The sequence below is a fragment of the Lolium rigidum genome, chromosome 4, assembly GCF_022539505.1.
Source record: "Lolium rigidum isolate FL_2022 chromosome 4, APGP_CSIRO_Lrig_0.1, whole genome shotgun sequence".
Lineage (NCBI taxonomy): Eukaryota > Viridiplantae > Streptophyta > Magnoliopsida > Poales > Poaceae > Lolium > Lolium rigidum.
Window position 1 is genome coordinate 123,670,042 of NC_061511.1, and position 72,089 is coordinate 123,742,130.

Here is a 72,089-nt window from a genome sequence, read left to right on the forward strand (position 1 = left end):
GTCACAGCCGATGCACAGCCATCGACTCTAGTACAAATTACAGGATCTACCAGCTGCGTGTTTAAAGCGCGGATTTCGGCCAAGTCGGTCTTCAGTTCAACTTTGAGGCCTTCTGCTTCCTCGAGGGAGTGAACGATGAGAGCTTCCTTAGCTTCAATGAACTGTTTTTTGTTGCCCGAACCTTCTCTTCGAGGACCTCAACCCTTGGCGCAGGGTCGTCAGTTCAGCAGTGCTGTCAGATTTTGGCGTCCAAGGCAGCCTGTTGCTCATTAAGCCGTTGGCATTGGTCTGCAATATCGGCTTTCAACGGAAGAAATGATCGGCTCTGGTGTTTCTGCTGTCGGTTTGGCCAAGTTGGCCACCTTCTCAACTACACTCGTAGGAGTTGTTAGGGCCAGAGTGGCGGATGGCATGGGTACCTCTTCTACTTCCCCATTGGAGGTGTCATCAGTCTGCAAGTGGAGAGGCTTGCGGTTCCTTGCGGGCTCTCTTGATGCATCGGCTCTCTGTGCTTAGGCTGCCCTGCCCTGCTTTAATGGGAGTTTGGGAAACGGTAGGTTCAGTGGCTGACCTTTTCTTGGAAGCCGACGTTGGCAAGTCTGGCTGGCTCTGCGTGGTGGTTGTCTCATAATTTCCCGAGCTCGAGTCCCTTCAACTGGACTGTGTGTCTTCACTAGAGTTTCCTTCAGGGGGGTCTGTGGAAGAAATACAAGTATGCTGCAGAAGTCCGGAAGGATGGATGAAATCAGTCAAAGCATGGGTGAAACTTACGTGCGACCTTTCTTCCCCTGGAGTAGGGCTTTGGTGTTTCAGAGTCTTCCTGGCAGCTACTTGCCTCACCGCTATTCTCGCCTTGACAGAGGCTCGGGGGGCAGCTGACCTAGTAAATACTCTGCTTTTTGAAGCCGATTGGGGTGTCATCGGCTGGCCTTGCATCACAACCTTCTTCGAAGGTGGTGAGTTGTTGCAAAAGAGGACCACCGGAGCTGTTGGGAGGAATCTAAAAGGGGAGCCTTCATCATCTACAGGGTCTGGACCGTCCTGTTGCTGCAAGGAGATGAAGGAGACTGGATTTTCAAAACAGCCGATGAACAGCCATCGGCTATAGGATTGCAAAGTATTATGGTCAGATATCAAGTTGCCGTCTGGATTTGAGGAATGTTTGCTTGAATCTATCTAATTTGGCAATTGAGTTTGATCTTATGGGTGTTTGATAGTTAAAGACCGATACGCTGCTATCGGTTCTTTGCGTGTTGACTTACTTTGACAATCGGCAAAACTGGTAAAAGGACAGAATCGGCTTAGAGATGTTTTCTTCATTAATAAAAGTGCTTTTACAGAAAAGAGCCGATTGCTCAAGGAAGAAAGAACAAAAGCCGATTACTACTACTAGTCCTATGCTAGTAGTCCCTAATCTAAGGGCCGTTGCTGCCCTCGTCGTCGTCATCGCTGCCGCCGGCGCAGCTGCTGGTAGCTCCCTCATCGCTGCTCCCGTAGCCTTCTACGGGAGCCTCGTCTTCCTCATCGTCGTCGTCGGCTCGTCGTCGTCCCACCGAGCGCGGAGGCGCTTCGCCGGCGGGTAACCTTCGAGGGAGTCGTCGTCGTCGTCTTCCTCCTCCTCTTCCTCGGAGGAGGTGAAGTCGTCCCGGGAGAAGCGGTCGTCCTCGCTCTCCGCCTCCTCCTCCCGTCGAAGAGGAATTGGAGGTCGTCCTCTCCGTCGGTCAAGGACTTGTCATCCTCGGACCAGATGGAGGAATCGTGGTCCTCCTTGTCCCACGTCGTTGGGGCGAGGATGTCGTGCGCCGCCAACGAGCCCCACTGCGGCGTAGGCTCACGGAAGGGAGACGATACGTAGGAGAGGTTTGAGGAGGCAGAGGAGGAGGAGGAGGAAGAAGACATGGCTACAGAGGAAGGGGTTTTTTTGCCGATGGCTAGTACGGAGCAAGAGGATGAAAGGGGCGAACTGCTCGACGCGGTTAAATAATGTGATATTGGGGAGAGTTAATGTTACAGCAGGTTCCGAGGAGGTGGTGCCAAAGAATTGTCAAATCGCGCAGAGAAGTTGAGAAGGCGAAGCATCATGATGAAGGATACTGCAACGGTTCTGCTCTGCCACGACATGACCCGACGAAGAAAAAAAAACAGAGTGATTTTGGAATTATCATTTCCAAAACCAGGGGGAATGTGTTATCACCAGAATTTGATCGGATCAGAGGTGGGCCGCGATTAAGATGGGCTTGAACAATATACATGGAAGATATACATGAATCGGCCTTGTATACAAAGTTTGGGCTAGTTTGCCCATGTATCTGTAAATATAGTAGGATACGTGTCGGTTAGATAGAATTTGGCTCGTGCACGGTTGGGATTATTCCCACGTTAGAAAGTCTACGGACTATAAATATGTATCTAGGGTTATTGAGAAAAACAACAATCACGTTCATCACAAACCAATCTAGGCGCATCGCCAACCCCTTGTTTCGAGGGTTTCTTCCGGGTAATCATCATGCTACCTAGATCGCATCTTGCGATCTAGGCAGTACACGTTTATTCGCTGTTCATGCGTTGCTCGTGCTGAAGCCTTGTTGATGGCGAGCAACGTAGTTATCATAGATGTGTTAGGGTTAGCATTGTTTCATCGTATCATATGCTTTCGCCCATGCAACCCTTAGACGTCTAGCCGCCCTTACACCTATCTTAGGTGTAAGGGCGGCACCTCGCTTGATCATTATTTAGTAGATCCGATCCGTTATGATTGTTCCTTGTTCTTCAAGGATTAGTTTAATATCTGCATAGTTAGGCCTTGCAAACGGGTTGAAGGATCAAGTGGCACGTCGGGTGTAGTTTGCTAGCCCTAGATAAGATGTTCCGGGGATCAACTTCATGTTGGTTTTTAGGCCTTGTCTAGGGTCGGTTTATTATCACCGTGCGTGGCTGCCAGGCTCAATCACGCGTAGGATGTTTCGATTGTGTGGTGAAAACCCTAAATCGTCGTAGGTCGTTTTAGCTTTATATTGATCAAGCAGGACCACCATATGATCGTATACCTCATACGATTCATGGGTGGATCGGCTCCTTGAGCCGATTCACAGGACAACCTGAGAGCCGACCGAGGCTCGCATTTAATGTTTACGTGTATGCCATGCAGGAAACTAAGCGAAGCAAATCCATCACCTTCCTGACCAGGTATAGGTCAGGTGGCACGCCCTTGCACCAGCATCGGACGTGCGTGCCGAGGCTTTGCGGGCCGTCGCTCGAGGGACCGGGGCCAGCCGCAGTCACGGGAGCCTCCCGGCTCTACTTGTGTTGCCCGTCGGCCGCTCGCCGGTGGGTTTCGACCGCAACGGTGACAAATATCGGGTCCCAAAAATAATCCAAGAAAAAACGTTTATTGTACATAGAGGATGACATGCGGGTCCCATTTTGCAGCCAGCGTTCTCAACGTTTCAAAGTTGCATGAGATCGAAAGAAAAAGGCAAGTGACAAATATCAGGAGCCAAAAATAATCCACGAAAGAAACTTTTATTGTGCATAGAGGATGACATGCGGGTCCCATCATGCAGCAGCGGTCTCGACGTTGCCAAGGCGGCACAGGACCAAAAGAAAAAGGAAGTAGGCAGAAATTAGGGGGTCAAAAATAAACTCCAAAAAAAGAAAGTTGATTGTACATAGAGGATGACATGCGGGTCCCATGAGTCGACAGCCTTACTCAACGTTTCCAAGGCAACAGGGGATCAAAAGAAAATCGGAGGGTGAAAAAATCCAAGAAAAGAAAGTTTTATAGTACATAGAGGATGACATGCGGGTCCCATGAGCCAGCAGGTTCCTCGACGTTTCAAAGGTGGCATGAGATCGAAAGAAAAAGGCAAGTGACCAAATATCAGGAGCCAAAAATAATAATCCAAGAAAAGTAATTTTTATTGTACATAGAGATGACATGTGGGTCCCATTTTGCCGCAGCGGTCTCAGCGTTTCGAAGTCGGCATAAGATGGAAAGAAAAAGGCAAGTGACAAATATCTGGAGCCAAAAATAATCCAAGAAAAGAAATTATTGTACATAGAGGATGACATGCGGGTCCCATTTAGCAGCAGAGTTCTCAACGTTTCCAATGCGGCACAGGAACCAAAAAAAAGGAAGTAGCCGAAATCGGGGGTCAAAAAAATCCAAGAAAAGAAAGGTTTCAATTGGGCTGCATCCGGCCGTCCGGGCCTTCGAACTATCCTCGCGACGCCTTTGGACTCGTACAATTTCAGCCCACTCCAAAACAGGAAAGTCACAGTGCTTCGCAAAAACAAAAAACAAGGAGATTCAACATATAAGTTTGTTTATTTAAAAATAAAGATTTATTTTTTCCGTTTGCAATAGCTCAGAGCGAAATACACTGTTTATTGTCTGCAAAATAATCAAGATATCACATGTTTTTGTACTGGGAGGCTGACATCGGGGACCCACGAGCCAGCAGCGTCGTCAACGTTTTAAAGACAGCTGAGGATCGAAAGAAAAAATAAACCAAAAATCAGTTGGTAAAAAAATAAAAATAAACATTTATCGTTCACATGCGGGACCCATGAGGCAGCAGCATCCTCAACGATTTCAAGGCGGCAGGGGATCAAAAGAAAAAAAAAAGGAAATATCCCAGAAATTAATTAGGGGTTCAAAATAAATCCATCAAAGGAAAGTTTTATTGTTCATAGAGGATGACATGTGGGACCAACCTGCCAACAGCGTTCTCATCGTTTCAAAGGGGGCAGGAGATCAAAAGAAAAAGGCAAGTAGCCAGAAATTAGGGGTAAAAAATAACTCCAAGAAAGGAAACTTTTATTGTTCGTAGAGGATGACATGCGGGACCCATGCGCCAGCAGCTTACTTAAAGTTTCAAAGGCGGCATGAGATCGAAAGAAAAAGGCAAGTAACAAAATATCAGGAGCCAAAGATAATCCAAGAAAAGAAACTTTATTTACATAGATGATGGCATGCGGGTCCCATTTTGCAGCAGCGGTCCCAACGTTTCAAATGCGGCTTGAGATCAAAAGAAAAAGAAAGTAGCCAGAAATTAGGGGGTCAAAAAAATCCAATAAAATAAAGTTGATGGACATAGAGGATGACATGCGGGTCCCATGAGCTAGCAGGTTCCTCAATGTTTCAAACGTGGCATGAGATCGAAAGAAAAAGGCAAGTGACCAAAAATCAGGAGCCAAAAATAATTCAAGAAAAGAAACTTGATTGTACATAGAGGATGACATGTGGGTCCCATTTAGCAGCAGCGGTCTCACCGTTTGAGAGGCTGCGCGGGATCGAAAGAAAAAGGCAAGTGACCAAATATCAAGAGCCAAAAATAATCCAAGAAAAGAAATTTTATTGTACATAGAGGATGACATGCGGGTCCCATTTTGCAGCAGCGGTCTCAACATTTCCAAGGCGGCACAGGACCAAAAGAAAAATGAAGTAGCCAGAAATCAGGGGGTGAAAAAAATCCAAGAAAAGAAAGATTTCAATTGGGCTGCATCTTGGACATTCGGGCCTTCGAACTATCCTGCTGGGCCTTTTGACTCGTACAATTTCAGCCCACTCCAAAACAGGAAAGTTCGGATTTTCTAAAAAAACAGGAAAGTCCTATGCTTCGCAAAAACACAAAACAATGAGATTCAACATATAAGTTTGTTTATGTAAAAATAAAGATTTAATTTATCCGTTTGCAACAGCTCAGAGCGAAATACATTGTTTATTGTCTGCAAAATAATCAAGATATCACATGTTTCTTGTACGGGGAGGCTGACATCGGGGACCCATGAGCCAGCAGCGTCGTCAATGTTTTAAAGGCGGCAGGGGATGGAAAGAAAAAATAAACCAAAAATCTGTTGGTAAAAAATCCAAGAAAAGAAACATTTTCGTTACGAGAGGATGACATGCGGGACCCATGAGGCGGCGGCATCCTCGGCGTTTATTGTTCATAGAGGTTGACATGTGGGACCCGTGAGCCGGCGGCGCCACGAACGTTTTAAAGGCTGCAGGAGATCGAAAGAAAAAATAAGCCAAAAATCGTTTGGTCAACAAAATCCAAGAAAAGAAACATTTACCGTTACGAGAGGATGACATGCGGGACCCATGAGGCAGCGGCATCCTCAACGATTCCAAGGCGGCGGGGATCAAAGGAAAAAAGGAAATATCCCGAAATTAATCAGGGGTTCAAAATAAATCCATCAAAGGAAACTTTTATTGTTCACGAGAGGATGACATGTGGGACCGACACGCTAACGAGCGTCCTCATCGTTTCAAAGGGGGCATGAGATCAAAAGAAAAAGGCAAATAGCCGGAAATTAGGGGTCAAAAATAACTCCAAGAAAGGAAACTTTTATTGTTCGTAGAGGATGACATGCGGGACCCATGAGCCAGCAGCTTACTCAACATTTCAAAGGCGGCATGAGATCGAAAGAAAAAGGCAAGTGACAAAATATCAGGAGCCAAAGATAATCCAAGAAAAAAAACTTTATTGTACATAGAGGATGACATGCGGGTCCCAATTAGCAGCTGCGGTCTCAACGTTTCAAATGCGGCTTGAGATCAAAAGAAAAAGAAAGTTGATTGTACATAGAGGATGACATGCGGGTCCCATGAGTCGGCAGCTTACTCAACGTTTCCAAGGCGGCAGGGGATCAAAAGGAAAAGGAAATAGCCAAAAATCAGAGGGTGAAAAAAAACCCAAGAAAATAAACTTTTATAGCACATAGAGGATGACATGTGGGTCCCATGAGCCAGCAGGTTCCTCAATGTTTCAAACGTGGCATGAGATCGAAAGAAAAATGCAAGTGACCAAATATCAGGAGCCAAAAATAATTCAAGAAAAGAAACTTGAGTGTACATAGAGGATGACATGCGGGTCCCATTTAGCAGCAGCGGTATCACCGTTTGAGAAGCGGCAGGGGATCGAAAGAAAAAGGCAAGTGACCAAATATGAGGTGCCAAAAAAATCCAAGAAAAGAAAGTTTTATAGTACATAGAGGATGACATGCGGGTCCCATGAGCCTGCAGAGTTCCTCAACGTGGCATGAGATCGAAAGAAAAATGCAAGTGACCAAATATCGGGAGCCAAAAATAATTCAAGAAAAGAAACTTGATTGTACATAGAGGATGACATGCGGGTCCCATTTAGCGGCAGCGGTATCACCGTTTGAGAGGCTGCACGGGATCGAAAGAAAAAGGCAAGTGACCAAATATGAGGTTCCAAAAAAAATCCTAGAAAAGAAAGTTTTATAGTACATAGAGGATGACATGCGGGTCCCATTTAGCGGCAGCGGTCTCACCGTTTGAGAGGCGGCAGGGGATCGAAAGAAAAAGGTAAGTGACCAAATATGAGGTGCCAAAAAATCCAAGAAACGAAAGTTTTATAGTACATAGAGGATGACATGCGGGTCCCATTTAGCAGCAGCGGTATCACCGTTTGAGAGGCGGCAGGGGATCGAAAGAAAAAAGGCAAGTGACCAAATTTGAGGTGCCAAAAAAAATCCAAGAAAAGAAAGTTTTATAGTACATAGAGGATAACATGCGGGTCCCATATAGCAGCAGCGGTATCACCGTTTGAGAGGCGGCAAGGGATCAAAAGAAAAAGGAAGTAGCCAAAAATCAGGGGGTCAAAAAAAATCCAAGAATAGAAAGAATTTTGGTTCATAGAGGATGACATGCGGGACCCATGATCATGCATCGTAAACGGCTCGATCGGAGAGCGTTGAACGAGATGGCGCGATCGAGAAAAAAAACAATGCCAGAGAGGCTGCCATCTAGGCCCTACATCCCTCGGCGGTGCGGATTTGCGTTGACTCGGCCGGCGAATCCGAGAATTCGAGATGCACCACGTCCCGGGCCACCATACGCCACGTTTTGGCCGTTTTCGTTGGGCTAGGTGGCCTCAAAAATGAGAAAAAAAAATGTTTTGACATGCACAACGGACAGACCCAAAATCGTCGGCCATGGTACACCAGCAACCACGGAGCGACTTCAACTTCCTCGGCCATGCAACTTTTCTTGTAGTGTGGTGGAGTCCACCTTGGACTCCCCCCTCTAGGGTTGGCTGGCCATGGGGAGGTGGAGTCCCTCCGGGACTCTTCCTTCCTTAGTGATTTCTTCCGGACTTTTCTAGAACCTTCTAGAACCTTCCATAAATGCATCGGATCATTTCCAAACTTGGAATATGACTTCCTATATATGAATCTTATTCTCCGGACCATTCCGGAACTCCTCGTGATGTCCGAGATCCCATCCGAGACTTCGAACAATACTTCGAACTCCATTCCATATTCAAGTTCTACTATTACAACATCAAACCTTAAGTGTGTCACCCTACGGTTCGCGAACTATGTAGACATGGTTGAGAACTCTCTCCGACCAATAACCAATAGCGGGATCTGGATATCCATAATGGCTCCCACATATTCAACGATGACTAAGTGATCGAATGAACCATTCACATATGATACCAATTCCCTTTGTCACGCGATATTTTACTTGTCCGAGGTTTGATCATCGGTATCACTCTATACCTTGTTCAACCTCGTCTCCTGACAAGTACTCTTTACTCGTACCGTGGTATGTGGTCTCTTATGAACTTATTCATATGCTTGCAAGACATTAGACGACATTCCACCGAGAGGGCCCAGAGTATATATATCCGTCATCGGGATGGACAAATCCCACTGTTGATCCATATGCCTCAACTCATACTTTCCGGATACTTAATCCCACCTTTATAACCACCCATTTACGCAGTGGCGTTTGATGTAATCAAAGTACCTTTCCGGTATAAGTGATTTACATGATCTCATGGTCATAAGGACTAGGTAACTATGTATCGAAAGCTTATAGCAAATAACTTAATGACGTGATCTTATGCTACGCTTAATTGGGTGTGTCCATTACATCATTCATATAATGATATAACCTTGTTATTAATAACATCCAATGTTCATGATTATGAAACTAATCATCTACTAATCAACAAGCTAGTTAAGAGGCTTACTAGGGACTCATTGTTGTTTACATAACACACATGTATCAATGTTTCGGTTAATACAATTATAGCATGGTATATAAACATTTATCATAAACATAAAGATATATAATAACAACTTTTATTATTGCCTCTTGGGCATATCTCCAACAGTCTCCCACTTGCACTAGAGTCAATAATCTAGATTACATTGTAAGGTACCTAACACCCATGGCATTCTGGTGTTGGTCATGCTTTGCCCTAGGGAGAGCTTTAGTCAACGGTTCAGATCAATGTGTACTTTGCAAATCTTTACTTCTCCATCTTCGATGTACTCGCGAATCGAATGATAACGCAGCTTGATATGCTTCAGCCTCTTGTGTGACCTTGGTTCTTGTGCATTGGCGATGGCACCCATGTTGTCACAGTAGATGACTAGTGGGTCCAATGCACTAGGAACCACACCGAGCTCTACAATGGACCTCTTCATCCATACCGCTTCTGATGAAGCCTCTGAAGCCGCTATGTACTCCGATTCTGTTGATGACTTCGCCACCGTGCACTTGCTTCGAGCTTGCCCAGCTTATCTGCAGCACCATTCAATATAAACACGTACCCGGACCGTGACTTGGAGTCATCGGGATCGGTGTTCCAACTTGCATCGGTGTAACTTGTTACAACGAGCTCTTGGTCACCTCCATAACAAAGAAACATATCCTTAGTTCTTTTCAAGTACTTCGGGATATTCTTGACCGCTGTCCGAGTGTTCCATTCCTGGATCACTTTGATATCTGCTAGTCAAACTAACAACATGTGCTATATCCGATCTAGTACATAGCATGGCATACATGATAGAGCCTATCGCCGAGGCATAGGGGATCGACTCATCCTTTCTCTTTCTGTCTGTCAGTAGCCGGACCTTGAGTCTTACTCAAGACCTTGCACAGTAACAGAGGTAAGAATCCTTTCTTACTTTCGTCCATTCTAAACTTCTTTAGAATCTTGTCTAGGTATGTACTCCGTGATAGCCCTATTAGACGTCTTGATCTATCTCTATAAATCTTGATGCCTAATATATACGATGCTTCACCAAGGTCTTTCATTGAAAAACTATTATTCAAATAACCCTTTACATCGCTTAATAGTTCTATATCATTCCCAATCAATAATATGTCATCTACATATAATATCGGGAATGCTACGAGCTCCCACTCACTTTCTTGTAAATACATGCCTCTCCATGACACTTGTATAAACCCGAAGTCTTTGATCACCTTATCAAAGCGTCGGTTCCAACTTCTCGATGCTTGCTTCGGTCCATAAATTGAACGGTGAAGTTTGCATACTTTGTCGGCATTTTTAGGATCGACAAAACCTTTGGGTTGTACCATATACAACTCTTCCTCAATGTCTCCATTAAGGAACGCCGTTTTGACATCCATCCGCCAAATCTCATAATCGAAAAATGCAGCTATTGCTAACAAAATCCTCACAGATTTTAGCTTCGCTACAGGTGAGAAAGTCTCATCGTAGTCAACACCTTGAATTTGTTGGAAACCCTTTGCGACAAGTCGAGCTTTATAGACGATAATATTACCATCGGCATCTGTTTTTCTCTTGAAGATCCATTTATTCTCGACAGCCTTGTGGCTATCGAGTAAGTCTACCAAAGTTCACACTTTGTTATCATACATGGATCCCATTTCGGATTTCATGGCTTCTTGCCATTTGTTGGAATCTGGGCTCATCATCGCTTCTTCATACGTCGCAGGGTCTTCATCATTGTTGTCCACAATCATGACAATTAGACAAGGATCATACCAATCAGGAGTGGCACGTTCCCTTGTCGATCTACGAGGTTGTGTAGCTATCTCGTTTGAAGTTTCATGATCATTATCATTAGCTTCCTCTGTTGCCGGTGTAGGCGGCACATGAACATCTTCCGGTACTGCGCTACTCTGATCAACGAGCAAAGATTCTTCAATCTCATCGAGTTCTACTTTTCTTCCAGTCACTTCTTTAGTGAGAAATTATTTCTCAAGAAAGGTTCCGTTCTTAGCAACAAAGATCTTGCCTTCGGATCTATGATAGAAAGTGTACCCTATAGTTTCCTTAGGGTATCCTATGAAGACGCATTTCTCCGCTTTGGGTTCTAGCTTGTCCGGTTGTAACTTTTACCCCAAACTTTAAGGAACGACAACTTAGGTTTCTTATTAAACCATAATTCATACGGTGTCGTTTCAACGGATTTTGATGGTGCTCTATTTAAAGTGAATGCGGCTGTCTCTAATGCATAACTCCAAAATGATAACGGCAAATCAGTAAGAGACATCATAGAACGAACCATATCTAAGAGAGTTCGATTACGACGTTCGGACACACCGTTTCGTTGTGGTGTTCCCGGCGGTGTCAATTGTGAAAGTATTCCGCATTTCTTTAAATGCATGCCAAACTCATAACTCAGATATTCACCTTCGCGATCAGATCGTAGAAATTTAATCTTCTTGTTACGTTGATTTTCTACTTCACTTTGAAATTCCTTAAACTTCTCGAAAGTTTCAGATTTATGTTTCATTAAATAGATATACCCATATCTACTCAAATCATCTGTGAAGGTTAGAACATAACGATAACCACCGCGCGAGGCTACACTCATTGGTCCACACACATCGGTATGTATGATTTCCAACAAGTCTTTAGCTCGCTCCATAATACCAGAGAATGGAGTCTTAGTCATTTTTCCCATTAGACATGCTTCGCATCTATCAAGTGACTCAAAGTCAAGTGATTCAAGTAATCCATCGGTATGGAGTTTCTTCATGCGTTTCACTCCAATATGACCAAGACGACAGTGCCACATATAAGTAGAATTATCATTCAATTTAATTCGCTTAGCATCAATGTTATGAATATGTGTATCACTACTATCGAGATCTATCAGAAATAAACCATTCTTTTTCGGTGCTCGACCATAAAAGATATTATTCATAAAAATAGAACAACTATTATTCTCAGACTTGAATGAATAACCGTCTTGCATTAAACAAGATCCAGATATAATGTTCATGCTCAACGCGGGTACAAAGTAACAATTATTGAGGTTTAAAACTAATCCCGAAGGTAGATGTAAAGGAAGTGTGCCGACAGCGATCACATCGACTTTGGATCCATTTCCAACGCGCATCGTCACTTCATCCTTCAACAGTCTTCGTTTATTCTTTAGTTCCTGTTTCGAGTTACAAATATGAGCAACCGAACCAGTATCAAATACCCAGGTACTAGTACGAGAACCAGCGAGATAAACATCTATAACATTGTTATCACCAGAATTTGACCGGATCAGAGGTGGGCCGCGATTGGAGATGGGCTTGAAGATTATATACGGAAGAAGTACATGAATCGGCCTTGTGTACCAAGTTTGGGCTAATTGCCCGTGTATCAGTACCATAGTAGGATACGTGTCGGTTAGAAGTTAGAGTTTAACCCGTGCACGGTTAGGTGCACGCCTGAATTAGAAAGTCCCCCGGACTATAAATATGTATCTAGGGTTTATGAAATAAACAACAACCAACGTTCAACACAAATCAATCTCGGCGCATCGCCAACTCCTTCGTCTCGAGGGTTTCTCCCGGTAAGCACCATGTCTGCCTAGATCGCATCTTGCGATCTAGGCAGCACAAGCTTATTACGTTGTTCATGCGTTGCTCGTCATCGAAGCCTTTTTGATGGTGAGCAACGTAGTTATCTTAGATGTGTTAGGGTTAGCATTGTTCTTCGTATCATATGCTTGTCGTAGTGCAACCCTCATGCATCTAGCCGCCCTTACACCTATCTTAGGTGTAGGGCGGCACCCCGCTTGATCATCGTTTAGTAGATCCGATCCGTTACTGGTTGCTCCTTGTTCTTCAAGGATTAGTTTAATATCTGCAATAGTTAGGCCTTACAAAGGGTTGGAGGATCCAGCGGCGCGTAGGGTGTCGTTTGCTAGTCCTAGACAGGATGTTCCGGGGATCAACCTCGTGTTGGTTTTTAGGCCTTGTCTAGGACCGGCTCACGATCACCGTGCGTGGCCGCGAGGCCCAATCGTGAGTAGGATGATCCGATTATGCGGTGAAAACCCTAAATCGTCGTAGATCGCTTTAGCTTTACCTTGATCAAGCAGGACCACCATATATTCGTGCACCTGCTACGAACCATGGGTGGATCGGCTCTTTGAGCCGATTCACAGGATAACCTGAGAGCCGATCGAGGCTCGTATTTAATGTTTACGTGTATGCCATGCAGGAAACTAAGCGAGGCATCATCCAACACCTTCCCGACCAGGTATAGGTCGGGTGGCACGCCCTTGCATCAGCATCGGACGTGTGCGCGGACGCTTTGCGGGCCGTCGCTCGGAGGGACCAGGGCCAGCCCGCAGCCCCGGAGTTGTTCCCGGCTCTACTGGTGCTGCCCGTCGCTGCCCGCCGGTGGGTTTCGACCGCAACACATTCTCGGCACGCCCCGGTGGGACAATCTTCGACATCAACCGCATCGCCATCTACATCCGAGATGGCGGAGGGCACTCCGGTTAAGTACGAGGATCCGACCGACGAGCTCAAGAAGAAGCATGACGAGATCAAGGCAGTCCTCGAAGCCGACCTCATCGGCTCTTTTCACGTAACCCGGTCCCATGGCATCGGTGGAAGGGGTTCTCACCGAAGGCGCGTCGATGGAGTGGACCTGTCCTCCCCGTCGGAAGAACGCACCAGGTCGGCTGCGTCGGGAGATCAACTTCATGGTGGCTCATTCGCCGCACCGCCACTCGAGAGCTCCGGTGAACACTTTGGAGCGTGTCGCTCTTCGCGTGATCCAGGAAATCATGAGCCATCAGTACTCTCCGTCAGGACCGGCTCTGGGGACTTACCAAGGAGAGATGCCGCTCCAGTCCCGTCCGCTGCTGCCGTTCGCGGTGGCAGCACCAGAAGTGCCGATTTCACCGGCATCCGCCGTTAACATGGTGGAATGCACTTACCCTGAAGGTTGCCAGCCAAGATCCTCGTGCAATATCAACATGGTAGGACCTGGGCATCACTCTGGTAAGGACGGAGATGAGGGCAGCTGCTCTCATAGCAAGGACACAGAGGAAGCCGCTCCACGCGATCGGCTCCGCCACGACGGCAAGCGCTACATCACGAGAGGAGAAGTGAGGAACATAAGATATCAGCGACCTCTCTCTGATCACCTCCTCAACAAGTATGTGGGTCAATATGACCAACGCCGGCGGTACAACGACGATGATGAAAAAGATCGTCTGGCTAGGGACGACAGGAGACGCCGTCGGCATGATCGCGACGAGGAGAGGTATGAGCGCCACGCCAAGGAAACGGCGAGAGAGCAAGACGACGTGGATAGGCACCGGGACTGCCCCTTCTTCGGACACTGCTCGGGATTCAGGGAATGAGCCGATTGCCAACAATCGGCAACCGCCCGTAATGCAAACAAAAGAAGAAGGATGCAGCCTAGCGTGTCCGTGTTCAAACGTCTAGGGCCTCTCCCGCCTCGGAACAAACATGCCGAGTCCGCTCGGGTGGAAGATCTCGAGGAACTAGAGGACGATGATGAAGAAGAAGACAAGTATCATCGGCCAAGGTGGTGCCCCGATGGGCTCAGCCGTTCCCAAAAACGAAGGGTTCAGCGTCTACGTGGGTTGGAGGAAGGCGAAAGGTTATACCCGCACACGTTGAGGAAGGCACGACCTGATCCGGCCGCTAAAATTCAGCGAACCCCGGACGAAGAAGGTCGGCCACAAAGGAAAGAGTGGCGCCCGGACAAAAGAAAGCCGATGATGAGACATCGGCTGGCACAAACATGGTCTCCATCCTTCCAACGGAGTTTAGTGCTCCAGGATTGGACGACTGCGAACGCATCGACGTGACAAAGGACGGGGTTAGGTTGGTTTTATCTATCGGTCTGACCGTGTAACAAAAGCAACATCGATGGACAAACATGGCGATGCCGATCCAGGTGATCGGCCCCAGGGATTTATGGAGGAACATTGCAAAAACCTTCATCGAGCAAGCAACGTGGAGGCCGATTCCAGCAATCGGCCAAAATTATCCTCACCATCCATTCTGCCTGGGTTCAACGCCAATCTAATGGGCAATGGGGTTACGTCGGCCAATGAGCTAGAAGAAGTCCACACTGGTCCTAATCAAGCCGACGTTCGCATAGAGTGCCTTGGCTAATCACAGAGCCGATTTCAGCAGCTACCTGGCAGAATCGGCTCGGGGGGGCACCCAATCAGATGAACATGTGCGATACATGTGCAGTGAAACATTGGGGGCCGATAAAAATCGGCCCGTAAAAAAAAAAATTGCATGATATGCAAGGGACAAAGCCGATGCATAGCCATTGACTCTAGCACAATGACACAGGAGCTACCCGCTGCGTGTTCAGGGCACAAGGCAATGCTGTCAGAGGAGTTAAGCCGTTGGTAATTATCTACATATCGGCTTTCAACGGAAGGAAAGTGATCGGCTCTGGCTGACTCTGCATGGTAGCTCTCTCAGACATGATCGAGCCCGGGTATGTTTGTCTGAATCACGTGTCCTCATCACTGTTTTCACCTCGACTGAGGCTCGGGGGGCAGCTAGCTTAGTGGGTGCTCTGTTTTTAGAAGCCGATTGAAGAGTCATCGGCTGGCCCCGCGACGCAATTCCTCTCAAAGGCGATGAGTTCTTGCAAAAGAGGGATCCATCATCATCGATAGAGAATTGGCTCTGGGCTATCTGGTTACTGTAAAGGAACAGAGCAGGGGATATCTGTACTGTAGAAGTCTCGGCTTCAACGACAAGTTGTTTCAGCAGCGGTTTTAGGACTCTTTTGAAGGCATTGATCTGCCTCATTGTCCACCAGAGCTCCAAGTCATCGGTCGAAAAGGTGAAGGATAGATCGTGAAGGATTGATACGTTGACATTGACTTATTGAGCATTGACCAAGTTCACGATCACTCAGACGTCAAAAAGATGAAGAGCGGATTATGAGGGACCGGCGCGTGGCAATCGGCTCATTAAACATTGACTGAGTTGACAATCGGCTAAATTAGCATAAAAAGGAATCGGTGAAATCAAATTGAAGAAATTCTTCATTGATAAACAAGATTTTTTACAATGAAGAGCCGATTGCTCAAGCGAGAAAGAGCAAAAGAAGAGCCGATTGCTCGGGGACTACTAATCCTACATTACTAATCCTCGCTAGCATCATCGTCGGCATCGGAGTCGCCGTCGGCGCTACCGCCGGAGAATTCTTCGTCGCTGCTGCCCCAGCCTTCGGCCGGAGCTTCTTCTTCCTCGTCATCATCATCATCCTCGCTGTCCGCCCAAGTGCGGAAGCGCTTCGTCGGCGGGTACCCAGCGGAAGAGGAGGAATCATCCTCCTCCTCCTCCTCTTCTCCTTCCTCGTCATCACCCTCGTCCTCGCTGTCCGCCCACATGCGGGAGCGCTTCTTCGGCGGAAGCCTGACGGAGGGGGAGGCCTCTGTCTTCTCTACTTCTCCTTCTTTCTCCTCCTTGTCGGAGGAGATGGGGTTCGCCCTGGAGTGGGGGTCGTCTTCATTCTTGCTCTTCGGCGAAGATTGGAGGGGGAGGCCTGAGGGGGAAGAGGAGGAGGAAGACATTGCTACAGGAGAAGAGGGTTTTTTGGGCGTTGGTGGACAGAACAGAGCAAGGGGATGAAGTGGCGAACCGTTCGGCACAGATAAATAAAGGGGGTGTAGTGGAGATTTAATGCCATGACGGTTCTCGAGGACGTGATGCCGAAGTTATCAAATCGTGCAGAGAAGCCCAGGAGGAGAGGCGAAATGATGGAAGATTCTGCGGCAGTTCTGCTCTGCCACGACATGACCCGACGAAGGAAGAGCGTAATGATTTTGGAAATGTTATTTCCAAAACCAGGGGGGCATGTGTTATCACCAGAATTTGACCGGATCAGAGGTGGGCCGCGATTGGAGATGGGCTTGAAGATTATATACGGAAGAAGTACATGAATCGGCCTTGTGTACCAAGTTTGGGCTAATTGCCCGTGTATCTGTACCATAGTAGGATACGTGTCGTTTAGAAGTTAGAGTTTAACCCGTGCACGGTTAGGTGCACGCCTGAATTAGAAAGTCCCCTGGACTATAAATATGTATCTAGGGTTTATGAAATAAACAACAACCAACGTTCAACACAAATCAATCTCGGCGCATCGCCAACTCCATCGTCTCGAGGGTTTCTCCTGGTAAGCACCATGATGCCTAGATCGCATCTTGCGATCTAGGCAGCACAAGCTTATTACGTTGTTCATGCGTTGCTCGTACTGAAGCCTTTTTGATGGTGAGCAACGTAGTTATCTTAGATGTGTTAGGGTTAGCATTGTTCTTCGTATCATATCGTCGTCGTAGTGCAACCCTCATGCATCTAGCCGCCCTTACACCTATCTTAGGTGTAGGGGCGGCACCCGCTTGATCATCGTTTAGTAGATCCGATCCGTTACGGTTGCTCCTTGTTCTTCAAGGATTAGTTTAATATCCGCAATAGTTAGGCCTTACAAAGGGTTGGAGGATCCAGCGGCGCGTAGGGTGTCGTTTGCTAGTCCTAGACAGGGATGTTCCGGGGATCAACCTCGTGTTGGTTTTTAGGCCTTGTCTAGGACCGGCTCACGATCACCGTGCGTGGCCGCGAGGCCCAATCGTGAGTAGGATGATCCGATTATGCGGTGAAAACCCTAAATCGTCGTAGATCGCTTTAGCTTTACCTTGATCAAGCAGGACCACCATATATTTGTGCACCTGCTACGAACCATGGGTGGATCGGCTCTTTGAGCCGATTCACAGGATAACCTGAGAGCCGATCGAGGCTCGTATTTAATGTTTACGTGTATGCCATGCAGGAAACTAAGCGAGGCATCATCCAACACCTTCCTGACCAGGTATAGGTCAGGTGGCACGCCCTTGCATCAGCATTGGACGTGTGCGCAGAAGGCTTTGCGGGCCGTCGCTCGGAGGGACCAGGGCCAGCCGCAGCCCTGAGTTGTTCCCGGCTCTACGGTGTTGCCCGTCGCTGCCCGCCGGTGGGTTTCTGACCGCAACAAACATGTATATCAGATATACCTTCTTTATTCTTCTTGACATGGCCGCTCTTCAGACCCGCCAAATACTTGGAGCAATTATGCTTCCAGTGTCCCTTCTCCTTGCAGTAATAGCACTCAGCATCAGGCTTAGGGCCAGTCTTAGGTTTCACAGGAGGCGTGGCAGCTTTCTTGCCACCCTTCTTGTTTTTGCCTTTAGACTTGCCCTGTTTCTTGAGACTCGGTGTTCTTGTTGACCATCAACACTTGGTGCTCTTTCTTAATCTCAATCTCAGAGATTTTAGCATGGCGAAGAGTTCAGGTAACTCTTTGTTCATGTTCTGCATATTGTAATTCATCACAAAGTTCTTGTAACTAGGTGGCAGTGATTGAAGGACACGATTAATCCCCAGTCTGTTAGGAATCACTATTCCCAAGTCACGGAGTTTCTTTGCATGCCCGGTCATGGCGAGCATGTGCTCACTAACGGAGCTGCCTTCTTCCATCATGCAACTGAAGAAGTGTTTCGATGCTTCATAGCATTCCACGGCCGCATGAGTTTCAAAGATAGTTTTCAACTCATTGACTAACTCATGTGGATCGTGGTGCTCAAAACGTTTTTGAAGATCGGCTTCCAGACTGCACAGGATGGCACACTGAACTTGAGAGTACCGAGTTTTCCGAGTAGCGTAAACATTCTTTACTTCATCGGTTTAAGTTTCTGCATGAGGGTCACCTAGCCGTGCATCAAGCACATATTGCAGGTTTCCGCCATTGAGGAAGATCCTCACATGACGGAACCAGTCGGTGAAGTTGCTACCGTTGCTCTTAAGCTTTTCTTTCTCTAGGAACTGGTTAAAATTGATTGGGGACGCCATATCTACAACATATATTTGCAATAGTTTAGACTATGTTTATGACAAATTGAGTTCAAATTTTAATTTAACATAATTAAAAACTAGGTGAACTCCCACTCAAAACAATATCCCTCGAATTGTCTTAGTGATCACACGAACCAAATCCACCACACCAAGTCCGATCATCACGAGACAAGATGTAACTTCAATGGCGAACACTCAAAGTGTTCATCATATCAATCATATGATTCATGCTCTACCTTTCGGTATCACGTGTTCCGAGACCATGTCTGTACATGCTAGGCTCGTCAAGGCCACCTTAGTATCCGCATGTGCAAAATTGTCTTGCACCCGTTGTATGCACTTGTTGAGTCTATCACATCCGATCATCACGAGATGCTTCGAAATGACAAGTCTTGGCAACGGTGCTACTAAGGATGAACACTTTATTATCTTGATATTTTAGTGAGAGGGATCATCTTATAATGCTACCGTCGCGATCTAAGCAAAATAAGATGCATAAAAGGATTAACATCACATGCAGTTCATATGTGATATGATATGGCCCTTTTGTCTTTGCGCCTTTGATCTTCATCTCCAAAGCACGGACATGATCTCCATCATCAACGGGCATGATCTCCATCATCGTTGGCGTAGCGTCAAGGTCAATGGTGCCGTCTTCATGATTGTTCTCCCATGTAGCAACTATTACAACTTCTTTGAAATACTACTCAACATGAAATTTGAAGACAACCATAAGGCTCCTGCCGGTTGCCACAATACAATAATGATCATCTCATACATATTCATCATCACATTATGGCCATATCACATCACCAAACCCTGCAAAAACAAGTTAGACGTTCTCTAATTTGGTTTGCATATTTTACGTGGTTTAGGGTTTTCGAGTGAGATCTAATCTACCTACGAACATGAACCACAACGGTGATACTAGTGTTGTCAATAGAAGAGTAAATTGAATCTTCACTATAGTAGGAGAGACGAGACACCCGCAAAGCCACTTATGCAATACAAGTTGCATGTCGAGCGTGGAGCAAATCTCATGAACGCGGTCATGTAAAGTTAGCCCGAGCCGCTTCATCCCACTATGCCACAAAGATGCAAAGTACTCAAACTAAAGACAACATAAGCATCAACGCCCACAAAACCATTGTGTTCTACTCGTGCAACCATCTATGCATAGACACGGCTCTGATACCACTGTAGGGATTCGTTGCATAGAAAACAAAAAATTTCCTACCGCGAGAACGCAATCCAAGCCAAGATGCAATCTAGAAGACGGGAGCAACGAGGAGATGATCGAGACTCACCCTTGAAGATTTCCAAAGCCTACAAGATGAGGCTCTTGTTGCTGCGGTAGACAATCACTTGCCGCTTACAAAAGCGCGTAGAAGATCTTGATCACGGTGCCACGATCGGGCAGCACCTCCGTACTCGGTCACACGTTCGGTGTTGATGAAGACGTCGTCCTTCTCCCCGTTCCAGCGGGCAGCGGAAGTAGTAGCTCCTCCTTGAATCCGTCAGCACGACGGCGTGGTGGCGGTGGCGATGGAGATCTCCGGCGGAGCTTCGCTAAGCGTGCGGGAGAGGTGGAGGAGAGAGGGGGCGGCTAGGGTTTGGGAGAGGGGGTGGCCGGCCTCAAGGGGTGCGGCCAGCTTGTGGCTTTGTGGTGGCCGGCCCCCTCCCCTATGCCCCTCATTATATAGGTGGAAACCAAAGTGTTGGACTACAAGTCTTCGAATAAGACCCGAACCCAAAACCTTCCATGTAGTAGGGAAACCTACCCAAGGTGGGACTCCCACCCAAGTGGGATTCCCACCCTTCCATGAAGAGGGGTGGCCGGCCCCCTTGGTGGAGTCCACCTTGGACTCCCCCCTCTAGGGTTGGCCGGCCATGGGGAGGTGGAGTCCCTCCGGGACTCTTCCTTCCTTAGTGATTTCTTCCGGACTTTTCTAGAACCTTCCATAAATGCACCGGATCATTTCCAAACTTGGAATATGACTTACTATATATGAATCTTATTCTCCGGACCATTCCGGAACTCCTCGTGATGTCCGGGATCCCATCCGAGACTTCGAACAATACTTCGAACTCCATTCCATATTCAAGTTCTACTATTACAACATCAAACCTTAAGTGTGTCACCCTACGGTTCGCGAACTATGTAGACATGGTTGAGAACTCTCTCCGACCAATAACCAATAGCGGGATCTGGAGATCCATAATGGCTCCCACATATTCAACGATGACTTAGTGATCGAATGAACCATTCACATATGATACCAATTCCCTTTGTCACGCGATATTTTACTTGTCCGAGGTTTGATCATCGGTATTACTCTATACCTTGTTCAACCTCGTCTCCTGACAAGTACTCTTTACTCGTACCGTGGTATGTGGTCTCTTATGAACTTATTCATATGCTTGCAAGACATTAGACGACATTCCACCGAGAGGGCCCAGAGTATATCTATCCGTCATCGGGATGGACAAATCCCACTGTTGATCCATATGCCTCAACTCATACTTTCAGGATACTTAATACCACCTTTATAACCACCCATTTACGCAGTGGCGTTTGATGTAATCAAAGTACCTTTCCAGTATAAGTGATTTACATGATCTCATGGTCATAAGGACTAGGTAACTATGTATCAAAAGCTTATAGCATATAACTTAATGACGTGATCTTATGCTACGCTTAATTGGGTGTGTCCATTACATCATTCATATAATGATATAACCTTGTTATTAATAACATCCAATGTTCATGATTATGAAACTAATCATCTACTAATCAACAAGCTAGTTAAGAGGCTTACTAGGGACTCATTGTTGTTTACATAACACACATGTATCAATGTTTCGGTTAATACAATTATAGCATGGTATATAAACATTTATCATAAACATAAAGATATATAATAACAACTTTTATTATTGCCTCTTGGGCATATCTCCAACATACATTACGCACCATACTTAATGCAATTGTCTGTTGTTTGCAACTTAATACCGGAAGGGGTTCGGATGATAACCTGAAAGTGGACTATTTAGGCATAGATGCATGCTGGATAGCGGTCTATGTACTTTGTCGTAATGCCTCGATTGAATCTCATAGTACTCATCATGATATATGTATGTGCATTGTTATGCCTTCTTTATTTGTCAATTGCCCAAGCGTAATTCGTTCACCCAACATGCTATTTATCTTATGGGAGAGACACCACTAGTGAGCTGTGGATCCCGGTCCATTCTTTACATCTGAAATACAATCTCTGCAATTGTTCTTTCTTGTTCTTCGCAAACAATCATCATCTTCCACACAATACGTTTAATCCTTTGTTTTCGGCAAGCCGGTGAGATTGACAACCTCACCGTTACGTTGGGGCAAAGTACTTTGATTGTGTTGTGCAGGTTCCACGTTGGCGCCGGAATCCCTGGTGTTGCGCCGCACTACACTTCGTCACCAACAACCTTCAACGTGCTTCTTGGCTCCTACTGGTTCGATAAACCTTGGTTTCTTTCTGAGGGAAAACTTGCTATTGTACGCATCACACCTTCCTCTTGGGGTTCCCAACGGACGTGTGTAACTGCACGCATCAGGTAGTCAGGCGGCAAAGTGGACCGTGATGGATGACAATGGCCTTCGGGGGCGGCTCGAGATGCTCTAAGTGGTGTTTCGTCGTGCCCTCTCTGGATTTGGACACTTTTGGTACCCCATTAGCCCGCGTATATATACCTATGTCGGAGGCACATGTCTGGTATCGTCTCTCCTTTTCCCAAGCCCCTACTCTCCGCCGTGCATTTGTAAGAAATATGCCCTAGAGAAAATCATAGAGATGATTATATTTCGCTGTATCCATGAGTTATTGTAATGTTCCTTTAATATCCATATCAAGCAACTTGTATTGATTGGCAATGATGTGAAATGTTTGTGAATCTCTTTCCTTGTATGATTTTCTAAAGTTTCCCTAGTTTGAGTTTATGTAAGGACACATGTAAATATTAGAGTAGCACATCGATTGGTTGATGACTATGTTTCTTAACTCATGGACATGGAGATGTCAAACCAATGATGTGGACACATGTTATGTACATGGGGTTTGACCGACCCAACGTGAGACATGGCAAATATACTTGCAGTTCTCTCTCTACACATTGTATACACTTTATCCTTATAACGGAGATTGTCGCATGTACTTGAGATGTGAATCGGCCTACTTAGGGGCTATCGAATGCTACACCATGACAGGGAAGTTATAAAGCTAGCTTTTGATAACTACAAGTGCACATGTAGTTGTAGCTAGTTTCAAAATAATAGTATTGATCCCATAGAGAGCTTACCGGCTATGGTCAATTATTTTTTCCTTGTTACGACTTACTTACGGATGCACAAGTAATTCAAAGTAAAGGTGAAAAAGGTTTAATTTAGGGTGTTGAGCTGTAAAAGTAAAGTTGCTATTAGTAACAAATGAAAAGGAGAACAATGCGCTGTAACTCTGTAAGGGTATTGAAACTGCAGTGGGCTAAAGTGTTCCCGGGGAATCTTGGATTCAGCTCCAGTGTTTATAGTGTTAAAGATTAGGATATTCTAGCCATTCTTTTATGCATGTGTATGGGATAAGCTCAACATAGGGTGGTTGCAGACCAACCATCTGTTCAACTGGCCTCTCATAACCGCAGTTATTTAAAGGAAAAATCAGCTTAGTACATTACTATTAAGGGTCCCGCTAGGATCCCATGGCTATGGATGAAAGATATATGAGTCTCCTCTAATTCCCCCTTAACCCCTGTGTTAGAGGATTAGCATGAGGGTGTCACTTGACGCCTCCTTCTCTACCACGTGTCCAAGAGTAATCCCATCTCTTGTCCTTAGAAGCAAATATCGCATGGTAGACTTCATACAATATCAAGAGAGAAAAGTAATACACAATGATAAAGGAATGAATAAAACATCTTTATTTCAATTGTAATCTATAACCATGGTTTCACCATATCTCCAAGAACAAAGGAATCTACTCACACATAGAAGTAGGAGACATCATCATAGTAATGAAATGGATCAAACACATATGGGAAATGAATTATTGTTCATATCTACCCCAAAGTATAAGAAATACAACAAGATGTGGCTGATTGATGGTGATGATGGTCTTGGTGCAGCTGATGTTGATGGAGATGATGCCCAGTCCTCCTTAGATCCGAGTAGTGGCGAGGACCGGTGCCCTTCTGCTAGTTCCCCCCTCCAGGTCCCTTTCGGAGGTGAGGTTACTGTGTTTTCTGGTGTCTACGAATGTCAGATCTCTCCTTCATCTACACGGGGTGAAACCATTTGAAGAGACGAATGCGGTGGAGGGTCATACGATTCCGCCGTACGGGTGGGCTCTGCCCGTACCAATGGTCGTCAAACTCCCTGATTGCTTCGTTATGACTGTTTTCTCAGCAAGCTTCTCTCACGTGCTAAGGTAAATATATTTATTGCTTTAAATGGCCTTCAATCATCATATTTGTATCCAAAAATGACTATTCCATTGATCATGTCCATTATGTCCTTCCATTCGGAGATCCTGTTGAAACTAACATAAAAGGTGCACATGCGCACCGTAAAATACCAAAATCATATCACTACTAATGCAAAAAAAACATAAATTAAATATGCTTAAAATGTACTCATCGACTTCCCCAAGCTTAGACTCTTGCTCATCCCGAGAAAGATATCATCTTGATGGACGTGGTCATCGCGTGAGTCGTTAAAATACATGAGGCATTTGAAGTAAATGATGACCATAAAAAGATGTAGAACCAAACACGGGCTCTAGTCCACTTACGCAACTCAAAATGGCTTAGTTGGCTTCCACACCTTAGTACTAATAGTTTATAAGAATATCAGTTGTAATATGATGCACAACTATTAGCCCGGCCGAATGATTTTGTGAGGTGATTTTCATTCTCAAACATGTTTAGAACTTTGCACATCCACTTAAGATTCAACAAATAGAGTGGTCACGAGCTAGCTAGATTTTGCTTTTCAAATTTCTTATCTTGTAATTGGGTCGATGAACCCCCTAGATTCCTTCTATACTCCTTGATAAACGATTTAACCGTACTTTTATTGGGGCAACAAGTTTTAGACGTACTATTTTCCTTACCAGGGTATCTAAGGGGACTAGAAGGTTTTTAATGAGGTGGCTTGCTAGCTTAATATATTTGGTTTATTTCAAAAAAAAAATTCAAGAACTCTGCATGGTCTCTTTTGTTTCCTCTCATGACCATGTTGCATGCCCTTCGCACATTTCTTATTTTCTTACACATATTTTGTAGCACTTGTGTAAATGAGTTAGGCATGCTTTCAATCTCATGAGAGGAATCAAAATGGATCAAAACTTTGAATCGAATACCAAGTTGACTATGAATTAATTCACTTTATGTGGTTTGAGTATCCACCTCATCTTGTACGCATTCAAAAAAAAATTGGTAGTTTTCATTTGCGTCTCTTTCTTTCTTAATTTTTTAAAATGACATACTATCAAAATTCTTCACATATTCCATAAGTATCAATAGTGCGGAAGACTCTATCTTCACTTATCATGTACAAGTAAAGTAAAACTCATCCTACATCTAGTAAGATAACCACAAACTGAAATACTTTAAATATAATAAAAACTCAAAATCCTTAGGACATATTTCATACTACCCTCCGAAGAAACTAAAGTTACAACTTATTATGGAAAAAATTGAAATAGTAAAATAATATGCATGCGGGGAAAATAAACACGCTAAAATTGTAAAAGATAGATTACAAGGTCTTGAAGATCTCCCCAAGCCTGGAATCAAGCTAGGTTGGATCAAATAATCCATCGCGGTTATTTGATACCGTGGCAAAGCCTTCTAAGGTGGAGTGATGGTGTTGGTAGCTCGGTGAGGATCAACCACGAGAGTCTTGTTTGTTGAAGTGAGGATAGAGACTTATAGCTTATATTGCCGATTGAGTGTCTCCACATGGTTAACTTGAGTCTTTAATACCATGGAATAAGAGAACGAACAACCAAGACATTGCCACATTACGCACCTATCCATCGTCGAGCCAAAAGCCCTAGATTCATTATCTCCCTTGGTTCCTTAGAGATCGCCAAGATACCTTTTTATATGTAAGTTGTATATTTGTTCTCCTCGGCAATAATGTTTGAAGGTAAGAGTAAGGTTTATCTCATTTCGAGAGGTCTAAACCTGAGTAAAATATACGTGGGAGATAAGGCGGCAAGTCAGCTCATTTCCAACGTGAAGCAATGGAGGGCTGGGCAGTAAAGAGAAGCTAGCCAAAATCGAGTTCTGTAATCTTAAATATTCTTCTTTAAAAACCGATCTAGAAGCCGAAAATAACCATGAAAAGCCAATAAGCCATCTTGGAAGTTGGAAGCACGCAGCTGAAAGAAAACTGTTGCCACCGTTGCTCACAAAGCGACATGAAAAAGGCAACATCATGCAGTAGGGCCTCCTGCCTCCAGCACATTCAGCAAGATGCATCAACGAACGCAGAGCCACGCAGCGTAGGGTTGCCAGCCATTGGCGACCATACCGTCATATGCATGCTTCGCTAGCTTATCTGTTTCTCATGCTGCTGCGTCTGGGGCGTTCATGCTCAGGTTTCTTTCTCTGCAGGCTGCAGGGTATATATGCATATGCTTATCCTGACTGCAGAAGTAGATTTTACCAGGCAAATGGATTGGCGGCGACTTTATTAGGATCTGTTGAACTTCGATGTCTCTTTGTAACTTGTCATGTTCGTACAAAAGAATCCTACTGATTCAGCGGAAGTAAGTCGAGGATGGATGGTGACTTGGTGAGTCGCTGGACATCGTGCTCGCTTGTCCTGTCCAAGCGAGACATCGACAAATTAATGTAGCCATGAACAGAGATCGTGCAGAACCAGAGTTGGTCGCCTCTCCCTCCCGAGTCGCCTCTCCCCCGGGCGGCTTCTTAGGTTCCCCTTCCCACAACCCTAAGTCCCCCACCTCACGTCCCTCTCCTAGCGGCCGTTGCCGCCAGCGTTGGCAGTGATGGCGGCGTCTATCTGGCCGATTCGGCGGCTCGGCGCTGGGCAGGGGAGGTGGTTTCTTGGCCGCGGTTCAGGGGAGATGATGGGCGGCGACGGAGGGCCATGGGCGGCGCGACTGGGCGTGGCCGGGCCTGAACGCCTCCACCAGAGCGGCGATGAGGAGGGGGTGGTGTGTCGCCGGGCGCCAAACCGCGCGGTGGTGCTCTAGGTCGTGCTCTAGGTCGCCTCGATCCGATCTGGGTCTTAGGCCAAGATCTGGACCGGGTGGGCCTAGGCAGGTGTGGTCCTGGTATTGGTCCTTGCCACGCCGACGGGCCGTACTGGACTGCCCTCTCCATGTCTTCCGATCTGGTTAGTAGTTGACCGGCGGCGAGGAGGCTGCTAGTCTTGCGAATAATGGTGGTGGTTCTCGGATTCTTCTCGCGCCAAGTGAAGATCGGTCGTAAGCTTGTTCCCATGAGTCTGGCTGGATTGTCGTGTTCCGCAGATTTATTGTGCGATCAATGCATGAAGATTGCTGGATTAGGTGGTTTCGGTGTGTGTACCCATGTATCTAACCGTTTGGTTTCAAACGGAGCGCTTTGAAGCTCTGCCGGTTGTTAATATCATGGAGCACGTTTGCGTTCCATGGTGCTGTCGGAGAATGTCAAGAAGGCTGAGATCGGTGGACTACAATGGTGGTCGGGTCTTGGTGGCGATGTGGAATTGACTTGGTGTTTCGTGACTTGAATCAGCGACATGTAAAGGAGAAGCTTAGAGTCTTATCTTTCAGGGTGAAAATCTAAGGTCTGGCCTTAATTGATTGTGTCTGACAATGTTCTTGTTGAAGACATTGTTTTGAGAATGAGAATTTTCTTCAGGGTGAAACCTAAGATCTATGATCGGGCGATGACAGTGTTTGTGCAGTGTTTTCTTTTTAGAGACGTCCCTTATGGAGAAACTGATCTTCTGGTGTTCTTTTGGTGGTGTGAGTGTTGCTGATTCAAGAAATATATCACTGTAGCGGGACTTTTATTTTTGTAATTTTTTTTGTGTATGCATCCTTTATGATATTAGAGCATGACATTGTTGTAAAGACTGGGTGTAATTGTTATCTTTGCAATATTAATATATGCTCTTTATCAATAAAAAATAAACAGAGATCGTTCTAATTCAAATGAAACCATTTTTTGTCGGCTTGCATTTCTATTATGAGTACTAGCAGGAATGGGCGCGGCGGCACGCCGCGCCAACCGTGTAATTTGATGTGTTAATAATTTTAAGACCACATTTGAATTGATAAAAATGATGAATATTTTGTTGTTTACACAATGTGTTTCAAGGTGGGTGATAACGAAATTTGATACACCATAAATTGAAATTATGTACACAAAAACCTGATCATGAGAACCAATTAAATAAGCAGCATCAAAAAAAGGGAGAAATTAAGTCTGCTAAGAATAAATGGTACTGCATATTGTCATCATGCATAGAGCGCCAGTGAGTATGCACCGGTGGTTATAAGGAGTTTTTTGTAGCTTAGTGGTAACACTTAGTAGGGAAAATCGAGTTATAAAACAGTAGTTAGCCTGTCGTATTAATATATACTTGGAACTCAATTATATAGTTCATGGAAATGTCTTGCATAAAATACATGGACAGTAAATTCGACATCACTTTTCTAGCGAGAAAAGCTAAGCTGAGATGCTAAAGTAGCACGGTGCAATGGGTCATGTCGGTGTTCCCATGTATTTGAGTTGTCAGTGCTCGGGCGTGTTCATGGTTGGAGAGGATGGTGAGCTCTTCACTTGGTGCACAGTGTACTTATTTAGTGATGTGATGAGCACTTCTTAGATACATTAGTGTATCATATTGAGAGCTGATAGACACACCCAATGATGCAAAAAAGAAATCAAAGAAATCCTCCTTGGCTCTCCTAGTGCATCTATGATATTTGCATCTAGTACACAAACGAATGGTCATATCCTTAAAATTGATTGAATTACTAATTTGAGGGAAAGGACATCAAAGTAGCAAAGAAAATATTGATCTGGCATAGTTCAAACATTTTAGAAGTACAAAGGCGGTCTGGCGCACCCGTGTATGATATCAATGTCGGCATTGTTAAACCCATTTTACATAAAACAGTAATAGTGATTGGCCAATTCTTTTTAACCTTAGAGAACCCAAATCCTTTCTGGCGCGTATTCCAACCACTTTCGAAAGAGGCATTCCAGCCCAAATGACATTGCATAGTACTTCTGTAATTAGTGACATGCTTCCAGCAGGTTTTATTATATAAGGATATAATTGACTCATATTTTACACAGGCAGAACAATACCTGCATGAAAATAATAGGATACACAGGCACATGATACGTTTTTTTCTATTAGTTACCTAGTAAACATACATGATTAATGTCACTTACACCGAATGGAAAAAATCAACAGTCTGTGTGTTGATTCAAATAGAGTATATGTCTTTACAACCTGAATTTCATCTTTAAAAAATACGAAAGGAACTAAAATCAACCACCTGCTTTGAAAGGATCCAACTATCAACAAAAGCACTTCTCAGTTTAGCCATGCCAGTCTAGCAACAGAACTAAAAGCACTTCTCAGTTTAGTCGTACCAGTCTCGCAACAACACTGGCATTAAAAGGATTGGTCCTCTACTTGTTGATCCTTCGGGAGCCAAATTTGCTCTCCTGTAGCCAATCGCAACTTCGGAAGACAGACTTGACGAATTTGTATTCAAGTGGTCCACTGAATCTCAAATGTTATTATAACATATATAGGTTGGTGATATTGCCATGAATATGTTCTTGAAAATATTGATGAGTCGTTAAAAATTCAGAAATGTATTGTTGAAATTTTTGAAATGAGTCTTGCTTAAGGCTCCATTTTTATCTTGCTGAGAGTAAAAAAATTAAACTTTAAAGTGAAAGAAATAATAACACAGAGTTACATAACTGTGTGTTTTAACTCACTTGTTTGGATCTTCACTGTTAAGGCCAATCTGGCAAAAACTCTTGGAAAAAATTCAGGGAGAAACCCAGTGTACTTAAATGAATGGTGGAGTTACCTCAAAAGACCCACAGATAATGACACCACAATTATAGAACCTGCAAAACTGTTGCTATATAATAAGAACACTTACTTCAGCACAGTGTCTTTATGCTCCTAAATGTTAGAGATAAAATTATTAAGCTAAGGTTTCATCTATTACTTGTCAGACCAGAACGTTAAACTCCTCTGTTACTATGGAGAGCAAATACGCAATACATATATGTGAAATCAGCAAGGGTCTAAATATAGTTCCATTAAATGACTTTTTACATCTCCCTTTGTGAGATCATCAAAATGACCTAGAAAAGTGAGAGTGAGATATGTTCCTACAGAGGTGCATGATCTAAGTACTTGTATAAATAAGCATAGAGGAGCATAACCAGATAGCAGACTATATGATCATATACCATATATAGAATGAAATAGCAATGTCACTATTTGCAAATTGCAAAATAGACAATTATGAGCGTAAAATCCATGCTCACAAAGGAACTCAATGGAAGAATAATAGAAAGAAGAATAAGGACTTTATGACATAACAGAAGGGTGATGGGAAGAAAATGCATGCATGTTTTTTATGAAACTTAAGACTTGTATCTCAAAGTTTTTAGCCTCTAACTGTTTGCTAGGAGGCCTTATGGAACAAAATATAACTGTTCGCTAGGAGACCCAAACAATGATAGAAGGCCTTCCTGGTGATGCTATAATAATATGAAAAGTCAGGAGAACTAATCAACGTTCTAAGCCATGTGTCTTGAAAGATGGGTTTGCACGTAAGGGAGGCTGGGAGAATTATGCGACGGACCCTGGGTAATTCTGTATGTACTGTTAATACTAATGTATTGATTAACAAACTTCTTATTTGCATAGCTATAATTTCATACCATTGCATAGTAGGCCGGCAGTTAGTGCAAACATGTAAGGAACTGAACGGCCTAAATAATTTAAAATTGCAGTCCATGTATCGTAGAAATGGTTATATATTAAGATGGATAGAAAATTTGTGAAAGTATGAACGAAAAGATTTGTACCATATATGTCCCCAATAAAGTACAAACAAATAACCAAAGTTTGGGGGGACCTCGCTCACACATGGCATGAATGGCGGGCAAGTGCGGCGACAGCAAGGCCACGGTCACCCAGCTCGAAGGCGGCAGACGCAGCGGCGACATAAGTAATTGGAGGCATCACAATCCAAAAGTGTAAAGAAATCCTGTAATTGAACATATTATGGAAAATTCTCTTAATTCTCGCATGTGGAACATATAAAGCAACGTAAGAATTAGTGGAGCTAATAACAAAGGAAAGAAATCTCTCACTGATATGTGTTCTTGCATATTCCCTATCATTTTTCTTCTTCTGTGAAGCCAATAACCAAGGCTGCAGTGCACAATATTCACGTGGATTATCTATTCCTAGAGGTGAGTTAACCACCCTCATGGGCCATTCTTCTTCTTGCAATAGTTGGTTTCGATGAATTTATGTTTCTTCTTAGGCGATCATCTCACTAAAATAATGGCTGCATATATGAGTTCTCCTTTTAATTTCCCTGTTTCTATTTCTAGTTATCTCAACATCATGTAATTTCGATATTCATGTTTGCCAGTTATCACCAAGGCCATTTTCTCATGTTGGTGGGGTAACCAAGGTTATTTCATTTGTTCATGATCACGAACCTGTATATATTATGGGGCTCTTTCTCGCCTTTGTACTATCCTATGTTGTATGGTTGCAGCATATGATAACTACTTATATCCTCCATGGCACTGTAAGAATCTCCACACCTCTTTTACATATATTAGATCCTGGTGTTTCTTTGGTTGCCCCAAATCTAAGTTGTTTGTACCAAGAAATTTCTTATATTTTTTCATTGCACCTCTAAGTTGTTTGTACCAAGCAATTTCTTGCATTTTTACATTATACAGCTAGAATCCGTTGCATTGTTTCTGGTGCATTTTCGTTTCAACAGAACATTGGCACGCCTAATTTTCCAGTTGCTATGCTGTCATTTGCAAGTGTCATGTTAAGTGGACCATACATAAACTAAACATTGTTTTGTAAAAAGGAAATATAGCAAGTACCACTATACGACTTGACACCAAAACGCTTAAGCTCAAAAAGTATCACAAAAGTAAGAAGATAGTGCATTACCTGAACAAAGTCAGGTAAACGGAATTCCAAACTTCGAGAAACATTCTTTCTGCCTGAACTTGTCCTGCAATAGAGTACAACAAATGCATCAACACTTTGTATGAAAAAACATAGCAGGAAGGTAGTGAAGCTACAGAATGCACACACAAATGGTACAACAAAATATCAATGAAATGGCCAGCATTAGAAAAATCTAATGTATCGAAGCACAAGCTCGAGCATAGTATATGATATAATTGTGAAACATTAGTTCTTACCATTGTGTCATTACGTTATCAAATTCTCGGGCAGAACTATAAATCACTGTTCTTCAGAACAACATTAAACTGTACATACACCTGTCGCACACAAAATCAAAGCCCTCGCATATCCATCACAAAATTCTAATCCACAGCAAGTAAATGATGCCTAACACATGACTTAAAAGAAATGAAAGAAAAGGCAGAGAGATAGAGACGTCACACAAGTACAACATGGGCACGCTGCTGCTGCTCTCAGAAACACTATTTCCCCGGTGATATTAATTCCACTCTTTTTGCAGCAAGCAGACCATTCATCTTGCCAGCTGCAGCTATACTCGTGTGCCTATTTAGCCTAGAGATAAGTAGTTTAACTACAACAGGAATAGAGGAAAAGAGCAACCAAAAAAAAATGGACGTTAGCACCTGTGAGGCATTCTATCAAACATGTTCATTGCAGCTACACCATCGAGGGAGTAGCACCTTTGGTTGTGCATCTGTGGCGTTCCCATTTATGTTGGTTCTTTAGACAATGGCGCAGTATGGAGCTGCAAAAAACCACGAGAGGATCAATTGGGGAGAAATTGAGAAAAAGATTAGGAGAGGTGGAGCGAGCCAGCTGCACATATAAGAGTCTTCCTGTTCTAATTTGGGGATGTTGGAAATGGGATCCACCGCCAGCGACAGAGTAGAGATCTCACCATGGAAGAATCCCAATTCTTTTTTGCTCCGACTCGCGCCAGCAAATCATCACGGGAGCCTACTCCGCTCCTCCTCCTGAGCTCGTCTGCGGCAGGTGTGGCGGAGTTGACGGCCTACTGTCGGAGTTCTCCCAGCGACCCGCCTCCTCCTCACGGCTCATGGTCGTTGGTGGCGAGGTGGCTGATTCGATGGCGGTCTGGCAGCGTCCTCCCCGTGACGTGCCCCATCGTGCTCAACGGAGGCGTCCCGGCGGAGCCTCCACCGACGGGCCTCACCGTGCTCGTCGTCGGCGGAGGCCTAGCGGAGCCTCCCGCGATGCGAGACGCCTCTTCGCGCTCATCGGACGCATCCCGGCGGAACCTCCCGCGAAGCGCTCGCCGGCGGCGGCCTGGCCTTCATGCGATGCGCCTACTCCACGTCGATCTCCCGTGTCCCTGATGATGATTTAGAGAGATTTTTTTGACATAAATGATTTAGAGAGAGAAGGGATAAGGACAGAGAGCACGCGTTCAGTGGTGGGACTTGATCAGACACTTCCAGGACCATATCTTAAGCGGTGACCTCCTAAAAAGTTGCCACCTAGCCAAACCAAACCTATTTTAGCAAACGACACGAAAGCCTCGTGCAAACCATGACATCTTGGACATGCCACTGTCTCTGTCATGTCGCTGCTATGTGCACACCAGCAATGCACCACAACAGCTCATCACCAGTGCACCAACTCCAAAGTACAAATAAAAATACTACAGAGCACCCAGCTGTACCCAGAAAAGAATCCGTGTAGATCAAACTAACAAGTAAACAACCGTGTTGATCCAAAAGAAAACTCAAAACTCTAAGAAAAAACGAAGTTGTTCAGGTTTAATATAGTAGTTATGCAGTACTGTAATGCTCGAGCAGAGATGTGCCGGCATGGGGTTACGCATGCATATGATTTTTGCGAGAGCGTTTGGGCAGGCATAGAATCGGCTCGGCTGGCGCCACAAAAAAACTTCTACTCCATTTGATACAAGCACTTAGCCACACTATAGAGCTGCTTATAGTAATAAAATACTAAGATATCACTTACATTTCTACTTAGAGATCTTTAAAAAATGCTTTGTTTCTTAGTTAATTTTCAACTGTTGTCTTCTGATAAACGCCGACATATAAAGGAACATACTAACACAATGACTATTGGATACTAGAGCTGTGAATCTCTAGGGGATTATCAAAGTCACCACACAAGCTCTGCTATGGACGAAAATGGCGCCACCCACTGAAAGAATAGTCTACATCCATTTGTTAAGAATATTACTTTCAGCCTTCGAGCATTTGTCAGATTTTAAGATTACTTTCATAAAAATAAATTGTTTTTTTTGGTGCGGCCCAAGACGAAGCCAACCATTATGCCGATCTTTTCGGATCTGGGATTGGAAGTTTTCCATTATGCTATCTGGGCATTCTGATTCATTATAGGAGGCTCACTTTGGCGAAATGGAAAATAATTGGAAAGGAAAAAAAATTATCTCTAGGTGGAAGATTAGTTCTCATAAACTCGGTGCTCACGAACATGGTCCTATATATGATTTGTTTCTTCCAACTGCCTAAAGGATTTTTAGATTATTTCTAGTCCAAATTTTTGTGGCAGGGAGATAGTGAGAATAAAAAATATCGGTTGACTAAATGGAGTATTGTTTGCCGCCCCAAAGATTAAGGTGAACTTGGTGTGCATGGTCTTGAAGTTAAGAAGAAGGTCCTGCTAGGAAAATGGATGGCCATGTTGTCAACTGAGGATAGTGTTTGGCAAAATTTGTTGCGAAGAAACTATATCGGCTCAAAAGCGATCTCTCGAGTTAATTGGAAATCTGGTGACTCATTTTTTAGGCCGGCGTCATGGCAACTAAAAAATACTTTTTCCCACATGGCTCTTTCTCCATTAGGGATGGATCCGAGATAAGGTTTTGGGAGGACAAATGGTTTGGAACAACCACACTCCAAGAACAATATCTAGCTTTGTATAATATTGTACGTCATAAAAGTGATATCTTACGCAAGGTGATGGAAACATCCCCACCTTCTATGCCGTTTATGCGAGATCTTATTGGGCCACGGTTGACTTCTTGGAATGAACTAATACAATGATTAACTTCAGTCCATTTGGTACATGGGCCCGATGAATTTCGCTAGGGACTTACCAAGAATGGTGTATTCTCGATTGGTTCCATGTATAAAGATTTAATCCATCCCATTCAACCAGTTTTAAATAATAAATCTATTTAGAAGAGGAAGATACCTCTCAAAACTAAGGTGTTTGCTTGGTATGTTCTTCGTAGTGTTATTCTTACTAAAGATAACCTTGCAAAACATAATTGGCATGGTTGTACTAAATGTGTTTTTTGCCACAAAGAAGAGACAATAAAACACCTTTTATTCCAGTGTCGGTTTGCGCGATCTATATGGTCAATCATTCAGATGGGTTCAACCTTATACCCCCCACGCAGTGTTGCAAATATTTTTTGCAATTGGCTAAATGGAGTGGATCATAGGTTCAAGGTTCTTATCAGAGTGGGACCGACAGCCGTTATATGGTCGCTTTGGCTATATAGAAATGACAAGGTTTTTAACGTTCAAAATTCTTCTCTAATGCAGGTCATCTACCGATATACGGCTACGCTCTTTTTATGGTCGTAGCTGCAGCTCTTGGAGGACCGAGACCTCTTTACGAAGGTGTCTACACGGTTGGAGAATACGGCCAATAAGTTTATTACCCAACATGGGTGGCTACATAATCGTAGGATTACGGCTACTATGGTGTAATTAGCTTCTCATAAGTTTTTCAAGAATTCTAGTTTTTATCATTGTGAGACCTTTGTACTTGGTTTGGATGGTTGTGTGCACCTTGGTGCAGAATTTGCTTCATTGATTAACAAAGTGCCCTTTATCGATTTTTTTTTGTTAAGAACATTCCACAAACTTAGATTTAATTTGCAAATAAAGCCTTTGTGAACGTATTATGTGATGGTATGAACATAAACCAATTGTTTCGATAGTTTGCCTTGCAAGGGGTGTTTTCCCCGACACACACAGAGAAAAACCCTAGATCTCGCGTCGCGCCCACATATAAAGCCCGCGTGGTGCCGACGGTGCCCCTAGCGATGCCCCTCGACTCCCTCCGCCTCCTCCACCCCTCCCCTCGCAGCCGCTAGAGGGCGTAGCCGGGCAAAGCCTGCGTGGCACCGGCGGGGCCCCTCCTCTCATTCACGCGGTCGTGGTGGCGCGGGCCCCCACGGCCCATGAGGCGTCGTGCTGAGCGTTGGGTGCGGCGGTGTGGCCCTACGGCGGCGGCGCGGAGACGACGCGGGCAGGGCGTGCCTGCACCGGCGGCGGCTCCCTGGAGTAGCCATGCGGCGGGCGGCCCGAGCTCGGGCCATGGAGGGCGGAGGAAGATGATATCTGCGTGGGTAGGTACGACGCGACATGTAGCGGCGAGCTGCCCGTCCAACCTAGATCGGTGGAACTCCCGGCGAGGTGGTGTGCAGCGCAGGGGATCTGGCTACCGCAATTCCGGGTAGGGGCAGGGGCCCCGGGCCCATTTTCGAGCCCATCTCTGCCTAGATCTATAGGCATCTTGCAACCATGGGGGCTGCAGGTGGCCTCTGTCAGGTGTTGTTTCCCTGGTTGCGGTGTCGGTTGCGGTTGCCGGCCTACTCCTCGTTCAGCGTCCGGAGGCCTCGATGCAAAGTTCCTTGTTTTTCTGTTGTTTCGCAGTGTGAAGACTTGGGAAGCCGGGGTGGCGGCCCTGGAAGGTGGGAGCCAGGTTGGTCGGCGGGCGTGCCACGGGTTCTGGTGCTGATCGGTCTCCTTGGTCATCGTGTGGACGGCGTGGAACCGGCGAGTCGCATGGTGTGGTAATGGTTCGACGGTTGCTTCGGCGACGGCCGTTACCCGGTGGGGAGGACATAGTGATTTTCGCTAGGGGAAACCCTTGCCCTTTGGGCCACGACGGTGGCGGCCGTGGACGTCGCTCCCTTCTTGAAGGCGTCACTGTGGCAGCACTTGGTCTACCCACATACTCTGGGTGAAAACCCAAGATCCCCGGATCGGGTGGCAGCGGAACTTCTGTGTCGTCATCTTTTTGAAGATGCCACCTTGGAGTTACCATGTCGTGCGGTTCTCTGTTGTGTGGGTGGCAGAGGTCCTCCTTCTGCCCCCCTCTTCGGCAAAGCTTGCTTCATGTTCTGCACCCGTGGTGTTTCTTGTTGGGCGCGTCCTTGGTGTTCCTCATTGGTCTTTGAGCTCTGTTGGTCGATACCTGGTGGTGGACGACATCTGGTGGCGTCTACGACGGTTGTGCTGTCTGGCCGGTTGCGGTGGTTGTCGGTTTGCCTGTGTAGGGTGAACACCGGCTCGACAACATATCCCGTCCTACGTCTGCTCTTCCTCTCCGTAGACTGTAATAGTCGTGCCGGGTGTTCTCGTCTGGTGGGTTTTACCTTGTGTGGCCCTTGTTGTGTATGTGTGTGCAGTTCATCCTTGTAAGCTTTTTTTAAACATAAGGCCTAAGCCCTGCTTTAAATTAATAAAGCCACGAAGCCGGCAGATACAGAGTGCATACAAAGCAAACACAGCGAACAGGACACAGAAACACAAGGTAACAAAGGATAAAAAACTACGAGCTTCGCTTGACACGCCGGTTTCATCGTCTACTCGAACGCCGACACCAGGAGAAGCAGGGGCAGTAGGGAGCATCATCCGCAGGCACACAGCTTGCATTTCTGCCACAAGAACGAAAGGAGGCCAGCATACGGTCTCTGACTCCGAAGAGGGATCCCTTCCCTCTCGCCCGGATCGCGGGCGCCGCACCGTCGGAAGGCGCAGAGGTTTCCCCAAGAACGCACCATCGCCGAGACTACCCAAAGCTCAAAGGAGAGATCAAGACCAGCTGCCGCATCGGAAGCCACGCCACGGCCACCGCCACCCACATCACCGTCCAGAGGACGCACGCTGACGAACGAAGGCGCACCAGGAGGAACGGCAGACAAAAAGCAGCAATCACCACCAGACCCAAGCTTGCGGAGCAACCTCAAGACCTGGCTCGACGCCGCACAAGGAGCACCACCAAGAACCACCACCGACAATAGAAGAACCTTGCCAACCACCCAACAGCCCCGGACGGTGCCTTTAGGAAGGGGAACGACATCTTGACGCCGCCACCGCCCAAGCAGGGACTAGGGTTTTCACCCTGGGCAGGGGGTTGGGTGGGGAGGGAGAAGGGACCTCAACGAAGCCTCCAAGGAGGGGATCGGCGCCAGGGGCGTCGACGACGTCGTGGCCACCGCCGGCCAGAGGTTTCCCCCGGTCCCGACCAACCCCACCACCAACTACCCGGCCACAAACACGCAGATCTAGCCGAGAGTTGCGAGCTTCACCGGTCGGGGGTGGAGATCTCCCCAGATCTGACGCCGCGGGCCGGCGGAGGGCCCTTAGCGTCGCACCACACGTTCGCCGCCTCCCCGCCGCCCGCACGGCCGAGGACACGGGCCCGCACCACCCACGGCCGCCGCTCGACGCGTAGAAGACGGCGTCGTTTCCACCATCCGGAGCCGCCGCTCCGGCGTCCAAGATCCCCACCGGGGTCACCACCAGCCGCAACCGTCCCCGGATGGAGGAGGGATTCGCCGAGCAGCGCCCCAGCCATGGCTGCCGCCGCGCAGCAACCAGCCCCCATGCTGCTGCACCGCGGAGCGAGGACCACGGGCCGAGGAAGGATTCCCCGCCGCCCCCTTCACCGTCGACGCGGCCTTCGGCCGGCGTCACCTCTGGGGGCGACAAGGAGGGGCGGAGGAGGAGGGGGGCCGGGTGGCGGCGCGCTTAGGGTTTCGCCCCCTCGGTCGCCTGGAGGGGGCGATGCGAGGGGAACGGTTCTCCACTGATTAAGTTCTTGTGTGTGACAAACGATCAGCACTAGCGCCATCCTTGTAAGCTAGGTTTAGCATCTTGTATCTGTTTCGCTGTTAAGGGTGTTATTAATTTAATGTCAAGCAGTGTTGCCTCTTATCAAAAAAAGGGAGTTTTCCCCTCGGCAGCATGCCAACTAGGCCCTAATGCCAACGATCTGCATGTGTGGATGTGTTTGAGTGTGTGTGTGACTCAAACAACTCTTCAAATCCTTGAGGTTATATGGGAGAAACATCAAGATGTAAAATTGGACCTATAGGTGACATCTCAAAGGTTGTGATGTAACTTTAAGTTTTTTTAATGTAGATCTTTGTTGTTCGTGTGCATTAAATTTATTTAGTAGTACTTTAAACTAGTTTTGTTAACTAGATCAAGTTGTTTGTGAAATAACTCATGCCACTACGGGCTACCACGCGTTGCGCATTGGCTGAGTCTTATTTTATGAGGTGAAACCCTAGATCACAGTGACCCTTGTTTAAGGCATCGTCTATAGATTGCTCGGACTTTCTTCGCCATAAAAACCCTCGATCTGGTTTTTGGTGGTTAAATTGGGCAAACCACGGGGCTTGTGCAATGTTCGTAGTTTTGATGTTACCAATGGTGGTGGTTTTTTACTGCTGTTTTGGGTCACTGGTCGCTTTGGCGGAGCCATGTTTCATTTCCTTTCCTTTTTTTAGGACGTGTGTTCTTGATGCCTTGTTATTACGTTGTCCTAAATACCTATTCTAACTGATATGTCTGTGATATTAATATCTTTCTTTTATCAGGGGAAAATGCTAGCGAGTGCAGTGTTCAAATTAGAAATACGGGGCGTACTGATCACATGACCCAAACTGTCCCAGACGACATGGGCTTGGAATGGATCAGAACAAAGATTATAGATAGTGGACTTCAGAATAGGCCTGCTCATGCCTTCCTGATGCGTAACTACGTGCGTTTGTTGGCGTTATCTTCTGCACTTCTGCAGGGTGGTGTCACTTGTATGTTTTTTCCTAAATAATAAAGAGAAAATAGAATACTTGCAGAATCTTGTAGCATCGGATTCTGTCTAGGTCAGTGAGATGGGTTCACCTGCGCGTCGTGAACGGGCCATGGACCATGAAAGCCGAGTCGTTTGGTAGTCTGTGAGGCCTTTTGCGCGCCGGAGAATGAACCCAGACCCAATCGTTTGGTTGCCCGTTAACAGTACTTTCTTCCCTGCTCGTGCAACCCACAACCTGTTTGGTTGCAGATAGCTCAGTGCTGCGGTAACCCCTTCACTTAGAGTGGTGAGATTACCCAGTACTGAATAACACCACACATCAAATTCACTTCATCACAAAAGGTGTTGGTAATACACATCAACTACTTAGTTGGCGATGCATCACAAACGAAGCAACTACTTCATGATGCATCACAGGTTCATCACGAGGGGTTAGTATATACCACCTCGAACAAGTTCATCATTACAGACCGGGGATCAGGTTGTACCAAGTCCTAGCTAATGGAGGGATACAAGATCACCTCTCAAAATCAGCGGATCATGACGAAGAAAGCAGAAGCACTAAGCAGGAAACTGGTTGCGGAGCCAGGTCCTAAGCCAGCTCCTCCTCTCCGGTGGCTGCAGCTTACGGTAGACGGCATACTCTGCTTCATTGTCTGCAATGAAATCGATAGCTCTGACCAGCAAGTTAGTTTGGAACAGCTACGCCTTGTACACGAACTGGGAGTGAAGATCGTCTTCATCTGAGCGTAGTTGGTGATTGGGGTGCTGACGTACTGTCGGTGCTTCGGGTAGCGCTGCAATCCACAAGGAACAGCTGTTAGTGCGGACGATATTGACAAATATATACTTTCAGATCTATGCAGGAACTCAATGAGGCTTCGTACCTGGATGTACTCGTCCATCGCCCCTTCATCACCGCCGTAGAAGCAGCAACCATCTTCGCTCCAGTCCAGAATGCGATCGGATTTCATCTTCGTAATGACGCTCCACTTCGTTCTCCAGTTTCTGATGTGGTTGTACAGTTGAAAAGTGGTGACATGTACGCCGGCGAATGCAAGAACATCCGCGGCTACCTTCTTCATCTGCTGCTCCTTGAATCCCATGTTGAAGCAGACGCCGCTACATATCAATGCAAGATCAAAGAACTAGCAGTACCACATGGACATCCTTAAGCACTAGTATATCAATGAACTACCACTAGCAGATCAATGAAGTACCACTAACAGATCAATGAACAACGAGATAAGTAAGAGCAGCCTTATAGTCAAAGGAGCCACACGCAGCACCGAGGTCGGGGAAGCAGGGGACCCTGACGAAGATGCAGGCACCACCACCATCCTAGTGGACGAGTCAACGGCGAGAACGGTCCCCGTCGTAGAGTCAGATGGAACCAGGAAAACCTCCACAACCTCAACCGGCGACAAAGGAATATCCTGCAATGGATTCATTCAGACCCCGCTTGTGTACCCAAAAGCTCTAGATCTAAGGCTAGGGTTTACAGAAGCTTACCACAACCGAAGTCATCGATGCAGAGGAAGAAGACGACCATCCGCTGCCAGTAGCCGCCGCCACAGCCGCCGTCGCTGCCACAAGCCTTGCCGACCGTGCGGGCGAGGTAGAGCCGGCCATGTCGCTAGATCGGGAATGGTGGATGAGCTCGAAATGGGGGGAAATGGGGGATTTGGATTTGCCGGTGAGAGAGACGCCCCTATATACGGTGGTGAAAATTCAAGCGCGGTGACCGAATTCATCCCGTCGAGATTTCGCTGTCCCGCGCGAGCTTCCGCCATCTCCCGCGGTGGCTTTGTGAGGATGTCGCGTTCTCCATTTCTACGGAAACGGGGGTGACTCGGTAGAAACGGCCGAATCGGGCGTTCCTCCAGGGCCTGGTCCGAGGGTGCTTTGAGAAGCAGTTCCTGCAAGAATGCAGCCTCGGCCAGGTAACCAAACAGGCCGAAAAAGCTGGGCCGATGCGAGCCAAGGGGCATGCAGGCTACCAAACGCGCCCCTTGCATTCTCTTTCGAAACAGAAGCTTGTACTACGGGCGCGTTTGCTAGGCTGCATTCATTTCCTGGCTTACAAGATGGACTTACCTACGCGTCGCGAACGGGCCATGGGCCATGAAACGCGGGTCGTTTGGTAGGCTGAGCGGCCTTTCTGCACCGGGGAGAGAAGCCAGGCCCTATTGTTTGGTTGCCCGTTTTCAACCCAACTTGCACACATGAAAACATGAATCAGTAGTTTGGTTGCTCAAATCACAGTTCCATATCCTTACCACAATTCAAATAGGGTGAGAATACCATGTCATAGCATGTTACATACGATCAGACACCATTCAGAAGAACAAGATCCGCACGATCACCACGATGAGGAAGGCGATGATGTAATCTTTGACCCGACTTGGACGTACCTCCGGTGGTGCTCCTGGTAGAGCGTGCACTTCGTCCGGTGGTAGCTGTGCTAGTGGCACTGGCTCATCTATGCCTGATCTTCCAGGAACTCATCTTCCAGGAAGGTGAGGTACTCTTTGATGTGCCTCCTCCAATATTTCATACCCTCGGTAGCCATTGTTGGAGTAGCCACTGACCTGGTCTTGACAGACCCTCCATGAGCTGTAGATTCCTCGAACCCGTCCGCGGAATACCACATACCACCAGCACGGCACAAGAAGAACATGTAATCGATCAAATCCATAATCCAATTCATAACAGAGCAATAGAACTACACAAGTGTTGACAACAACTGATAAACTAACAGGGGCATGCATGATCATTCCAAAAGTGGATCACAAGTTCATCCTACACTACTATGGTGTCATCCTACCACCACAACAAAGGTGGGTGTATCCGAACACCGCAAGTTCACCATGACCTGAGGGGTTAGTATATACCACCTCATCATAGTTACAAAAGGGGACCATCAAATGTCTTTCAACCCTGCTACTGCCAAAATGTACATCATCAGCATCATCATCATCAAGTTCATCACCTCCATGCATGCATCCCCTAAACCACCCTCTCAAGGGCACCACTACACCTTGCAGTGGTACTTGGCAAGGTAGTTCCTTAGCCAGAGGACGCGGTGTGGCTTAATCATGTCCACAAAGTTGCAACCCTAGGCCTTGTGGTCGAGGAGGTGGCTCAGCGCCGCCATGAGATCATCATCGGTGAAGCCAAGCATGTCCAATGACCGCATTGTACAGGTCAGGGTGCATGTTCGTGGGTTTGTTGTACCTAATGGCCTGTGCGACGTTCTTCACATCAACAATCATGTTGGTGAAGGCCACCGGCACGTCGTCGGCGAAGGCACCTCTATTCCTCTTGCCGGCGTTCGCCTTCTCAGGCGCGCCTTCTGCCTTCTCAGGTGGACCATCGAGGTTGACCGTGTCGGACTCCTGGGTTTCAGCATCCTCAGGTGAAGGATTTGCTGCAGCCGAGCCCAGGGGCTCACTGGATCTCATGGCGTCCTTACCGGTGGCGAGGCCGAAAGAGAAGATGGTATGCATCTCGTCGTAGTTGGCAATGGGAACATTCAGGTACTCCGCATCCTTTGGATGATCCTACGATACGAAGGGACAATGATGTTAGTTCTGCTCGTCGCTGATCAAAAGACTAAGTGAGATGGACTGAGCGTGCTCACCGCGACGTGCCTGCAGTAGTGCTCACCCACAAGGATGATGCATTTGATATCCTCACACCACAGAGCCCCGCTTAGATCGCTGATAGCTGTAAATAACAGTGCTAAAAATAATCTTGATACGTTGGGACTCCAAGTGCATACTGTTGTATCAAGAGAGTATCTTCCCCATAAGGGTGACTCGAGGGTTTATATCGAACTCTCGGGGAACTGGATGGAAAATTATTTCTCTTCTATTTTCTTCACGCAATCATGCAAGTAAGTAAATGCCTTGTGTTCCCAACTCCACCGTGTGGTTGTCAAGCACAAGGTTTCGCGTAAGTAAATAACACAAGTAGTAATAAAACAAGTAGTAAACTAAACTAGACAAAATAACTAAGTAAAACTGTAAAGAGATTGATTGTTTTTGGTGTTTTGGATGCAAATAAGAAAAGTAAATATTTTTGTATTTTCGGAATAAAATAGTGCGGCTAATAGAACACAATGTAAATACAAGATAATGGTGTTTTTTATGATAAAAAGTGGACCGGGATTCATGGGTTCACTTGACTATTCTCTCGTAAAGTTGTAGTTGTGGTGGATAAAAGCAATTCATCAATGATATATGAAGGTACAAATCATATTATATGTAAGATCAGAATTAATATGGGCATCACATCCTAACATAGAGATGATGCAACACACCTCTCTTCTGCTCCACAAGAATGAAACTTCATCAATCCTGCATTAAGAATTAACAGAGCATAGCAATAAGTACTTTGACATGAAGTTTGAATATCAAATATGCTACCTTGAATAAACAAGATCATCATTGCTGTCACATGATGAACATAGCACATGCATTCACTTTATCCCTAGCGAGGTAGCAAAAGAAAGGCAAAGCCGTAATAGATCATGAACATATTGTCACTATCCAATCACGAAAACCTTGCTACTCCATCTAAAACACACATCACCCCACAGACGCTCTTGCATAGATGTTGGGTTAGAACATGAACTTAAGAACAGGGTACGTAATATGCATTTATCAACACATCTCACAAATATAATACGATCAGATCTCATAAAACAATATCATAGAACAAGGATCCACCACATAGGTATTACAAATATGACCATAATCATGATAGGCAGCTCATATGGTACTAAGTACTATGAAGAACATGAGAGAAATAAATCAAGCTACTGCCACAAACCCGTAGTCCATAGGTGGACTACTCCCTCTTGGTCATGGTGATGATGAAGACGTTGGAGAAGTTGGAGATCCCTCCGGCGGCGATCCCGGCGGAGTTTCCCCCTCCAATCTTCTTTGTAGCAGTCTCCGTTTTGGTGTTTCTGTCTTTCTGCGGCGCTCTCCTCCCGAGAACTCTTCGGGGCCATATATATAGTCGTTTTTAGGGAAAAATACGTCGGTGGGCGAAAGAATCAAGTCAATCGGACGATCGAGGTGCGAACGGAGGTGGGTGGCGTGGCCAGGAAGTTGGGCCGCGCCACCTGGCCTCGTTCGCTCCTCGGGCCTCTCCAGGTGTGCTCCATAAGTCCATTATGTTCCTCCCGATGAAAAAATGATGCTCCAAAAATCCCATGTCAATTTGACTCTGTATAGGTATCTGAAAGTGAAAAATACGCGAAACAAGATTTTCCTGTTCTGCGGGGTTATAAACCAAATAAAGTGGATCATTGGTAAATCCCCATAAATCAATGTAAAACATGGCATTATCATCATATCTGTTGCAAATATGTGGGAATTCAATATGATAAAGGACAAAGTTCATATATGTATTTTACATGCATCAATCACGGAGCCTGATAATGGTGAGCCACCTCTGCCTCCACTTCCTCAGGTGGTTGTACACCTGAGTGGAGCACGCAGAGACACCATAGTGTTCATACATGCCCTTCGCCATAGCAGTCAGATGGACTTCCTTGAATCCTTTGTCAGTTCTCACTCCGATCTTGATCAAGCTGCACATCTTCTCCAAGACAAAGCTGGACATGAATGGAAGCCATTTCATGGTAAAGATCCCTTTCTGTGAGGCCTTCAAGGCCCTGTCCGCTTCCATGCGGTTCTTGTTCTTCTTTGTGGCGGCCAACCTAGCCGCGACCTCTGCCGCTACCTGAGCCACCAGGTCAGCCACATGCCCATCGACAACCGGAAGAAGGGTGACCGCCACCTTCAACTCAAAGAGGGGCTGTGAATCAGGAACTTGCGAAGGGATTTGAGAGTCCCCAACGTAGACAAGCGTCTGGCTAAAGTCATCACAGAAGAAGTCCTACACACATTGTAGTACATATAACGTGAATCTACTTGGGAACAAAATTAAGACATGCCTACAGTTGACAACACAAACCATACCAACAGCATCCTAAATCAGACAAGCAATTCATTGCAACTATGAACATCACAAACCCCTAGCAAGATCATGGTAGGTTAACCCATTTGGGACAAACAAGCAACCGGAAATGTGGAACCCTACAAAGATCATGATAGCTCAACACAATACGGACTAACCCCTGCTACAAGACCAAACCCTAGCCAAGATATGACAACTCTTAACCTAGATCTAAACATAACCGAGGTACCGAGATACGGGAATTCTTACAGTCATCGCCGGAGGTGAAGAAGTGCTGCACCAGGAAGAAGATGAAGCCGCCTAGATGCAGTTGTTGGAGATATGCTCAAGAGGCAATAATAAATTAGTTATTGTTATATCTTAGTATTCATGATAAATGTTTACATCCCATGCTATAATTGTATTAACCGAAACATTGATACATGTGTGTTATGTAAACAACAAGGAGTCCCTAGTAAGCCTCTTGTATAACTAGCTTGTTGATTAATAGATGATCATGGTTTCGTGATCATGAACATTGGATGTTATTAATAACAAGGTTATGTCATTGAATGAATGATATAATGGACACTGATGTCTACGGGTGCTTCTATTCTTGTAGACAGTGTTGGGCCTCCAAGAGCAGAGGTTTGTAGAACAGCAGCAAGTTTCCCTTAAGTGGATCACCCAAGGTTTATCGAACTCAGGGAGGAAGAGGTCAAAGATATCCCTCTCATGCAACCCCGCAACCACAAAGCAAGAAGTCTCTTGTGTCCCCAACACACCTAATAGGTGCACTAGTTCGGCGAAGAGATAGTGAAATACAAGTGGTATGAATGAATATGAGCAAGTAGTAACGGCGCCGTGAAAAGTGCTTGTCAGGCGTGCGGTTGATGGTAGTAATATTGCGGGAAGTAAAGATGCGATAGAAACGATAAACAAGCAGACGATAGCGATATTTAGGAACAAGGCCTAGGGATCATACTTTCACTAGTGGACACTCTCAACATTGATCACATAACAGAATAAATAGATAGATGCTAGACTCTACACCCTCTTGTTGGATGATGAACACCACTAACTGTGTAGGATTACACGAACCCTCAATGCCGGAGTTAACAAGCTGCACAATATTCAATGTTCATATTTAAATAACCTTAGAGTGCATAACAGATCAACATAACCAAACCAAGTACTAACATAGCATGCACACTATCACCTTCACACTATGAAAGGAGGAATAGATCACATCAATACTATCATAGCAATAGTTAACTTCATAATCTACAAGAGATCACAATCATAGCCTACGCCAAGTACTACACGATGCACACACTGTCACCATTACACCGTGCAGGAGGAATAAACTACTTTAATAACATCACTAGAGTAGCACACAGATATATTGTGATACAAAACACATTGCAATCATAAAGAGATATAAATAAGCACTTCACTATGCCATTCATAACCGTGAATAAGTATTCTGTGAAATATAGCCTAAGAGACCCACACGGTGCACACACTCGTCACCTTTACACACGTGGGACAAGGAGTCTCCGGAGATCACATAAGTAAAATCCACTTGACTAGCATAATGACATCTAGATTACAAGCATCATCATATGAATCTCAATCATGTAAGGCAGCTCATGAGATTATTGTATTGAAGCACATAAGAGAGAGATTAACCACATAGCTACCGGTACAGCCCCGGGCCTCGATGGAGAACTACTCCCTCCTCATGGGAGACAGCAGCGTTGATGAAGATGGCGGTGGTGTTGATGGAGAAGCCTTCCGGGGGCACTTCCCCGTCCCGGCGGCGTGCCGGAACAGAGACTCCTGTCCCCCAGATCTTGGCTTCGCGATGGCGGCGGCTCTGGAAGGTTTCTCGTACCGTGGCTTTTCCGTCTCGTGTTTTAGGTCAGGGACCTTTATATAGGCGAAGAGGCGGAGTCGGAGGGTCGACGAGGCGGTGACACACTAGGGGGGCGCGGGCCCCCCCTTGGCTGCGCCAGCCTGGTGTGTGGTGGGCCTGTGGCCCCTCTCTGGCGACTCTCGGGTGTTCTGGAAGCTTCATGCAATCCTAAGATGCTGGGCGTTGATTTCGTCCGATTCCGAGAATATTTCCTTACTAGGATTTCTGAAACCAAAAACAGCAGAAAATAGCAACTGGCCCTTTGGCATCTCGTCAATAGGTTAGTTCCGGAAAACGCATATGTTATCACCAGAATTTGACCGGATCAGAGGTGGGCCGCGATTAAAGATGGGCTTGAAGAATATACCTGGAAGAAATACATGAATCGGCCTTGTATACAAAGTTTGGGCTAGTTTGCCCGTGTATCTGTAAATATAGTAGGATACGTGTCGGTTAGATAGAATTTGGCTCGTGCACGGTTGGGATTATTCCCACATTAGCAAGTCTACGGACTATAAATATGTATCTAGGGTTTCTGAAATAAACAACAATCACGTTCACCACAAACCAATCTAGGCGCATCGCCAACTCCCTTGTTTCGAGGGTTTCTTCCGGGTAAGCATCATGCTGCCTAGATCGCATCTTGCGATCTAGGCAGCACACGTTTATTCGCTGTTCGTGCGTTGCTCGTGCTTGAAGCCTTGTTGATGGCGAGCAACGTAGTTATCATAGATGTGTTAGGGTTAGCATTGTTTCATCGTATCATATGCTTTCGTCCATGCAACCCTTAGACGTCTAGCCGCCCTTACACCTATCTTAGGTGTAAGGGCGGCACCTCGCTTGATCGTTATTTAGTAGATCCGATCCGTTATGATTGCTCCTTGTTCTTCAAGGATTAGTTTAATATCCGCATAGTTAGGCCTTACAAACGGGTTGAAGGATCCAGTGGCACGTAGGGTGTAGTTTGCTAGCCCTAGATAGGATGTTCCGGGGATCAACTTCATGTTGGTTTTTAGGCCTTGTCTAGGGTCGGTTTATGATCACCGTGCGTGTCCGCCAGGCTCAATCACGCGTAGGATGTTCCGATTATGTGGTGAAAACCCTAAATCGTAGTAGGTCGTTTTAGCTTTATATCGATCAAGCAGGACCACCATGTGATCGTACACCTCGTACGAATCATGGGTGGATCGGCTCCTTGAGCCGATTCACGGGACAACCTCGAGAGCCGATCGAGGCTCGTATTTAATGTTTACGTGTATGCCATGCAGGAAACTAAGCGAAGAAAATCCATCACCTTCCTGATCAGGTATAGGTCAGGTGGCACGCCCTTGCACCAGCATCGGACGTGCGTGCTGAGTCTTTGCGGGCCGTCGCTCGAGGGACCAGGGCCAGCCGCAGTCCTGGGAGCCTCCCGGCTCTCTTGTGTTGCCCGTCGCTGCTCGCCGGTGGGTTTCTGACCGCAACACATTCTGGCACGCCCGGTGGGACCATCTTCGACATCAACTGCATCGCCATCTACATCTGAGATGGCGGAAGGTACTCCGGTCACATACGAAGATCTGACTGAGGAGATTAATTTCATGGTAGCTCATTCGCTGCACCGCCATTCTGAGAGCCTGATGAACACTTTGGAGCGTGTAGCCCTTCGAGTGATCCAGGAAATCATGAGGCATCAGTACTCTCCGTCAGGACCAGCTCTAGGGACTCACCAAGGAGAGATTCCACTCCAGTCCCGACCACCGCTGCCATTCGCGTTGGCAGCACCAGAAGTGCCGAGTTCACCGGCATACGTCGTCTACAAGATCGGTGGTGACCCTAGTGATTACCAGTTCTTGTATGAGGCGCCTAAGGAGATACCTCACGAATACACGTGCACATACGTGCCGGCATCGCATGAATCGGGCACTCACGAACCAGGACCGCAACAGCGGGGACTTCGGGAACAGCGAGGAGGAACTTCGGGAACGGATCTTGAGAAGCGGACGTGGCTAGCTAAGTACGCCACTCCGACGAACCTCCGCAGCTCAACTCCTGCGGTTGGCTCGAGCTTGAAAAGCAAGCGTGGCTGGCTAAGTATGCCACTCCGGCGAATCTTCGAGTTCGACTCCTGCAGCCCAGCACCGCGGATCGGATCGAGTACAATCTTGAGAGACCGGTTCGGCATGGTGCCGAAAAGGAGGGCAATCGGCTATTCCAAGCCGTACCCCAACGAGTACGATTTGATCCCACTACCACCCAAATATCGGCTCCCGAATTCTCCAAGTTTAGTGGGTCGGATGGCTCCGGCTCAATCGAGCATGTGAGCCGATATTTGGCACAGTCGGGCACGATCTCAGCATCGGATGAGCTGCGTGTGAGGTTCTTTGCACGGTCCCTCACGGGATCGGCTTTCGGGTGGTACACATCGCTGCCACCGGACTCAATCCGGACTTGGAAGCGGTTGGAAGAGCAGTTCCACATGCGGTATCACTCGAGAGGCTTCCGAGGCCGGCATTGCCGATCTAGCACAAGTACGACGAAGCGCGGAGAAACGAGTGTCGAATACATCCAGCCGCTTCGGGACCGTTAGGAACCGATGCTATTCGGCTCGTGTGACCGAAAAGAAGCGGTCGAGTTGGCGGTGGTGGGTCTTGCATCACCGATCGAGGACGTGGCCTCCCAAGCGAGACTACCCTTCACCGGCGCATATGGTGCGTAAGCCGTCATTATATGAACAGCGCCACCCGGAGGTATACCGGGATAAATTCAAGCGTGCGGTGGTCCCGGTTGAGGCGGATGAAGATGAAGGCTCTGTGGGAGATCGGGAGGTAGCGATGGCTGAATGGACTCGGGGGCAAGCCCCGTGTCCCGCAAGTGGGTTAACCCACAAGGTCCTCCAAGAGGGTTTGACTTCGACGTGACCAAGGCCGATCGGATTTTCGACCTCTTACTTAAGGAGAAGCGGCTAAAGGTACCCGAAGGCCACAAAATCCCCACGGCACGAGAGCTGAACGGAAAGCCATACTGCAAGTGGCATAACACGTTCACCCATACCACCAACGACTGCAGGGTGTGGAGTCAGCAGATCCAAATGGCGATAGAACAAGGGCGGCTAATTTTTAGCCAGTACGCCATGGAAGTCGACACGCACCCCTTCCCCGCCGTTAACATGGTGGAGTGCACTTACCCTGGGAGGTGCCAGCCAAGTTCCTCGTTCAACATCAACATGGTAGGACCTGGGCACCACTCTGGTAAGGACAGAGACGAGGGCAGTTGCTCTCATAGCAAGGACAAAGAGGAAGCCGTTCCACGCGATCGGCTCCGGCAAGATGGCAAGCGCTACATCACAGAGGGAGAAGTGAAGAATGTGCGATATCAGCGACCCCTCTCTGATCACCTCCTCAACAAATACGTGAGTCAATACGACCAACGCCGGCGATATGACGACGATGACGAAAGAGATCGTCTGGCTAGCAGAGACGCCAGGAGAAACCGCCGGCATGATCGCGACGAGGAGAGATATGAGCGCCATGCCAAGGAAAAGTCAAGAGAGCAAGACGACGTGGATAGGCACTGGGACTGTCCCTTCTTCAGACACTGCTGGGATTCAGGAATGAGCCGATTGCCTACAATCGGCAACTGCCCAGAATGTAGACAGAAGAAGAAGGGCGCAGGTGACGTGTCCGTGTTCAAACGTCTAGGGCCTCTCCCGCCTCGGAACATGTACGATGATGAAGAAGAAGAAGATAAGTACCACCGGCCAAGGTGGTGCCCTGATGGACTCAGCCGTTCCCAAAAGCGTAGGGTTCAGCGGCTACGTGGTTTGGAGGAAGCTGAAAGGTTATACCTGCACACATTAAGGAAGGCGCGGCCCGATCCGGCCGCGAAAATTCAGCGAACTGCGGGACGAAGAAGGACGGCCACAAAAGAAAGAGTGGCGCCCGGACAAAGAAAGCCGATGATGAGACATCGGCTGGCACAAACATGGTGTTCATCCTTCCGGCGGAGTTTAGTGCTCCGAGATCGGACGAAGCACCTGTGGCACAACTTGACTGCGGCCCACGGCCAGTTATCTTTGAGAAGCCACGAGAAAGAAGCTACAGACACCTGAAGGCCCTGTACTTGCGAGGTTATATCAATTGGCAGCCGGTCAACAAGATGCTGGTGGACACCGGAGCGGCGATCCAACATTATGCCATACTCCATGCTACGTCGGTTGGGACGCTCTAGCTCGGATCCGATCAAGACCAACGTTACACCGAGCGATTTCAACGGCCAAGCGTCCGAAGCACAAGGTGTTCGAATGTGGATCCGACCGTAGGAAGGAAAACCATCCCTACGACGTTCTTTATTGTCGATAGCAAGAGCACCTATGCTTGTCCTGCTAGGGAGAGATTGGATCCACGCCAACTGTTGCATTCCATCCACGATGCACCAATGCTTAATACAGTGGGATGGAGATGAAGTAGAGGTCGTCCAAGCAGATGACTCAGCCGAGATTTCAACAGCTGGCATGAACGTTTGGGAGACGACAGGCCAAGAGCCACTCTCAGGCATCAACTTGGACGACTGCGAGCGCATCGACGTGACGAAGGACGGAGTGAGGCTGGTCTTATCCACCGGCCTGACCATGTAACAAGAGCAAAATCTATGGACGAACGTGGCAAGGCCGATCCTTGTGATCGGCCCCAAAAAATAAAAAGGGATAAGCTTGTCTCAAGCATGTCACGAAGTTGGAGTGAAGCAAGACCAAGATATAAACCTCCATTGAGCGAGTCAATCAACATGGAGGTCGATTCCAGCAATCGGCCAAAATTATCCTCACCATACGTTCTGCCTGTGTTCAATGTCGATCTAATGGGCAACGGGTCTACGTCGGATGATGAGCTGGAAGAAGTCAACATTGGTCCTAACGGAGCCGACGTTCAAATACAGTGCCTTGGCTAACTACAGAGCTGATATCCGCAGTTACCTGGCAGATTCGGCTCGGGGGCACCTAATCAGATGAACATGTGCGATACATGTGCAGTGAAATGTTGGGGGCCGATAGAAAAATCGGCCAGTAAAAAAAATGCGCGAAATCACAGCCGATGCACGGGCATCGACTTCAGAGTATAAAAAGCCGATGCACAGCCATCGACTTTAGAATTACAAGCACAGACTGCCACATGCGCATGCCCTACTGAAGGAAAGTTTCTAAGGCGTGGAGTACACCAGCACGGACGTTGTCATCATCCTTGTTGTCATCATCCTTGCCAACTAGCCAGAGCTTCAACTGCAGCGTCACTAGGACGTGAGGCTGGATTTCTTCAAGAGTGTTCTTCACCTCCTCAGGGTTTTCGACTAATAAAAGCAGCATAAGTCTGCAGATCAGGGTAAGGGCAAGCCCAACAAAGGGAGCATACCTCTCCTATGACCATGGGAACAGCCGATGACGAAGCAATCGGCTGTGGCGTCTCTCGCCCAGGGTTTGGCCAAGGTGGCAACTTGGTCGATGTCACTCGTAGAGGTTGTTACCTCCGAGTTGTGGAGGGCATCGGAACTTCCTCAACGTCCCCACCTGGAAGTTTCATCGATCCGCAAAAGGATGGTGAGCCGATCTGGGCAGCAAAGCACAAGAACTAAGCTAGGAGGAGTTGGAGAACTGTTACATTTGAAGCTTCTTGGTTCAAGGAAGGGGTTCGCTGATCCTTCCGAGCCCTCTTGGTGCATTGACTCTTGGTGCGTAAGCTTCCTTGCCCTGTTTTGATGGGAGCTTGAAGGGCAGCAGGTTCAGGGGCTGACCTTTTCTTGGAAGCCGATGGTGGCACATCTGGCTGTTTTTGCGTGGTGGTGTCCACAGAGGTGCCCCGAACTTGAGCCTCGTCGGCTGGACTGCACCTCCTCGCTGGTATTGTCTTCAGTAGAGGTCTGCAAGAGCAGGATTAAGGGACACTGACATGCTATAAGAGTTTTCCTGGCAGCTACTTTTCTCACCGCTCTGTTCTCGCCCGACCGAGGCTCTGGGGGCAAGCTGACCCCGAAGATTCTTCACTCCGGGAGCCGATTTTATTGGAATCGGCTGGCTCGCATCACAACCTTTTTAAAAAGGTGGTGAGTTCTTGCGTAAGAGTACCACCGGAGCTGGTGGGAGGAATTTGAAGGGGGATCCATCATCATTGACAGGCTCTGGGCCATCTTGTCGCTGCAAAGAAACAGAGCAGGGTTATAAAGCATCACTGGAAACTATCGCAAGGAAATTTGCGAGCAAGTGGTACCTGTTCTGCAGAAGTATCAGCTTCAGCGTCGCTTCAGCGCCAAGTTGTTTCAGCAACGGTCCTAGGGCTCTCCTGAAGGCATGGGTCTTCCACATTGTCCACCAGAAATTCGGGGGTCTGAATTTGAACAAGGTTTGCAGGTTACCGTTTGAGGGGGTGACTAAATTGACCTATCTCGTAATTTATCGTGAGAAACCGATGCGTTGCCATCGGCTCATTGAGCATTGACCAAGTGGACAATCGGCAAAGTCAGTATGAGGGGAAATCGGCTAAATTAGCATAAAGGAATTCGGCAAAATCAAATTAAAGGAAATTCTTCATTGATGACGGGATTCCTTACATAAAAGAGCTGATTGCTCTCAAAAGGTAGTACCAGGGGATACATTGCCCCATCTACTACTACTGATCCTATGCTAAGGGTCCTATCTATGGGCCGTCGCTGCCCTCGTCGTCGCCATCGTCGCCGCTGTCGGCGCTACTCCCGGCTGGCTCGTCGTTGCTCGCCGCCGCGCCCGCCGGCGCAGGCCCTCGTTGTCCTCGTCCTCCTCGTCAGCGTCATCGTCGCTGTCGAAGTCGCTGAGGTTCCCCGGCCAGGGGCAGAAGCGCTTGGCCGGCGGCTCATCGGAGGAGGTGTCGTCCTCCTCCTCCTCCTCCTCCTCCTCCTCCTCCTCCTCCTCCTCCTCGAAGGAGGTAAAGTCGTCCCAGGAGAAGCGATCGTCATCGCTCTCCTCCTCCGTTTCCCCGTCGGCAAGGAAGCGGAGGTCACTTTCCCCGTCGGTCGAGGACTTGTCGTCCTTCCGACCGGACGGAGAAGTCGTGATCTGGACTCGTCTCCGTCTTCTATGGCGCGGCGAATGTTGGCTTCGTGGGCCTCCTCCGGGTCCCACTCCGGCGTCGGCTCGCGGGAGGGGAGGACTGGGTGGAAAGACCCGACGAGGCAGAGGAGGAAGAAGACATGGTGGCAGAGGAGGGCTTTTGGAGTGCTAATGCGAAGGGGATGAAGAAGTGAACTGCAGGATGCGGTTAAAATAAAGGGATATGGTGGAGATTCAATGCCACAGCAGTTTCCGAGGAAGTGGTGCCCAAAAGAAAAAAAAAATTGGCCAGGTCACGCGGAGAAGTTGAGGAGGCAAGGCATCATGATGATGGATACTGCGACGGTTCTGCTCTGCCACGACATGACCCGACGAAGAAAAGCAGAGTGATTTTGGAATTGTCATTTCCAAAACCAGGGGGGCATGTGTTATCACCAGAATTTGACCGGATCAGAGGTGGGCCGCGATTAAAGATGGGCTTGAAGAATATACCTGGAAGAAATACATGAATCGGCCTTGTATACAAAGTTTGGGCTTGTTTGCCCGTGTATCTGTAAATATAGTAGGATACGTGTCGGTTATATAGAATTTGGCTCGTGCACGGTTGGGATTATTCCCACGTTAGCAAGTCTACGGACTATAAATATGTATCTAGGGTTTCTGAAATAAACAACAATCACGTTCACCACAAACCAATCTAGGCGCATCGCCAACTCCCTTGTTTCGAGGGTTTCTTCCGGGTAAGCATCATGCTGCCTAGATCGCATCTTGCGATCTAGGCAACGACACGTTTATTCGGCTGTTCGTGCGTTGCTCGTGCTGAAGCCTTGTTGATGGCGAGCAACGTAGTTATCATAGATGTGTTAGGGTTAGCATTGTTTCATCGTATCATATGCTTTCGTCCGTGCAACCTTTAGACGTCTAGCCGCCCTTACACCTATCTTAGGTGTAAGGGCGGCACCTCGCTTGATCGTTATTTAGTAGATCCGATCCGTTATGATTGCTCCTTGTTCTTCAAGGATTAGTTTAATATCTGCATAGTTAGGCCTTACAAACGGGTTGAAGGATCCAATGGCACGTAGGGTGTAGTTTGCTAGCCCTAGACAGGATGTTCCGGGGATCAACTTCATGTTGGTTTTTAGGCCTTGTCTAGGGTCGGTTTATGATCACCGTGCGTGTCCGCCGAGGCTCAATCACGCGTAGGATGTTCCGATTATGTGGTGAAAACCCTAAATCGTAGTAGGTCGTTTTAGCTTTATATCGATCAAGCAGGACCACCATGTGATCGTACACCTCGTACGAATCATGGGTGGATCGGCTCCTTGAGCCGATTCACAGACAACTCCGAGAGCCGATCGAGGCTCGTATTTAATGTTTACGTGTATGCCATGCAGGAAACTAAGCGAAGCAAATCCATCACCTTCCCGATCGGTATAGGTCAGGTGGCACGCCCTTGCACCAGCATCGGACGTGCGTGCCGAGTCTTTGCGGGCCGTCGCTCGAGGGACCAGGGCCAGCCGCAGTCCTGGGAGCCTCCCGGCTCTACTGTGTTGCCCGTCGCTGCTCGCCGGTGGGTTTCTGACCGCAACAGCATAATAATGACATAAAGTATGCATAAAACATGTAGATATCATCAATAATGTGGCATGGAACATAAGAAATTATCGATACGTCGGAGACGTATCAGCATCCCCAAGCTTAGTTCTCGCTCGTCCCGAGCAGGTAAACGATAACAAAGATAATTTCTCGGAGTGACATGCCATCATAACCTTGATCATACTATTGTAAGCATATGTAATGAATGCAGCGATCAAAACAATGGTAATGACATGAGTAAACAAATGAATCATAAAGCAAAGACTTTTCATGCATAGTACTTTCAAGACAAGCATCAATAAGTCTTGCATAAGAGTTAACTCATAAAGCAATAAATCAAAGTAAAGGTATTGAAGCAACACAAAGGAAGATTGAGTTTCAGCGGTTGCTTTCAACTTATAACATGTATATCTCATGGATATTGTCAATGTAAAGTAATATAACAAGTGCAATATGCAAGTATGTAGGAATCAATGCACAGTTCACACAAGTGTTTCCTTCTTGAGGTGGAGAGAGATAGGTGAACTGACTCAACATAAAAGTAAAAGAAAGGTCCTTCAAAGAGGAAAGCATCGATTGCTATATTTGTGCTACAGCTTTTATTTTGAAAACATGAAACAATTTTGTCAACGGTAGTAATAAAGCATATGTATCATGTAAATTATATCTTACAAGTTGCAAGCCTCATGCATAGTGTACTAATAGTGCCCACACCTTGTCCTAATTAGCTTGGATTACCGGGATTATCGTCGCAATACACATGTTTTAACCAAGTGTCACAAAGGGGTACCTCTATGCTGCCTGTACAAAAGTCTAAGGAGAAAGCTCGCATTTGGATTTCTCGCTTTTGATTAATCTCAACTTAGACATTGATACGTCTCCGACGTATCGATAATTTCTTATGTTCCATGCCACATTATTGATGATATCTACATGTTTTATGCACACTTTATGTCATATTCGTGCATTTTCTGGAACTAACCTATTAACAAGATGTCGAAGAGCCGCTTGTCGTTTTCGCTGTTTTTGGTTTCGTAAATCCTAGTAACGAAATATTCTTGGAATTGGACGAAATCAACGCCCGGGGTCCTATTTTGCCACGAAGCTTCCGGAAGACCGAAGGAGAGTCGAAGTGGGGCCACGAGGCACCGCCACACTAGGCGGCGCGGCCTAGGTCTTGGCCGCGCCGGCCGGCGTGTGGGGCCCTCGTGTGGCCCCCCGCGTTGCCCTTCCGCCTACTTAAAGCCTCCGTCGCGAAACCCCCCGAGCACCGAGAGCCACGATACGGAAAACCTTACCGAGACGCCGCCGCCGCCAATACCATCTCGGGGATTCTGGAGATCTCCTCCGGCACCCTGCCGGAGAGGGGATTCATCTCCCGGAGGATTCTTCACCGCCATGGTCGCCTCCGGAGTGATGAGTGAGTAGTTCACCCCTGGACTATGGGTCCATAGCGAGTAGCTAGATGGTTGTCTTCTCCTCATTGTGCTTCATTGTTGGATCTTGTGAGCTGCCTAACATGATCAAGATCATCTATCCGTAATGCTATATGTTGTGTTTGTCGGGATCCGATGGATAGAGAATACTATGTTATGTTAATTATCAAGTTATTACCTATGTGTTGTTTATGATCTTGCATGCTCTCCGTTATTAGTAGAGGCTCGGCCAAGTTTTCGCTCTTAACTCCAAGAGGGAGTATTTATGCTCGATAGTGGGTTCATGTCTCCGTGAATCCGGGGAGTGACAAAAACCTCTAAGGTTATGGATGTGCTTGTTGCCACTAGGGATAAAACATTGATGCTATGTCTAAGGATGTAGTTATTGATTACATTACGCACCATACTTAATGCAATTGTCCGTTGTTTTGCAACTTAATACCGGAAGGGGTTCGGATGATAACTCGAAGGTGGACTTGTTAGGCATAGATGCATGATGGACGGCGGTCTATGTACTTTGTCGTAATGCCCAATTAAATCTCACTATATTTATCATGAAATGTATGTGCATTGTTATGCCCTCTCTATTTGTCAATTGCCCGACTGTAATTTGTTCACCCAACATGCTTTTATCTTATGGGAGAGACACCTCTAGTGAACTGTGGACCCCGGTCCTATTCTTTACATCGCATACAATCTGCTGCTATTGTTCTTTACTGTTCTTGCAAACAATCATCTTCCACACAATACGGTTAACCCTTTGTTACAAGCAAGCCGGTGAGATTGACAACCTCACCTGTTTCGTTGGGGCAAAGTACTTGGGTTGTGTTGTGCAGGTTCCACGTTGGCGCCGGAATCTCCGGTGTTGCGCCGCACTACATCCCGCCGCCATCAACCTTCAATGTGCTTCTTGACTCCTACTGGTTCGATTAAACCTTGGTTTCTTACTGAGGGAAACTTGCCGCTGTGCGCATCACACCTTCCTCTTGGGGTTCCCAACGGACGTGTCAACTACACGCATCAGACATCCATACCGGGACAACATAGACAACAGATAATGGACTCCTCTTTAATGCATAAGTAATTAGCAACAATTAATGTTCTCATATGAGATTGAGGATATATGTCCAAAACTGAAACTTCCACCATGATTCATGGCTTTAGTTAGCGGCCCAATGTTCTTCTCTAACATTATGCATGCTCTAACCATTAAATGGGTGGTAAATCTCCCTTACTTCAGACAAGACGGACATGCATAGCAACTCACATGATATTCAACAAAGTGTTGATGGCGTCCCCAGAAACATGGTTATCGCACAACAAACAACTTAATAAGAGATAAAGTGCATAAGTACATATTCAATACCACAATAGTTTTTAAGCTATTTGTCCCATGAGCTACATATTGCAAAGGTAAAGAATGGAAATTTTAAAGGTAGCACTCAAGCAATTTACTTTGGAATGGCGGAGAAATACCATGTAGTAGGTAGGTATGGTGGACACAAATGGCATAGTGGTTGGCTCAAGGATTTTGGATGCATGAGAAGTATTCCCTCTCGATACAAGGTTTAGGCTAGCAAGGTTATTTGAAACAAACACAATGATGAACCGGTGCAGCAAAACTCACATAAAAGACATATTGTAAACATTATAAGACTCTACACCGTCTTCCTTGTTGTTCAAACTCTTTACTAGAAATTATCTAGACCTTAGAGAGACCAATTATGCAAACCAAATTTTAGCAAGCTCTATGTATTTCTTCATTAATAGGTGCAAAGTATATGATGCAAGAGCTTAAACATGAGCATAAAAATTGCCAAGTATCACATTATCCAAGACATTTTACCAATTACTACATGTAGCATTTTCCATTTCCAACCATATAACAATGAACGAAGCAGTTTCAACCGTCGCCATGAACATTAAAAGCTAAGAACACATGTGTTCATACGAACCAGCGGAGCGTGTCTCTCTCCCACACAAGCATGTATTTATTCAGAGAATGAAAATAACAAAACAAAAATAAAAGCACACAGATGCTCCAAGTAAAGTACATAAGATGTGACCGAATAAAAATATAGTTTCAAGAGAAGAAACATGATAATTTGTCGATGAAGAAGGGGATGCCTTGGGCATCCCCAAGCTTAGATGCTTGATTCTTCTTATAATATCCAGGGATGAACCATGGGGGCATCCCCAAGCTTAGACTCTTCACTCTTCTTGATCGTAGTATATCATCCTCCTCTCTTGACCCTTGAAAACTTCCTCCACACCAAACTCGAAACAAACTCATTAGAGGGTTAGTGCATAATAAAAATCCACAAGTTCAGAGGTGACACAATCATTCTTAACACTTCTGGACATTGCCCAAAGCTACTGGAAGTCAATGGAACAAAGGAATCCATCCCACATAACAAAAGAGGCAATGCGAAATAAAAGGCAGAATCTGTCAAAACAGAACAGTCCGTAAAGACGAATTTTATTAAGGCACCAGACTTGCTCAAATGAAAATTCTCAAATTGAATGAAAGTTACGTACATATCTGAGGATCACTCGCGTAAATTGGCATAATTTTCTGAGTTACCTACAGATAATTAGGCCCAGATTCGTGACAAGAAGAAATCTGTTTCTCGCAAGTAATCCAAATCTAGTATGAACCTTACTATCAAAGACTTTACTTGGCACAACAATGCAACAAAATTAAGATAAGGAGAGGTTGCTACAGTAGTAACAACTTCCAAGACACAAATACAAAATAAAAGTACTGTAACAAAATAAACACATGGGTTATCTCCCAAGAAGTTCTTTCTTTATAGCCATTAAGATGGGCTCAAGCAGTTTTAATGATGCACTCGCAAGAAATAGTAGTTGAAGCAAAAGAGAGCATCAAGAGGAAAATTCAAAACAAATTTAAGTCTAACATGCTTCCTATGCATAGGAGTTTTGTAAATAAACAAATTCATGAAGCATGATGCAACAAGCATAGAAAGATAAAACAAGTGCAGCTTCAAGATTTTCGAGCAAAAAGAGAGGTGTTTTAGTAACATGAAAATTTCTACAACCATATTTTCCTCTCTCATAATAATATCCAGTAGCATCATGAGCAAACTCAACAATATAACTATCACATAAAGCATTCTTATCATGAGTCTCATGCATAAAAATATTATTCTCCACATAGGCATAATCAATTTTATTAGTTGTAGTGGGAGCAAATTCAACAAAGTAGCTATCATTATTATTCTCATCATCAAATATAGGAGGCATATTGTAATCATAATCAAATTTATCCTCCATAACAAAGTGTACTAAAAGACCAATATCATTATAATCATCATAAATAGGAGGCAAAGTATCATCAAAGTAAATTTTCTCCTCAATGCTTGGGGGACTAAAAATATCATGCTCATCAAAGCCAGCTTCCCCAAGCTTAGAATTTTCCATATCATTAGCAACAATGGTGTTCAAAGCGTTCATACTAATATGTTCCATAGGTTTTTTAATTTTCGCATCAAACCATCCATGTCTTAAATCAGGAAATAGAATAAGAAGCTCATTGTTGTCCATTATGCCTAACTAGTGTAAACAAGAAACAAAAAGATGCAATTGCAGGATCTAAAGGAAATAGCTTCGAGCACACACACAACGGCGCCAGAAAAGTACTTTACCTGGGACCGGAGTATGAGAGCCTTTTACCTTTCCTCCCCGGCAACGGTGCCAGAAAAGTGCTTGATGTCTACGGGTGCTTCTATTCTTGTAGACAGTGTTGGGCCTCCAAGAGCAGAGGTTTGTAGAACAGCAGCAAGTTTCCCTTAAGTGGATCACCCAAGGTTTATCGAACTCAGGGAGGAAGAGGTCAAAGATATCCCTCTCATGCAACCCTGCAACCACAAAACAAGAAGTCTCGTGTGTCCCCAACACACCTAATAGGTGCACTAGTTCGGCGAAGAGATAGTGAAATACAAGTGGTATGAATGAATATGAGCAGTAGTAACGGCGCCGTAAAAGTGCTTGCTGGCGTGCGCTTGATGGTAGTAATATTGCAGGAAGTAAAGATGCAAGTAAAACGAGTAAACAAGCAGCGATAGCGTATTTAGGAACAAGGCCTAGGGATCATACTTTCACTAGTGGACACTCTCAACATTGATCACATAACAGAATAAGTAGATAGATGCTAGACTCTACACCCTCTTGTTGGATGATGAACACCAAGTAATCGTGTAGGATTACACGAACCCTCAATGCCGGAGTTAACAAGCTCCACAATATTCAATGTTCATATTTAAATAACCTTAGAGTGCATAACAGATCAACATAACCAAACCAAGTACTAACATAGCATGCACACTGTCACCTTCATACTACGAAAGGAGGAATAGATCACATCAATACTATCATAACAATAGTTAACTTCATAATCTACAAGAGATCACAATCATAGCCTACGCCAAGTACTACACGATGCACACACTCGTCACCATTACACCGTGCGGAGGAATAAACTACTTTAATAACATCACTAGAGTAGCACACGGATATATTGTGATACAAAACACATTGCAATCATAAAGAGGTATAAATAAGCACTTCACTATGCCATTCATAACAGTGAATAAGTATTCTCGTGAAATATAGCCTAAGAGACCCACACGGTGCACACACTCGTCACCTTTACACACGTGGGACAAGGAGTCTCCGGAGATCACATAAGTAAAATCCACTTGACTAGCATAATGACATCTAGATTACAAGCATCATCATATGAATCTCAATCATGTAAGGCAGCTCATGAGATTATTGTATTGAAGCACATAAGAGAGAGATTAACCACATAGCTACCGGTACAGCCCCGAGCCTCGATGGAGAACTACTCCCTCCTCATGGGAGACAAGCAGCGTTGATGAAGATGGCGGTGGTGTTGATGGAGAAGCCTTCCGGGGCACTTCCCCGTCCCGGCGGCGTGCCGGAACAGAGACTCCCGTCCCCCGCATCTTAGCTTCGCGATGGCGGCGGCTCTGGAAGGTTTCTCGTACCGTGGCTTTTCCGTCTCGTGTTTTAGGTCAGGGACCTTTATATAGGCGAAGAGGCGGAGTCGGAGGGTCGACGAGGCGGTGACACACTAGGGGGGCGCGGCCCCCCCTTGGCCGCGCCAGCCAGGTGTGTGGTGGGCCTGTGGGCCCTCTCTGGCGACTCTCGGGTGTTCTGGAAGCTTCATGCAATCCTAAGATGCTGGGCGTTGATTTCGTCCGATTCCGAGAATATTTCCTTACTAGGATTTCTGAAACCAAAAACAGCAGAAAACAAAGAATCGGCCCTTCGACATCTCGTCAATAGGTTAGTTCCGGAAAACGCTTAATAATGACATAAAGTATGCATAAAACATGTAGATATCATCAATAATGTGGCATGTAACATAAGAAATTATCGATACGTCGGAGACGTATCAGACACACACCCAAATAAGCGTAGCATAAGATCAAGTCATGAAGTTCAAATTGCTATAAGCTTTCGATACATAGTTACCTAGTCCTTCGACCATGAGATCATGTAAATCATTTACACCGGAATGATGCTTTGATTACATCAAACGCCATTGCGTAAATGGGTGGTTATAAAGATGGGATTAAGTATTCGGAAAGTGTGAGTTGAGGCATATGGATCAAGAGTGGGATTTGTCCATTCCGATGACGGATAGATATACTCTGGGCCCTCTCGGTGAAATGTCGTCTGATTAGCTTGCAAGCATGTGACTAGGTCACAAGAGATGACATACCATGGTACGAGTAAAGAGTACTTGTCGGTAACGAGGTTGAACAAGGTATGGAGATACCGATGATCGAACCTCGGACAAGTAAAGTATCGCGTGACAAAGGGAATCGGTATCGTATGTAAATGGTTCAATCGATCACTAAGTTATCTTTGAATGTGTGGGAGCCATTATGGATCTCCATATCCCGCTATGGGTTATTGGTCGGAGAGGAGTCTCGACCATGTCTGCATAGTTCACGAACCGTAGGGTGACACACTTAAGGTTTGATGTCGTTTTAAGTAGATGTGGAATATGGAATGGAGTTCAAATGTTGTTCGGAGTCTCGGATGGGATCCAGGACATCACGAGGAGTTCCGGAATGGTCCGGAGAATAAGATTCATATATGGGAAGTCATTTTCCGGGGTTCGGAAAAAGTCCGGTATTTTGACCGGAGCTTCTAGAAGGTTTTGGAAGGACCGGAATAGTCCGGAATATTGTGGAATGTTCCGGAAGTATCCGGGACGACCCGGGCTGTCTAAGGAAGTCCGGAGGGTTCCATAATAGGTGCAACCACGTTGCCTTAAGGTAAAAGGAGTCTTTCCTTAATGCAATTTCGGAATTGGCAAAAGAGTCCGAGTAGGAGTATGTTTTCGGAACCGGAAACCTGTCGGAACTCAGTCAAACTTGGGGGCAGGTTTATGGACGACCCAAGGGGCTTGGCCACCTATTTAAAGGGACCAAGGGGCACCCCAAGTCGCAGCCCAAGCTCCCTCTCCCCAAAGCCTAGCCGCCCCTTCCTCCTCCTCCCCCTTGCACGGCTACGACGAAGCCCTGCCGGAGATCTCCACCACCACCGCCAACACGTCGTCGTGCTGGCGGGATTCCGAGGAGGATCTACTACATCTGCTGCCCGCTGGAATGGGGAGAAGGACGTCGTCATCAACACCGAACGTGTGACCGAGTACGGAGGTGCTTCCCGACTGTGGCACCGTCAAGATCTTCTACGCGCTTTTGAAAACGGCAAGTGATCGACTACATCCACCACGAGATTTATCTCGTTAACGCTTAGCGATCTTCGAGGGTATGTGGATCTTCACCTCGTTGCTACCATCTACTAGATTAGATCTTGGCTTGTTATTCGTTCTTGCGGTAGGAAATTTTTTGTTTTCTATGCTACGAATCCCATCAGTGGTATCAGAGCCGTGTCTATGCATAGATTGGTTGTACGAGTAGAACACAATGGTTTTGTGAGCGTTGATGCTTTTGTTGTCTTTAGTTCGTGTACTTTGCATCTTGCGGGATGGTGGGATGAAGCGGCCCGGGCTAACTTTACATGACCACGTTCGTGAGACTTGCTCCACGCTCGACATGCAACTTGTATTGCATAAGTGGCTTTGCGGGTGTCTGTCTCTCTCACCATAGTGAAGATTCAATTTACTCTTTCTATTGACAACACTAGTATCACCGTTGTGGTTCATGTTCGTAGGTAGATTGGATCTTACTCGAAAACCCTAAACCACGTAAAATATGAAAACCATATTAGAGGCGTCTAACTTGTTTTTGCAGGGTTTGGTGATGTGATATGGCCATGATGTGATGATGAATGATACGTCTCCAACGTATCTATAATTTATGATGTTCCATGCTAGTTTTATGACAATACCTACATGTTTTGCTCACACTTTATAATGTTTTTATGCATTTTCCGGGACTAACCTATTAACAAGATGCCGAAGTGCTAGTTCCTGTTTCTCCTGTTTTTGGTTCCAGAAAAGCTGTTCGGGCAATATTCTCGGAATTGGACGAAACAAAAGCCGAACCTCGTATTTTACCGAGACGGACCCAGAACACCGAAGGAGAGACGGAGAGGGGCCAGGGTGGCCCACACCACCTGGCGGCGCGGCCAAGGAGGGAGGCGCGCCCAGCTATGGGGTGGACCCCTCTGGCACCCCCTCGCGCCGCCTCTTCGCCTATATAATCCCTCGCGACGCGAAAACCCTACAACAATCAACCATACTCCAGAAAGACTCCAGGGGCGCCGCCGCCATCGCGAAACTCCGTTTCGGGGGACAGAATCTCTGTTCCGGCACGCCGCCGGGACGGGGAAGTGCCCCCGGAAGCCTTGTCCATCGACGCCGCCGCCTCCATCATGCTCCGTGAGTAGTTCCCCCATGGACTACGGGTTCTAGCTGTAGCTAGTTGGTACTCTCTCTCCCATGTACTTCAATACAATGATCTCATGAGTTGCCTTACATGATTGAGATCCATCTGATGTAATCGGTGTTGTGTTTGTTGGGATCCGATGAATTGTTACATTATGATCAGTCTATCTATATAAGTTTGTGAAGTTATTGTTGTTGCAACCTTGTTGTGTTTAATGCTTGTCACTAGTGCACGAGTGGCATGATCTTAGATTTAAGCTCTATAATTATTGCTTAGATTGTATCTACAAGTTGTTTGCACATGTCTATGTCCGGAACCCGAGGCCCCAGAGTGACAGCAATTGGGATAACTGCATGGGAAGGCTTAGATATGAAGATCACATGTTTTCACCAAGTGTTAATGCTTTGCTCCGGTGCTCTATTAAAAGGAGTACCTTAATTACCAGTAGATTCCCTTGAGGCCCGGCTGCCACCGGCTGGTAGGACAAAAGATGTTATGCAAGTTTCTCATTGCGAGCACGTATGACTATATATGGAAAACATGCCTACATGATTAATAGACTTGATGTTCTGTGTTAATGCTATTTCAATCCTATCAATTGCCCAACTGTAATTTGTTCACCCAACACTTGTTATTGGAGAGTTACCACTAGTGTAGATAGCTGGGAACCCCGGTCCATCTTTCATCATCAAATACTCATTTGGTCCTATATGTCATTGGAAGTAGTATCAACTATTTTCTGGTGTCATCGCCTCTGTATTACCTAGTCATCGTCGCTGTGTTACTCGTTACTATTGCTCTCATATTACTGCTACTTTCACATCACCCCTGTTACTAGTGCTTTTCCAGGTGCAGCTGAATTGACAACTCGAGTTGTTAAGGCTTATAAGTATTCTTTGTCTCCCCTTGTGTCGAATCAATAAATTTGGGTTTTACTTCCCTCGAAGACTGTTGCGATCCCCTATTCTTGTGGGTTATCAAGACTATTTTCCGGCGCCGTTGCCGGGGAGGCATAGCTCTACTCATAAGTTCACCTGGGGAGTACACTCTACCTCTCTCTCTGTTTTTATTTTATTTTGTTTTGCTTAGTTTACTTTTGCCTAGTTTATTTGTGCTTAGTTTATTTCTGTCCAGTGTTATTTTGCTTAGTTTACTTTTGTCTAGTTTTTTTTTGTCTTGTTTTATTTTTCTTATATACCCGAAAATCCATAAAAATTTGAAAGATCGAAAAAATTAAAAACTGTTGTTATGGAAGATCCCACAACCTATATGGAGCTTATAGAATTATATAACAATTATAGAGAATCAAGAAAGGGTCAAGTCATGAGTGCCGTTATAGAAAAATTGAATACAACTGCTAAAATCTTGCTTAAACGCCATGATATAAACTGTTGCTCTAAACAGGATACTAAACATCTTAAATTTCAATGTGGCTTTAGTGAAGAACTTTTAATTATGAACTATCATTGGAATAACTATATTCATCTTGGGTTCGAAGAAGTAGAACAATTTGTTTTATTTATGGGAGCTTCTGAGATAGAATCCTTCATGGCTAAAAATTATGAAACTTGTATTGCTTGTAAGAACCTTAAAGATTATGTCTCTTCTATCCTTAATTTTTGCATAGAAAGTTACAGTGATAATCCTTATATCATTGATTATAAAGAGAGACTCATTCATGCACAAGAATGCACTCACAATTTGCAGGAACATGTGGAAGAAGAAATTGATGAACCTGAAAGCTCATTGGATGAAAAAGAGGAGGAGAGTGATGAACAAAAGGAGGAAGAATGGATTAGCTACCCATGCCAACCTTCTAATGAGAGTAACTCTTTATCTCTTACACTATTTGATTGTCCTCCATGCTTACCAAAGAAGGATGAATGTTATGTTCCTGTGGATTCTCTTGAAATATTCCCTATGAGTAAAACTTGTGAGAATAATTATGCTATTGTTATCTATGATAATCCATGCTATTTTGATAAATCTTATGATAATGCTTTGTTTGTGCCTGATATCGAAATGCATGGTACTAAAGAGTTTTGCTTAGAAAATGTTTATGATAAAGCTCTAGATGATGGTCCTATGTTACTTGATAATATTAATTGTACTACTAATGAAAATGGGATTGGAGAGGTCTTGACTTTATCTAGGAGTTCCATATCTTTTGAGATTGATCAATCATCTTGTTATACTATTGATAAAAGTGGGTTTGAAAGTTTTAACCCCACTATTTTTGAGCTTGATAAAAATTATGTGATTGTAGATCATGAAAAGCATGTTGTATGTGATAGTTATATTGTTGAGTTTGTTCATGATGCTACTGAAAATTATTATGAGAGAGGAAAATATGGTTGTAGAAATTTTCATGGTACTAAAACACACGTCTCTATATGCTTAAAATTTTGAAGTTACTTGTATTTTATCTTCCTATGCTTGTCACTTTGTTCTTCATGAATTTATTTATGTACAAGATTCCTATGCATAGGAAGTGGGTTAGACTTAAATTTGTTTCATACTTGCTTTTTGACGCTCTCTTTGCTTCAACTCTCATCCTTATGTGAGCATCATTAAAATCACTGAGCAACTAAACCGATCAATTAACTCAAGCAACTATTTCTTATCTAAATATTTGTAATTCTTCTAAATAACTCAAGCAACTAAACCGATAAATTATCTAGTACATTTATCAAAACATTTCATCTAACCAATTGGTATAAAAAATAATTTAGTTATTCCATCTAAACATCCTCACTTACATAAGCATTTCATCTGAATTGATGAACTAACTCAGTGCAGTTTAGAGTTTGCATAGAGTTGCAAATGATGAAAACGAAGAACATGCATTTCGGGACACTAGCGGGCAGGGGTAGCGGCAGAGGCGACGAGAATTACCTTCTTGGGGCTGGTCAACCATGTAATCGACATCTCTAGCATTAGCAGTGCAATGAGATCGTGACTGTTGATGATATGTGATAGAACCAATCAAAAAAACCTTGAGACAGAAAAGGGGGCAGCGGAATCTAGACGATTGGTGGCGGTGGAACATGAGGGGTGGGGGGGTGGGGGTGGAGGGGAGGGAGCGGCTACACATGATGATCTGAGAGAAATGAGATAGGGTTTTTGGGTTTGATGGAACAAGAGGTGTACGTTTTGTTGGGTTCCGTAGGCCTTAGTCGATTTGGAAAAAACACCATGTTTGACCAGACAAAACAACTCCAATAACTATAAATAAACCCACTCTACTGGAATAATAGACCGATAAGTGCAATGGGTCACCAGTACCATTATCCGTTTTGGATTTAATTATCGAAATCGACTTGAATATTACATCGTCAACTAGTGTATATGTGTATTTTATCCGTGTGGTAGCAATCAAACCCAAGTTTTTACTAGCAAAGTTGGTGTCGTAATCTTTTTTTTGGCGAATAGGACACTGACATTAAAAGAATCATTGAACAGTCCAAAGTAATCCAAGAAAAACGAAAATTACAACGAGATCCTTGAGAAGCCCTTCATCTTCAACCTCTAGACCGTGTTGACGGCGCGCCGCCGCTGCCACTTCTCCCTGAGTCGGCCTGACGTTCTTGGTTGCGCACTGGAAGTCGCCGAACGGGTCGAAAAGACCACATCTGTCCCGGAGACGAAGAAGTAGGATGAACTGCCGATGAAACTCCTTGACAATTAGAAAATCCCCACAGCCAGATGAAATCCTCGAAGACTACACCACACCCACAAGCTTCTCGACGTCGCCACCGAGATGGGGTTGAAGACAGGGAAACATTATTGCACGAGACGCCGCCACCACCACCTGAGTGCCGCCCCTACAAACAGAAATCCGAAAGACGGGAAACGAAGCCCCCAAAATTGGGAAACGAAGCCCTCACACCGACGAGAGCCGTGATCCGCCGCACCTCCATGGCCCGAAGGCCACAGAGGCGGCCAGATCGAAGGCGGCCGCCGACGGGGGCAGAGGAACCCTAATCTTCTCAGGAGCGAAGGGGTACGGACGAACGATAGGATAAGTTGGTGTCGTAATCTGACTTAGCATCCTCTGTAGGTCCCAATTATCGGGGTTTGGAATTCGCTACCGAAACCAACTCCAATACTTAGATTCTGTATTTCAACGTTTTTCAATCTGTGTGAAAACAATCATAAAAAATATAGGATTTAAATTCTTAGGTTTTTTTTTCTATGGTGGTTGTTTGATTTGCATGAGAAAATTTCGCAAAGAAATCCTTTGCATTTCATTTCAGCCTCCTTTAATTCAGAATATTTGCTTAAGAATTTTGAAGGATTAAGATCCTTAGGATTATTTTCTATGGTAGTTGCTTGATTTATAGGATTGAATCACATTGGAATTATTTTTAAGGAATTATTTCTAAAAAATCATTTTTCTAGATTTTGTAGGAAATGTAATATCCACTGAATCTTTGTTAATTTAAGAATCATTTGCTTTTTCTTCATGGAACCATACAAACTCCCATATATGTGTGGAATCCCGTAGGGTTAATCTTTACTATTAAATGGGAGTTGGTCGTTTGACACTCAACACATTTGATGGTCGTCATTAGAGTCATCCTGTACGTTTAATCACAGCACAAGATCTGCAACCGTTCGATGTTCTCTATTGATCAATCAAATTAATGAATGATGCGTTAACTCGGATCGTGATTGTTTCTTTCCTTGTTTTCGTTCCTACGCCTTCCAACCCAACCCCCGCTTTACAAAACAAAATCAGGACAAAATCTTTGCCTTGCCGCTAATGCTGATATCAAAAACGAATTTAGCCACTATCCCCTTGTTTTCATTAACCCCCTCTCAAGCAAAATAGGGATGCTATCCCGTGGTTCCCTTAATCATGCCCTCAATTAGATTTGCCTGCTCAATGAGAAATTGTGCGTTCGCTCTCTTCCATGCTCCCGGTTCATCTTCCGATCGTAATATCGTAACCACTTCAGCTGGCAGAGAGAATCATGGGGCTACAATAGTTTGGAACTTATCAAGTTCATGCAGATGCACACTGCGTAAACTCCAGCGAGAAATACGGCGATCTTGAGTTCTGACATCGATGCCGGAGGTGCGGGTGGCGATTACCCTCATTGGAGCTGGCCGATGTGAAGGAGACAACGGCATGGTATCCATGGTGTTGCAGTGGACGTAGGCGCGTGGTAAAGGCGTCCCTTCGATCACTCGCCGCCATCCTGGCAAACAGAGACATCGTGTGCTGCTCATGCTCGATGACCAGATTGGCCGGCGTCTGCATGCACTGCATCTTTGTGCGCTCCTTCCAGCAATTTTCGGCAGTAAGATTTCTGAGATCTTGCATGTAGTTAAATGTTCTAAATTGTGATTTAGTTGTTATGGCATTGTGTACAGTTAAAGTTGGTGGAGATTGTTAGAGCGACCCATTCAATAAAAATAGAACCGAGCTTAAAATTGTAATTTAACTGATCTGAAGATAGATTGTAATTAGAAGTTCATGACTTTGATTGCAACTGTTTACGCTCTGAGTCTGAAATAAGTTTCACTGTTTCTCCTTGTTTGATGGCTGAAACCAAAATTTTCTATGTTGTTTAATTTGTACATTTCCTTAAACTAGTACTATGATATCGCATTGTGAATATCTGATCCTCTTGGATCTGCTTATGACTGTGAATGACTGTTCTATTTTTTCGTCTGGAGAAATGAAGAAACTTCTCAATTTCATGTGTACACAGTTTTATGGTGGTGTCTGACTGCATTGGGGTGTGGTGTGCCGATTGATACAAAGTTGCCTGCACTCGTCCACCATCCGGCTGCGGGCGGCGCGGGCTACTACACGCCGATTGCAGCGCCCCGCCGATCACGATGTGGCGTGAAGGGTTGTGCCTCCCCACCGGCCTCGCGAACTTCCTCCTTCACCTTGCGTTCAGGTGTGTGGTAGGGGAGGCCCGCGAGGAACGAAAGAAGGATGTCGTGGAGCGCACTGCCCGGATGACGAGGTGCGGGATGCCCGCTGTGCCTCCGTCAACGTGCAGTGGTGGTCATGGATCTCCTACCACCACCGGTCCCTGCCTACCTTTGGCGCCGATGGGATGCCCACGCCATTCATCCCCATCCGCCATCCGTTGTTGCTTGGCAGGCACATGTCCAACA

General features: G+C 45.8%; 1 long non-coding RNA gene across 2 annotated transcripts; it reads right to left on the minus strand.

The window, feature by feature from the left end:
• Nucleotides 1-29,416: 29,416 nt before the first annotated feature.
• LOC124708460 lies at nt 29,417-33,251 on the minus strand. Of its 2 annotated transcripts, XR_007005151.1 has the most exons (4): nt 33,142-33,251; nt 32,924-32,988; nt 32,202-32,265; nt 29,417-30,106 (listed from the first exon to the last, which is right to left on the minus strand). It is a non-coding gene; the product is annotated as an uncharacterized LOC124708460 (long non-coding RNA). The 2 variants fall into 2 exon arrangements; XR_007005150.1 differs by having other exon boundaries at nt 32,202-32,988.
• Between the last annotated feature and the right edge of the window lie 38,838 nt (nt 33,252-72,089).